The sequence below is a fragment of the Tachyglossus aculeatus genome, chromosome 6 (genome assembly GCF_015852505.1).
Source record: "Tachyglossus aculeatus isolate mTacAcu1 chromosome 6, mTacAcu1.pri, whole genome shotgun sequence".
NCBI classification, from domain to species: Eukaryota; Metazoa; Chordata; class Mammalia; order Monotremata; family Tachyglossidae; genus Tachyglossus; species Tachyglossus aculeatus.
The window spans coordinates 32,374,560-32,446,648 of NC_052071.1; positions in this window are offsets into that span (position 1 = coordinate 32,374,560).

Sequence of the window (72,089 nt, forward strand, 5' to 3'; positions counted from 1 at the left end):
TTTATAATATATAATTGAAAGATATGTACATAAGTGCTGTGGGGTGGGGCGAATATCAAGCGTCCAAAGGTCACAGATTGAAGTGCAGAGTCAATGCAGAAGGGAAAGCGAGCCAGGGCTTGCTTGGGGAAGATCTTTGGGAGGAGATGTGACCTTAGTAATCCTTTGAAGGTGAAGAGAGTGGTGGTCTGGAGTATATGGAGGGGAAGGGGGTTCCAGGCTAGGGGGAAGATGTGGAAAAGGGGTTGGCAGTGAGACAGGCAAGCTGGGGGCACGGTCAGTAAGCTGGTGCTAGAAGAGTGGAGCATGTGAACTGGGCTGTATTCACCTCACCCTCAGCCCCAAGGTCCTTATGTACATGTGCATAATCTATTTTAATTGTATTTAATGTCACTCTCCCCCTCTAGGCTGTAAGCCCCTTTTGGGCAGGAAACACCTCTCCTGTACAGTGCTATTTATTTATTTATTTATTGTAAGTGTTCAATAAATACCATGGATGGAATCTGCACATAGTAAGCGCTCAATAAATACGACTGATGATGATAAAGATGAAGAAGAGCAGAAATGCTAGCGCCCAGGGAAAACCATCAGAATTACAGAGAAATGGGATAGGTTCCATACCAATAGAAAGCAGCCTGAATTCGCCCCACCATTTGCAGTATTGGACCACAGTCCACAAACAGCAAGGCAGCATGGGATTTGCAGTTCTGGACATAAAAGCGAAAGGCAAACAGATCCACTGGGAAATAATAATAATATTAATAATAATAATTGTGTAATTCGTTAAGCACTTACTATGTGCCAGGTACTGTACTAAGCGCTGGGGTGGGTACAAGCAAATTGGGTTGGATACAGTCCCTGTCCCGCATAGGGCTCACAGTCTTATTCCCCATTTTACAGATGAGGTAACTGGAGCCCAGAGAAATGAAGTGAATTGCCTAAGGTCAAACAGCAGTTAAGTCAAATCATGCAGGGAGGTGCAAAACAGAGTCGCAGAGTTTATTTCCGTAGGCCAGGAAATGAAAGGAACAGTAGGATTCTGGGAGCAGCCAAACCTTCTGCCATGGAGAGAGTTAAAAAAAAATAAGAAATCCTTCTGCAAAAATAAAGCTGAGATTTAACTGTTGAAAACTTTCAGAAAGGCCTGCCATGGGCTAATGCTAAATAAAATGGCATCGGTTCTCTGTCTCCCTTCCCCAGTTCTTACTAACCAAGTGCCGGCTTCCCGGCTTCTGCTCCCCGTTTCAGGTAAACATGCAAGATTTGAGCGCCTGTAAGACTAAATACATACAGTGTTCCAGAAGCCCAGTGGAGGCCAAGGTTTGTAGGCCACAACACAAGGTAAGACCCACCAGGCAACACCAGTCAGGGGGTGGGTACACCCCTGTATAGGAAACCTCGGATAGGAAGTCATTTCTTAAATCTCCTCTGTGCCTAAAGCACCTGGGAAAGTGACAAACTCCTAACTCCTCCCGGGCAGTTTGCCCACATCTAAATTTTTCATCAAAACAATGGAAGGGGCAAGGGTTAGAGCTCAGTCAATTCTAGGTCAGAGAAACTCAGCGTTGGACGGATAACCTACAAAAAGCCAGCAGCCATAGCTGGTCAAATACCAATGAGTGGCCTGCACTGAAAATGCAGGACCCAGATGAGTGGGCTACACCTTGGAAGTCCCTTTTCCTCCTTCTTCATTCTCACCAAGAGTCCAGAAAGCAAACCCTGCTCGCCAGGACTCCTCTGGTGTGAAGCAAAAACCCTACGGTGCAAAGGCAAATGTACCGTACACAAGCTAATCTCTTAGGCTGGCAGAGCTGCCTGGACCTTTTTCGGACTTGGAGAGAAGTTTTATACACGTGGCCACTTATCTGTCACCATTAATGAGCCCGGCAATTGTTAGTTTTACTTGGACAGAAATGTCAGTAAACAATGAAAAACAAAAATTACTGGAGAAGCCTGGTAGACAGTTTAAAAGTAATTCTTGGCTCTGTTTTTTTTTTTTTTTGTAATGAGATGATTGTTCCCAGTCCGGTTTATGTTCAAGGGGGCTGCTGGGACCTTCTGTGCTCTCACAGTCTTTGGTCTAGGGGGACATGTCTGTCTGAGCAGCCATATCAACATGGGACACTAATTTGGATTGGAACAGGGAGTTCCAACAGGGCTCCCACGCAATTCAGTCACAGGATTGACCTTTGTGGCGAACGGGGTTGGAACGAACTATTACAGCCCCAAGTATCAGGCAAAAGACACCCGGAATGCAGTGCCGGACTACCTCGTTGGCAGAGGCCCAGTCAATTTTCACAACGCTAGGCCCGCGTCTACCCCATTCAACAGCCCCTACCCCACTCAATAGCCCATGCTTTCCCCTCTCTCCACCCATCTAATTTCAGCCCCAGGAATCAGAGAAGCAGGAAGGTCAGGGGGTTGAAGATCGGGGAAAGGCCTGAGTCCTGAGTAGGAGAGAAGCAGGCTTGCTACTGGAGGATGCCCAGCTGAAGCAGCTGTTGCCAAGAGTTCCTGTTATCACCAGATTTGGGCTTTGAGGGTTTGGAAGATTCCTGGACTCCATCATCATCATCATCAATCGTATTTATTGAGCGCTTACTGTGTGCAGAGCACTGTACTAAGTGCTTGGGAAGTACAAGTTGGCAATATATAGAGACAGTCCCTACCCAACAGTGGGCTCACAGTCTAAAAGGGGGAGACAGAGAACAAAACCAAACATACTAACAAAATAAAATAAATAGAATAGATATGTACAAGCTAAATAAATAAATAAATAAATAAATAAATAAATAAATAAATAAATAAATAGAGTAATAAATATGTACAAACATATATACATATATACAGGTGCTGTGGGCCAGGAGAATTAGAGAGCCCTTTCAGATAACTCGAGCCTCTGCTGCTCACCTCCCTGAGCCACAGCCTGGGCGAGAGACAGTGGTATGTAGGCAGTGGCAACACGGCTCTGGAACCTGGGAAGACTTTGTACCGCTGTGTCCTCTTGGACCAATGTGGGACTGAGTCCTAACCCCTTTGCTCTGTCTTCCTTGGGCCCGCTGTTGTGATGGCGGCACATGATGGGTGGGACACCTGCTACATTTTAGTGCCCAAGGTGCCTGACATTTACCTAAATTTTAAATTGCCCCCCTTCACTACTGGGTCTTCAGGGTAGGGGAACTGAAGAGAGAAAAGACAGCTGAAACAGGAGAGATTGAGAACAGGCTTTAGGAAGAACTTCCAGGCTAGGAGTTGTGAGATGGAGGCTTGCGCAGGTTGGAAACTGGGGTCTAGCCCAACCTCAGCCCACATGTGACTAACACTTGGCTGGGCTCTGTCTCACTCTGACAGAAGGGATCCGATCAAACAATCAATCAGTAGTATTTACTGAGCACTTACTGCGTGCAGAGTATTGTACTAAGGGCTTGGGGAAATACAACAGAGTAGGTTGACATGTTCCCAGTCAACTGGACTGTATGTATGTATGTATTTATGGGAACCGCATCTGGGCACCGTGCTTGGAGGGTTCCCCAGGTGACTGATGGAAATTTTAGGCCTAGTGAATACCCAAACATCCCCATGGGGGAAATAAATACACGGCTGGGCACCGGTGCCACAGCTGAAATACTGGCCAGAGTACTGTCCCAAATAAAGTGCCTCCTGTGTGCAGAGCTCTCTACTAAGTGCTTGGGAGAATTCAATAGAGTAAGAAGACATGATCCCAATATCCAGAACAATTTCTCAATTCTTGAAAAATAATATTAACTGGAATTTTTAAGCACCTACTATGTTGCAAGCACTGTACTAAGTGCTGGAGAGATACAAAATAATCAGGTCAGACACCATCCCTGTCCCACTTGGAACTCACAATCTAATAATGTGAAAGGTGAGATGATCACCCCACCTAGCTCATACTCCTTTCGCCTTCTCCTAGCCAAGCTCAGGGACCAGACCCAGGCCCGTGTGGGACTCTGTTGTAAGGCGTTTGGATGATGGCCCAGAGGAGCAGAGATACTGGGAAGAAGGACCAGCTAGGGCCACTGACTCAGGAACCGGTTTGAGAGGCCGGATGATTCCTTTATGGGTGGGAAGATACACCCAATTAGACCAGCAATCCCATCATTCCTGATTCAGTCAGGATGGAAGGGGCTGCAATCTGTACCAGGATAATATCATCACCAGAAGTGAAGAGGTGAGGGAAGAGGAGGGTACTTCCTCTCCCCCTCGATCCTCTCCATCCCCCCTTCTTACCTCCTTCCCTTCCCCACAGCACCTGTATATATGTATATATGTTTGTACATATTTATTACTCTATTTATTTTACTTGTACATATCTATTCTATTTTATTTTGTTAATATGTTTGGTTTTGTTCTCTGTCTCCCCCTTCTAGACTGTGAGCCCACTGTTGGGTAGGGACTGTCTCTACATGTTGCCAACTTGTACTTCCCAAGCACTTAGTACAGTGCTCTGCACACAGTAAGCGCTCAATAAGTATGATTGATTGATTGACTGAACAAACTGAACTTTGAATACCATTAACCTCTGAGGATGGGGTGACTGCATGGTGTAAGGAATGAAAAAGACAGATCTTTCAGTCAAGTTGTAACCTCTGCTAACCTGCAGCCAGTATTGCTGAAGAAAGGTGTGTAGCCTTGACCCTTTTCCAAGTCATTCAAAACACCTTAGAGGTGATGATAATAATAATAATAATTGTGGCATTTATTAAGCACTTACTATTTGCCAAGCACTGTTTAAAGCATTGGGATAAATATAAGGTAATCAGGACAGATATTTCATCCTTATTTTGCAGATGAGGAAACTGAGGCCCAGAGAAATGAAGTGTTGTGCCCATAGTCCCAAAGCAGGCAAGTGGTGGAGCTGGGATTAGAACCCAGGTCCTCTGACTCTCAGGCTTGGGCTCTTTCCACTACTCCAGAGTTTTCCACAGAAAGACTCCAGATGTCATAATGCAGTTCTATACTAACATTTAAAACCCTAAAAAGGCCACCAATTTCCTCTCTCTTGTGTGTGACTGACTGGCCGATATCGATGCCTGTCTACTTGTTTTGTTGTCTGTCTCCCCCTTCTAGACTGTGAGCCCGATGTTGGGTAGGGACTGTCTCTATCTGTTGCCGAATTGTACTTTCCAAGCACTTAGTACAGTGCTCTGCACTCAGCAAGTGCGCAATAAATGCGACCGAATGAATGGATCCCTTTTCCAGCAACAAGGAAGTCATGACAACTCAACTGCCATCTCATGGTGACATCCTGTTGTGGTGAGTGACAAAGAACTTCAAATTTGCATGACCTGATATGTTGGATGTTGTGGGTATTTGTTTTTAAGAGCTCCACAAAGGAAGCCAGGAAAACGTGGTTTTATACCTGACTCACCTTCCAAGTTGCTCTATGACCTGGGGCATGTCACTTACCAGCTGTTTGCCTTAGTTCCTTCATCTATAAAATGGGGAAAATAGCACCTGACCATTTTTTCTTACCTACCACATTACCTCACATGGATTCCAGAAGATAAATCAGATTGTTTGAAAAGCCTGCTGCGTGATTTCAGCATTCTGGCGTACATTGATGGCTATCCAAACGCAAGCACTGGATTTATGGAAAATCTGACTAAACCCACGAAGCGGCAAGTCTACATAATGAAGTCTGACAACAGAGAGAAATGCAGAAAACAAAGGGCTTTGAGATCCTGGGGGAATTCATTCATTCATTCAATCGTATTTATTGAGTGCAGAGCACTGTACTAAGCGCTTGGGAAGTACAAGTTGGCAACATATAGAGACAGTCCATAACTAACAACGGGCTCAAAGTCTAGAAGGGGGAGACAGACAACAAAACAAAACATGTGGACAGGTGTCATCAGAACAAACAGAATTAAAGCTAAATGTACATCATTTACAAAATAAATAGAATAGTAAATATGTACCAGTAAAATAAATAGAGTAATAAATCTGTACAAACATAAATACAGGTGCTATGGGGAGGGGGAGGCGGTAGGGCGGGGGGGATGGGGAGGAGGAGAGGAAAAAGGGGGATCAGTCTGGGAAGGCCTCCTGGAGGAGGTGAGCTCTCACTAGGGCTTTGAAGGGAGGAAGAGAGCTAGCTTGGCAGATGTGTGGAGGGAGGGCATTCCAGGCCAGGGGGAGGACATGGGCCGGGGGTTGATGGTGGGACAGGCGAGAACGAGGTACAGTGAGGCGGTTAGTGGCAGAGGAGGGGAGGGTGCAGGCTGGGCTGTAGAAGGAGAGAAGGGAGGTGAGGTAGGAGGGGGCGAGGTGATGGAAAGCCTTGAAGCCAAGAGTGAGGAGTTTTTGCTTGATGCGTAGGTTGACAGGCAGCCACTGGAGTTTTTTGAGGACAGGAGTAACATGCCCAGAGCGTTTCTGCATAAAGACGATCCAGGCAGCAGCGTGAAGTATAGACTGAAGTGGGGAGAGACAGGAGGATGGGAGATCAGAGAGGAGACCGATGCAGTAATCCACTCGGGATAGGATGAGAGATTGAACCAGCAAGGTAGCGGTTTGGATGGAGTCACCTCAAGTGCTGGTAATGTAGCATCTCTCCTAAATTTAAAGCAAAGGAGGTGAGCCGGTGTGGCTTTGGAAGAGTGGGTTAGAGTCGCTAAGGAAAGCTGGCCAGCCTTCGCAAGGGCTCTCTGGCCACGAGGCTGATTGAATGTGTGGCACTTTGGGGATTGTAATAGTGACTTGATTTTATTTGTATGTTTGTGGAGGTTGGATGTTGTTTCCAGCCACTGACTCTGAAAGAGTTCTTGGAAATGGTTCAAAGTGGGAGGGGAGCATTTAAATGAGACATGGCAGCCTGTCAGAAGATGATGCTTCAACAAAGTAGCAGCAGGGCCGGCTTCACTAGGAGAATGCCAGGAACTCAACATGCCTGGCCAAAAGCTGGCCACAACCAGCGCCTGGACTCACTGTTCAGACCTAGAGGAATGGATGATTGAGCAATTTCCAAGGAGATTTGTCTGGCCCCCAGGTTTTTAGTCTGTATGGAGAAAATCAAGGATTTGCGCTGGGGAGGTTACAGGGTGATCAGGTTGTCCCACGGGGGGTTCACAGTCTTAATCCCCATTTTACAGATGAGGTAACTGAGGCACAGAGAAGTTAAGTGACTTGCCCAAGGTCACACAGCTGACAAGTGGCAGAGTTGGGATAGAATCTAGGTCCTCTGACTCCCAGAACTGTGCTCCTCCTACTAGGCCACACCGCTTCCCATTGATGGGGACTGAGTGATGGGAATTCAGTACCTCTTCTTCCTCCCCTTCCCCTACCCCCCTGTGGGATAGGGACCGTGCCTGATCTGATTATCTTTTTTCTACTCTAGTTACCTACTTGTACACTACTACTAGAGAAGGAATTGTCATAGCTTTAGAGTACTGCCTTGCCTGTAAGCATCATCAAAACATAATGAGAGAGGGTAAAGGATGCAGAGATCTCACTAGGCTGTGTTCTCAACCACCTGAACTTTGGTTAATTCCTGATGCACCATCAAAAATTTCAAAAATGTCCTTATCCCTCCATGGACTCACATTTTATTGCCCTACATGAGTAAAGGGAACTTCATTTTTATTTATGATGGAATTTGGCCAATCTAAACAGATGAAAAAATCTTTAGGCCACTGAGATTTTACACCCAAAATCACTACCAATGTTTTTTAATGATGTATAGGACTGGAGTTATAGCTGCACCAATGGAAACTGACGCTTCATAAGATTTTAATATTGTATCTTTTCTTCAGCAGGCTCTTCCGAGACAGGTTCTCACAGGACCTCAAAGGATCTCCTGAGACCTTTTTTTTGGCTAAAATCCAAAACTCGTGGAGGAAGATGGTGCTGGGAAATGCACTCTGGATTAACACAAGGGAGAGAGGGATCTAGATCTTAAAAAAACAGCTATGAAAGCCCTACTCACAAAAATTTGGCCTATTAACAACTTCCTCACTTCAGAACCCCTGAAATCAATCAATCAATGGTATTTACTGAGCACTTACTATGTGCTGAGCACTGTACTAAATGTTTGGGAGAGTTGGCAAACGTTCCTTGCCCACGAGCTTACAAAGTAGAGGGGGAGATAGACACTAATTGAAATAATTTTAATCATTTGTAAAATATAATTTAAAGATATGTACTTAAGTGCTATGGGTTTGAGGGTAAGGCGAATATCAAATGCCCAAAGGTCACAGATCCAAGTGCATAGATGACACAGAAGGGAGCGGAGCCGGGGGAAAAGAGGGCTTAATTGGGTAAGGCCTCTTGGAGACGTGACCTGAAATCACTTTAACTCTCCTGTCTCCACAGACAAAGGGTGTAGTTTGTACCCTGGTGTAAATTTCATACCTTCTCAGGGTTGTAACTGGAGAGTTTCCAGTACTCTACCAGTCTCACCTACGGGAGGGAGAGTTAAGCAGAGGCATAGAGAAGCACCGTGGCTCAGTGGAAAAAGCACAGGCTTGGGAGTCACAGGTCATGGGTTCTAATCCCGGCTCCGCCATATGTCTGCTGTGTGACCTAGGGCAAGTCACTTAACTTCTCTGAGCCTCAATTACCTCATCTGCAAAATGGGGATTAAGGCTGTGAGCCCCACCTGGGGCAACCTGATCACCTTGTATCCCCCCAGCGCTTAGAACAGTGCTTTGCACATAGTAAGCACTTAACAAATGCCATCTTTATTATTATTATTATTATACCCATTCTATTCCTAGCTTGGCCAGTGGCTAGCAAGGGGAAGGCAACCTGCCACAAGTCAAGACTCCCTTGTGCTGGGCAGCAGCAGCATGGGAAAGAGTCGAGGGCGGAGACTCAATTTTACTGCGCGGAAGAAGGCAATGGTAAGCCACTTCCGTATTTTTACCAAGAGAACTCCATGGATACACTACCGGAATGATTGCAGATGGAGGTGGGGCATTCTAGGAGAGATGTGTCCATGGTGTCGCTATGGGTCGGAGATGACTCAACAGCATAAAACAAAGTAAATTACATAACTAAAACTTGCTAAACCCATCTGGATTGTTGGGGTGATTTTAGCCCTTTTCAAAGGGGCTTGAATTAACACTGATGTGACAGCCTCGGAAATTTTAAAGTCTGATTTTACTGTCTGCAGGAGGGGCGTGCTTCTAGTACGAAAAAATATTGATTTTGAAGCAGCAGACTACGCGGGAATTGTATAAAGCAGAGAGACATGCTAAAATAGAGAATATTAGGACCAGTAGAATATTTTCAAGTAAGAGTTCTTTCACAGAGCCCACTAGTGACTTAAAGGCATGATGAAACCTACTCAGAAGAGGCATCTGGAAAGGTCAGTCTACTTATATTAAATTACAGTTTGAGCAGAGTTAATGAGAACGTAATTTAGATGGATGAGCAGGCTGAATTTTGGTGCTTAGAAAAAAATCAGTTTTAACGAACTCAACATCATAAAGAAATCTGCCTGCTTTTCAAAGCTTTCTTCAGTTTTGGGAAGCTCCTCTTGCATTATTTTCTCATCTTGCTTCCTTCGTAAGAGCAAAATGAAACGAATTTTAGACATTACTATGTAATTACATTGCAGCCTACCAGTAAAGTAATTTTTCAGAGCACCACCCCACAGCTCTACATCTACGCTGAACTTTGAAGGAGTTGCAAAAACAAGAACTGTTACAGTAACAACTTTTCAGCTGACAATAAACATAGCTCTGATTGAAATCATCCTTCCGGGCATTACAGCATTCAGCCAGAAAGAGCTGCAGGCTTAACACAGTCCAACCGGCCACATCTCCATCTTTACCCCCCTTCTATAACCAGAGTCGCGTGGCCAGTGGCTGCCAAAGAAACCTTCGGCCAAGATTCCTCACTAGACGCTTTTGCTAACAACTGGATGTTTTCAAGTCACTACAGTAAAAGTGGCCTGGTGAGATAAAGTGAGCTGAATCACCCCACGTAGTAATGATGACTAAACCCAAGAATTTTCTCTGAGGAGATGCAAAATAGTTTTCAAATTCATTGGTTTCCTACGAAGATTACTCTACACCTTTAGCCTTTCCTCCACAAGCTGATGAGTTAAAAGCAGAAGGTTCCACGCTGAACAGATGTTTCCTTTCTTATTATTCGAGGCGGCACATGAATCAACCTCTTCACTTGGCACCACTTGGTTTGGCCTGCCGATTGCAAAGGAGCTCACGTGCCAAAAACGGGTACAGTAGAAACTCAGTTACTGAGATCTGATGCCCAGGATTAGGGCCAGTCAGGACATGTAAATATCCTGAGAATTACATTTATTTTGCTTTTACTGAAAGTAAGTTTTGTTGTGTCACCCTGTAAATAAAAGGACATGTAACATTTTTCCATTCCATCACTCTCACCGAGCAAACACAGCACCACTGCCTGATGGGTCTTAGGAAGCATCAATTATTAATTTGGAGGGGGAAGTGAGCTACACATCGTGTTTCCACCAGCAATAATGTTCTGTGACAGCAGACACGGGGAGAAGGAGTCTGTTGCTAAGACTGTGAATAAAATTGCATTCAAAGAGTTTGCAGAACTTGTATTTTTGGAGTCTTGGTAGAGTTGCTGTTTAATGTGGGGCAAATTTACCAAGGCTACATTCTGAAGTCCGAGGTAAATAGAAATTATATAAATAAAAACAAATTCCAAACCATTCCACTTTTATACCCATTTCAATAGGAGTACAGCTCTTACACCGATGATAGCTTAACAGTCCAAAAGTTCAGGTGTGGTACTAGGAGTGATAATAGCAAAAAATAAATCTTATAGTTCTATACTCGAGAAGGGACTGCCTTCAGAATTAAAAAGAGCAGGTTAAGCACCCTAACTTTATTGTGATTTCTCTATTTACTAGTATGTATGCCTCATCTCCACTTGAGTGGAAATAGAAAAAGTCCTCTGTAGATTGTAAGCTTGTTGTGGGCAGGGAATGTTTCTATTAACTCTGTTATATTGTACTCCCCCAACCCTTAGTACAGTGCTCTGCACACAGTAAGTGCTCAATAAATATGATTGAGTGAGTGTAAGCTTCTTGTGGACAAGGAAGTTATTGCTTGCTTATATTGTACTTTCCCAAGCACTAAGCAAATGCATTGTACCTTCTGCATTACTTAATAAATATTGGGGTCTTCCAAGGGGAACAGCAGACAAGCATCAATCATTAGAGAAGCAGCGTGGCTAAGTGGAAAGAGCACGGGCTTGGGAGTCAGAGGTCATGGGTTCTAATCCCGGCTCTGCCACGTCTGCTGTGTGACCTTGGGCAAGTCACTTATCTTCTCTGAGCCTCATCTGTAAAATGGGGATTAAGACTGTGAGCCCCACGTGGGACAACCTGATCACCTTGCAACCCCCCAGTGCTTAGAACAGTGCTTTGCACATAGTAAGCACTTAACAAGTGCCATTATTATTATTATTATCATTATCAATCCTGAGACTTCAGCTGGGTCCAAGAAACCGCATGAAGGAATTGATTCTTGTCCTAGTGGTTAGTGTGGCATGACTCATACTCTCTAATCCCTGACAGTTGTCTTCCTATTGAGATATGGATTGCCACAAGTGAGTAGGTAAGCAGGGGTGCAACATGCAAAGGTTTTATTTTTTTACAGGTAGGAACCATTTAAAAACTGCCCCCGGTAGAGGGTTGATGCTGTGTCACCGTGTCACGACCAAATAGTTGGGTTTTTTTTTAAATGGTATTTGTTAAGTGCTTACTATGTGCCAAGCACTGTACTAATCACTGGGGTAGCTACAAGAAAATCAGGCTGGACACAGGCCCTGTCCCACATAGGGTTCACAGTCTCAATCTCCATTTTTCAGATGAAGTAACTGAGGCACAGAGAAGTTACATGACTTGCCCAAGGTCACCCAGGAGATAAGGGGCAGAGTTAGGATTACCACCCAGGTCCCTCTGACTCCCAGGCAGATGGTCTATTCACTAGACCATGGTGCTTCTCAGTTAGTTGCTTTGGTAGCCACTCTGGTGTTCACCCCCATGCTAGCCAGCTATCTTTCAGAATTTCTACCAGATCTGTCCACCCTGTGGAATCTCCTACGCAGTTGTTTGGCCAGAAACCTTCATCACTGATGGAACTGAACTGATTGGATGAGGAGGAGGAGCTTGATTTGCGATTACAAGGAGGGGACCTTGTGTTGAATGACACTGTTGCATATGTAAGGGTGGAGAAACTGTACATTTTGACTTGGGGCATACTCACAGCATCCTATTAGATGTCACTGATTGACTGGTCCCTTCGAGCCAGGAAGGTAGGCCAATTTGACCCCAATTTTGCAGCTGGAGAAGAAAGAGGTACTTAACATCTAGTGATGGGGCTGGAAAGAGAACCCACACCTCCTAATTGCCCGTCCGCTGAGACAAATATCTCTTGAGGGAGCCCTAAACATTCATAATTCATTATTTTAAAAGACAGGGGAGAGTTGGGGCTTGGCTCCGAGGAGAGTACAGTTGAAAATACAGTTACTTATCTCAATAGGGCCAGGGGCTTCCAGAGAAGCAGAATACTAAGTAGCTAACTTCCAGAGTGGCTGAAGGAGGCCTTTTCTGAGGAATGTGGAGTTAAATGTTCTTTGCCCAAGATTCTGCTTAGATGAAGATCTTTTCAATCAGTTAATCAGTGGTACTAATTGAGCATTTACTGTGTGCTTGGGAAGACGAGGTAGGCAGAGCTTCCCTCGGCAAGAGCATGAGTAGATTAGATTGGCAGAAATGTAGACCAGAGAAAGCAAGGGGAGAACCATGGCAATTGCTTTCCAGAGAAAAGACGTACGGTGCTAGAAAAAATGAGATTGTGTGGTAAATTCATTTGACGGTCAGAGGAGAAGAGTAGTTTTTGAGGATTTTTTTTTAAAGTTCCTAATGTTGAAGAGAATTGCCCATCAACTACTGCTACTAATCGTTTGACATAAATTACCAACCAATCAATAGCATTTATTGAATGCTTACTGTGAGCAGAGCACTGTACTAAGTGCTAGGGAGAGTAGAACACAACAGAAGTAGTAGACACATTCCCTCCCCAAAACAAACTTACAGGCTAGACGGGGAGGCAGGCATTAATATAAATAAATTACAAATAAGTACATAAGTGATGAAAGGCTGAGGGAGGGGTGAATAAAGGGTGCAAATCCAAGTGCAAAAGCAACGAAGAAGGGAGGGGGAGAAGAGGAAAGGAGGGCTTAGTTAGGGAAGGCCTCTTGGAGGAGATGTGCTTTTAATGAAGCTTTGAAGGCAGGAAGAGTGATCACCTTTCAGATATGAAGAGGGAAGGCGTTCCAGGCCAGAAGTGGGATGTGGGCGAGGGGTCAGTGGCAAGATAGATGAGACTGAAGTTCAGTGAGTAGGTTGGCAATAGAGGGGTGAAGTGTGAGAGCTGGGGTGTAGTAGGAAATCAGGGAGGCAAGGTATGAGAGGGCAAGGATATGGAGTGCTTTAAAGTCTTTGGTAAGTAGCTTCTATTTGATGTGGAGATAGATGGGTATCCACTGGAAGTTCTTCAGCAATGGGGAAACATGTCCTGAATGTTTTTGTAGAAAAATAACCCAGGCAGCAGAGTGAAGTAGGGACTGAAGTGAGGCGAGACAGGAGGCAGGGTGGTCAGCAAGGAGGCTGACACAGTAATTAAGGCAGAATAAGACAAGTGCTTGGATTAATGTGGTAGCAGTGTGGATGGAGAAGAAAGGGCAGATTTTGGCAATGTTGTGAAGTTTGAACTGACATTATTTGGTGACAGACTGAGTAGGTGGGCTGACAGAAAGATGAGTCGAGAATAACGCCTAGGTTACGGGCTTGTAAAACAGGGAGGATGGCAGCGCTATGACAGCGCCTGGAAAGTCACGGGGAGGAAGCGGGTGGGTGGGAAGATAAGGAGTTCTGTTTTAGACATGTTTAGTTTGAGGTATCAGTGGGACATGTCCTGAAGGCAAAAGGAAATACGAGTCTGCAGAAAAGAAGAGAGATCTGGGCTGGAGGTTTAGATTTGGGAGTCATCTGCAGAGAGATGGTAGTTGAAACCACGGGAGTGAATGAGTTCTCCTAAGGAGTGGGTACAGATGGAGAAGAGAAGGGAAATTCTGCAGTTATTTATTTCAGTACCTTCAATAGCACTCTTCACAGAAATAGCTGAGTGGTTATTCTTGCTAATAACCAAGAATATGAGAACAAACAAGCTGGTCCAAAGGGCTACCATCACTTCCTTTCACTGCAAAGAAGAGAGGGGCAGCCTAGGTGGAAACCTCAGCTAATCCAACAGGACTAGTAAAAGAAAAAGGCCTAAACCACGCAATCCAGCTTGCTCTCTACTGGCTACAGGCCTCCACACTCATGTTCCAGCAAACCACCAAGCAGAGCAAAATCTGGGCCAGAATCCAGAACTGACGTAGAGGCATGGGACTGGAGCCCCATCCCGTGCCAGCAGGAAGCCTGCCACACCCTGGCCCCTGTCATTTTTCCCTAAGACTGTGGCAGAATGATCCTGGGCCAAGGAGAACCTACCTTCTTGTTCTAACCAACTAATGAGGAGCCTCAGGTAAAAACCACACATGCACCCATGTGCATGAATGCACGCACACACACACACACACACAGTTGTTTTAACAACCTTCGCTCATTCCACTTCATAAACCCTCTGGCTTCTGTACCAGGTGTCCTTGGCTTTGCTAGCTGCCAAAAGCCTTCTAGTTTGAGCGCTTTGCTTGTCCCTGACCAAGGCCTTGTTGTCAATGCCCAGATTTTTTCAAACCCTGTCCCGCTACTGACCTGGCTAGGCTTTTTATTGAGATTTCCCATTGCTCCATACTTTTGTTTTCCCACTCTGCTAGGCCACCACACCCTATGATCTGACCTAGCCTCCCGGTAGTCTTTCTCAGTCATCCACAGAAATCATGCTTCCCTGACCTCGCCTCCAAGGGGCTCGCATAATTTAACACAAGGCAGGATCTCTGCTGCTTCGTTAGAAGGACAGGCACTGGGCCTATTAACTTTATTGTACTGTCCCAAGTACAGTGCTTTGCACACAGTACACTGTTCGCTCCTTGAGGGCTGGTATTGCATCCACTTATTCTACTGTACTCACCCAAGTGCTCAATAAAGTGCTCTATACCGAGTAAGTACTCATTACACACTACTGATTTGACTTGAGTGATGGGGACACAGAGGGTGACTCTGCCATGCATTTCATGGCCCCAGCCATGTCTGTGGCCAGGCCTCCCCAGGCCCAACACATGGCTGAATCATTAGTCAGGGGACGGTTAGCAACACAGCAGCCACAGAAAATTTGTAGCCTTGAAGAATCATCTGCCCAAACACTCCGTTCTTCATGATTTCCGCCCCTCCCTCTACCCAATCCAGGGAGTCAGCATGAGCTGGAGAACCAGTCTTTGCCTCACCTGAGTGGTTCTCGGGGAAAAGTCACCAGAATCAACCTCCCTGGCCTAAGATAATTGGAGTTTCCTGCAGTTGGGTGTGCCTTGTGCCTCGGCAACTCAGGACAGCTCCAAAGGTCCTGGGGCTTCCTCAAGGAGGTGGATCTGGGTCCCCCCCATTATGTGGGGCTGCTGGCAAAGATCTACTCTGGGCTGAGGTCACCAGGGCTCCCTGAAGACTCTATTCCCATCGCACGGCAGCTTGGCCCAGTTCAGCCGTCACCTCACAGAATGAGGTCTACCACTAACCACTGGAAAAACCAGTCACTGCGGGGGGGGGGGGGGGGGTATGGCATACACGTATTCTTCTGTTAACTTCTGCACCCCAGAAAGGCAGCTCAATAAAAGTCTAAAAGTGGAGAAAAGGCCTGAGCATTTTAAACACCAAGTTTAAATTTCAGATGAGTAGCAGCACTTTTGTACTTACCCACATCCTTGGTGTTATAGAAGTATATTAAATTCTCTATTCAGCTACTACCCGTTACAGCTTTGTTCTTCCTCCTGCTTCCACTCTCTGTATATATTTTAAATGCTCCTTTCACTTGACCGATTACCTCAAGCACAGGTGGTTTCCCTTTACATAGCTAAGTAAATAAGCCATTCACATCTTGAATTTGTGGGGTGTTGAGAGCTTGTCTGTTTTACTAAGAGAATCTGTGATTTATCAAGGATGAAATTTGCTGAATATTGCTTTTTATGTAAGACATTGCTTTCTTCTAGCTCTTATCTTGCTTTGGTCACTTCACCACTTGTAAAAGAGGATGATTTTGCCCATCTCCATGCCAGTGATCCTACAATGCAAGCCCATCACTGGGTCTGTATTAAAGGCCTGGTTTGAAAAGCTAACCCTGCCTGCTAAACAGGCTCTGTCCAGTGAGTCTGAAGAAGAGCCTAACTGGGATCTGGTCTACAACTCGGGGTACAAGCAATAATAACAATTGTGATATTGAAGTGCTTAATATGTACTAAATTCTACTAAGCACTGGGGTAGATACAAGATACAGACGCAACACCTGAGTTCTGGTGCCAGCTTTGTCTCCGAGTGGCTGAGTCTCCTTGGGGCAAAACTAACACTTATTTGACAAAAGAAATTTTGCACCCCTAAGTTTCATAGTAGAGCAAGCCTTGTTATCAAACCAACATCCGAGAACTAAAACTATCTCTTTTTTGTTGTCTCTCTTCTAAATCTGCCATGTGTTTCAGCTCATGGAGAAAGGGTTTATTTGCATGTAAATGCATTCTCCAATGGAGACCATCCTTGGCCAATCCAAGTCTGTACACAAGCTCCTTAAGGAAACAGAAAAAAAATCAGACAAAAAGCTGCTCTATTTCCCCCCAAAGTGCAAAGGAAATGAGGGGGTATGTTTATCTTGCCACTTTCCTTCAAAGTTTTCCTTTTCTAGTCAATTGAAAATGGGCCAATAGAAGGCTGAAGACCATTTTAAATGTTCTCTCAAATGTTCCTGTCAGCTCTTCTAGACAATCCCACCCTGCTGCTTTCACCCCAGGCACCCTGCCTGGACAGGGCTGGGAAGGATAGGAGGAGAACTAGATCAGAAAGGGGAAAGACATACAACTTGGAAAAGAGGAAAGGAGGAAGAAGAGGCTAGGGAAAACTGACAGACCACATGACAGACTGAAGGAAGAAATAAAACCTTTCCGAGTTTCAAAAGCAATGGCACAACATCCCGCTGAAGTGCAGACCCTACCCCGTGAGCAGGAACCTTCCTTCCCAGGTGACTGGGGGCTGTGTCTCCTTAAAGTCCCCCACCCAACTCCCCTCCCACCACCACAGTCTCTCAGAGATAAGGCTGAAAAGCCCTTGGTTCAGTTGGCATTAAGCAGCTTTGTGGTGGCATCAGGGTTCCCAGAATGTGTGATGGATTGGGACAAGTAATCCCCAGCTCCATATACATTCCCCATCTCGGCTCAACATTCTCTCTGAATACATGTGTTTTCTTCAGAATGAGAGATCTGGACCAAAACAAATACTTCAAATAAAATTATTCTTAAAATAAAAAGCTTTCTGATGATGTTTGTTCAGCACTTACTATGTGCCAGTCACTGTATTACGTATGCGCTGGAGTAGATACAAGATAATCGGGTTGGACATAGTCCCTGTCCTGTGTTGGGCTCAAGCCTCAATCCCCATTTTAAAAATGAAGTAACTGAAGTCCCGAGAAGTTAAACGATGAGCCCAAGATCACACAGCAGACAGGCTTTCCCTGTGCCAACTTGATTACTCACTCTGCAGTACTTAATTATTTCTGGAGGTGGGGGGAAGGGTGTGCTGAAAACTGGCTATCTTTCTCCTGGTGACAGACCAATAATTACGGGAAGGCGGGGGTTGAGGGGCTGTAACTCCAACACTTCTGACAACCTCCAGCATTTACTTCAGGCCTCTGGCTTCTTCCTGATTCTGAGACTCCTGGTCTTCCCCAGACCTGGTCAGCATCTCCCCGGGGCTAAAGGGTGCCTGGTTACCCCTAAAGATCACTTCCCAGTCTGAGCCCCAGCAAATTGTGGCCCAAATTAAGCCTGTGAATTATACCTCTGGCATAACCGCTGCCTCAACTGTAAAACTAGGACAAACATCCTTATTCCTCGCTATCTGTGTGACAACGAAGGAGAATCCGGCTGTTATATATTATTGGGCTCTTTGTAAAAGATAGGACAGTTCTTTAAACTCTCCAGAACTATCACGAATGAGAGTCTAGGACTCCAGACAACATAACACTGGTGGGTGTTGTGGGAAAGGCTCGGCACTTGAATATTCTTAACGGTTCCATTGAAAGGCTGGAAAGAAAATGAAACTAGTAAAGCCCAACTGTGGTTTTACATACCAAAAGCATGAAATTCCTGGATGGGTTATCCACTGGTCCATGAACATGGGATGATGGGAAAGGCTGGTGTTTGAAGCACAGAGGAAGAGGCAAGTGTCATGAGGATACCAAATTGAGAGAGTGAAGGATGCTTTTTCTGTCACAGGATGACAGGTGCTGTGGAAGAGTCCGCCAATGCCGCACCTTCTATTAAGTGAGCACTAACTAGATCTGAGAAAATTTTTCAATTAAAAGTCTGTTCCTAAGAGGAAAACTGGGAATATCTTTTAAATCCAAAATTCACTTAGAGAAAAAGCTCCTAGGGAACAAAGCTAACATTCCAGGTCATTCAACTATCATCATGCTATAGAAACAGCAATTTCAAATCCATTTCACCCTAGTATCAGTGGTAGTATCAGTGGTTGTTAAGGCATCCTTTGAAATACACAGACCGGGATTTCAGTCAATTACACTTGGGTAAAGAAAAGTCAAGATGTATAATAGTTTCCTCTATCAGAACTTCCTAGCATCCAGTTTACTGCTTCCTAGAGAAACAAGGTATCAAAAAGAAAAATGGAAAGGAAGAAGCTATACCGGTGAAATCCCTGGGCCTAAGATCATTTTAACTCAGAAAAGTGTGAAAATGCTTTGTTGAAAAACAACCACCCCAGAATTTGTCCTATAAATGGATTGCCAAAATAGATGAAGTCTTTGATAAATTTAAGAGAATTTTATTTAAAGAGAATGGCCATCGAGTGAAGGAAATCCACCAATCACACTTCCCCCTTTCAAAGCCCTACTGAAGGCTCACTTCCTCCAGGAGGCCTTCCCAGATTAAGCCCCCCTTTTCCTCTGCTCCCTCTCCCATCCCCATTGCCCCAACTTCCTCCCTTTGTGCTATCCCCTCCACAGCACTTGTGTATATATGCACACACTTGCAGTTCTATTTATTTATATTAAGATGTGTATATATCTATAATTCTATTTATTTATATTGATGCTATTGATGCCTATTTACTTGTTTTGATGCCTCTCCCCCCTCCTAGACTGTGAGCTCATTGTGGGCAGGGATTGTCTCTATTTGTTGCTGAACTGCACTTTCCAAGTGCTTAGTACAGTGCTCTGCACACAGTAAGCGCTCAATAAATACAATTGAATGAATGAATGAAAACAATCCCTCATTCCCAAATATCACCCTACCAAAGGGCAAAGACATTCTACTAAAAGATTTCACAATTAGATTTAGGTAAAACACATAGAAAGGTAGGTAAATAGATAATTTACTGGGTATTATGGTTTTCCAAAAACAAAACAGCCAGTGTCCAAACTAAGCCGGGTCCAAGCTATCTAAGGTTGTGTAAGTACATGGGCATTCATCTGCCTGAAAATAATATTTTCCTTGAAAATCTGAAATACTTTAACTGGGATGCTCTTTTGCTCCCAGTAAAGCCTACGTTGATGTGAATCAGGTCATCAATCTTTCTGTCTACTTAAGTACATCCACTATGAATCTAACGATATTGCTTATCACCACGGTATCTGGGTGCTTTTAAAAGAATTCTCTTTCACCACAGAACACCGAAAAGGTGGAGGAAATTAAATGACAAAATAAACATTTTGTGGATCGGTACTTAGCTTTAGTCCAGTTTTCACTACTGTGCTTTGTTCCTTCCTTGACTCCGAGGGACTTTAAGCGAAAAACCCTCGATAGTTGGAGCATGACTTCAAGGTTTCTTTGTAAATCCAACTCAAAAATTATAACCAAAGTTTTTTCAAAAATAATAGAACAGCCTCTGGAATCATCCTTAGCCTCGGAAGACTGACCAGTACTCTCTATGGCAGCCAAGCACAAGACTTCATCTCCCATGACCCATTTTTAGACTGTGAGCCCACTGTTGGGTAGGGACTGTCTCTATATGTTGCCAATTTGTACTTCCCAAGCGCTTAGTACAGTGCTCTGCACACAGTAAGCGCTCAATAAATACGATTGATGATGATGACCGCTCTTTGCAGGACAACTGGAAAAATCCACAGCCCTCTCTTTAAAACAAAACTGATTTTCTCTGTAGTAAATAGTCACGTAAGGCTTCCCCTCCCAAGCAATAGAAGTAGTACAGAGCATTCATTGAGAGCAATGCACTCTATTAAGCACATGAAATAGTGCAACAGAAACTCCAATAATAATAACTGTAGCACTTGGTAAGTGCTTACTATGTGTCAGACATTGTACTAAGCAGTGGGGTAGATACAAGATAATCAGGTCCCACATGGGGCTCAAAGTCTAAACAGGATAGAGACTAGGTATTGCATCTCCATTCTGCAGATGAAGGAACGGAGGCACAGAGAAGTTAAGTGACTGGCCCAAAGTCACACAGCAGACACGGGGCAGAGTCGGGCTTGGAACCCAGATCCTCTGACTCTAAGGCCCATGCTCTCTCCACTACGCCACACTTCTTCTCAGGCTCCAGACTTACTCCCTGTGCATGAGAAATGTAAACTCTAAGGGGAAGATAGAAAAAAGAAAAATCCAGACAAGCTAACTTCTTCTGGCCTCCTCCCTTCTCTCCCCCGACTACTTTGTGTCGCTGTAGCAACACTTCAGTCCCATTGCGGCTCCTCCAACCCCCGTAGGGACTGTGGTGCGGCTGGTTGCCTCTGTATCCACAGCCGTGAAGCCTGGAGCTTCTCCTGAAAGCCAAGGCACACCTGGCAGACTGGCATCCGGAAGAAACTGGTGTGTCTGGGGCAAGACCTGATGGTCTTTAGGAAATTCCTGCCAACTTTCCTCAGCCCTACATGGGGAAAAGCCGAGGGAAGTGTCTGTGAGGTCCTTTTGGCACCCACCCCCGGCCCAGAAAGCCTAGCCAAATATTTGGGAGAAGAGAAAAAGACCCCCAAGAGCAGTAAGCGCTGAACTGGGAGTGGCTTCTTCCTTAGGAATACTGTCCTTTTAGACTGTGAGCCCACTGTTGGGTAGGGACTGTCTCTATATGTTGCCAACTTGTACTTCCCAAGCGCTTAGTACAGTGCTCTGTGCACAGTAAGCGCTCAATAAATACGATTGATGATGATGATGTCCTCTGCTCCTTTTAACGCTACCTGACCAAAAACCGTCTTGACTATAAGCTTGTTATGGGCAGGAAACATATCCACTAATTCTGCTGAATCAAACTCTCCCAAGGGTTTTGTATAGTTCTCTGCACATAGTAATCATTCAAGAAATACCATTAACTGATTGATAAACCTAGTATTTTATTCATTCATTCAATCATATCAATTGAGTGCTTACTGTGTGCAGAGCACTGTACTAAGCGCTTGGGAAGTACAAGTTGGCAACAGATAGAGATGGTCCTTACCCAACAACGGGCTCACAGTCTAGAAGGGGGAGACAGACAACAAAACAAAACGTGTGGACTGGTGTCAAGTCATCAGAATACATAGAAGTAAAGCAAGATGCACAGCATTAACAAAATAAATAGAATAGTAAATATGTACTAGTAAAATAAATAGAGTAATAAATCTGTACAAGCATATATACAGGTGCTATGGGGAGGGGAAGGAGGTAGGGCGCGGGCATCTTCTTCCACTGTTTACTAGTTCCATCTTGGCCCTGGGAAACCCTGCACAAGATTCAGAGTTCTTAGGAAGGGGCAATGTGAAGGAAACTGCAGCCTAATTCAAGAGTCACAAAATCAGAGAGTATCGCTGTGTCCTTTCCCCCTTCTTTATACTGGGCAGTGCTTAGGACACACTCCCCAGGATCAAGTAGCACACAGTCTCCACATTTTCAATAACTGAAATCTAGAATTCTCAAGAGAGCTATCTTCTGAATTTCCAAGTATCTTATTTTGTATTGGGTAGTGTCTGATTCTATTATTAAACTTCAGGGTTTTTTTTAAATAAAATAATAGTACATCTTACACATGGCTCATGGTTCAGAGAGATCAGGACTCAAATGGGTCTGGTTCTATTATTACCCTGATAAGGCTGAAATGCCAGAAGTGCTACAATTTGTTATGTTAGCTGCCAGGAACAATTAGCGCAAACCAACACTAAAGGAAATGAGCTTACCTCTCGTGAACCAAAGAACATGAGCACAATGACACCAAAAACTGCACTCTTCACTGTACAGTATTTCCTCATTTTCCCTCTCAAACTCACGCCTGTTTCCAAATGTTCCATCTCTGTCAATAATCCCACCATCCTCTCTGCCCCAGAAGCCATCCGCTTGGAGGGTATCCTTCGAGTCCTTCCTACCTTGCAGTTTTCAAATCCCATCATTTACCAAATCCTGCCAGTTCTTCCTCCACAGCATTTCCCAGATCCGTCTCTTCCTCTCCATCCCAAACAGGTGCCACTACCCTGGTTCAGATTCCCATTATCCTGGTTAGACTACTATATCGGCCTCCTCACTGGTCTTCTAGCCTCTCCTCTCTTCTGTAAATAGTACATGCCGCTACCAGAGCATCTTTTTTAAAAGACTTTTGGCACATGTCTCTCTATTCCTCCAAAGCCTCAGTGACAAAACACTTCCCACCAAGCAGAGAATCCTGATCACTGGCCTCAAGGTTCTCCAACAGCTTTCTCCATCTCTATGCCATTCCCCAGTTTGCACACTTAACTTCTTCTAAGTTCCTTTTCTAACTCAACCTCACTCTTGTCTCTCCTGCCTGCTACCTCTTGCTCACACCATTCCCCCTGCATGGACCTCCCTCCTCCTTCAGGTAATAATAATAATATTAATAACAATTGTGGTTCTTAAGTGCTTACTATGTGCCAGCCACTGTACTAAGTGCTGGGGTAGATACAAACAAATCAGGATGGACACAGTCCATGCTCCACATAGGGCTCACAGAATCTTCATCCTCATTTTACAGATGAGGGAACTGAGGCACAGAGAAGTGAAGTAACCTGCCCAAGGTCACACAACAGACAAGTGGCAGGGCCGGGATTAGAAGCGAGGTCCTCCTAGCTCCCAGGCCCATGCTCTATCCACTAAGTCACACTGCTTCTCTCCTTCTGCTTCAAATGCTCTAGGCCACTGCTCTTCCTACTTTGAAAACCCTCCTTAATATCTTGCTTCTTCCTGGAAGCCTTCCCTGATTCCCACTCCCCAAAGTTGCAGCAACCCAACAGCCACCTTAGAATGGCAGTTTTTGGTCCATTATTTTTCCCTCCTCAGCATTCATATACGAAAGTATATTCACTTATTCAGCTACAACTACCTGACATATCCAAGCAACTCTCCATTTTATCCTGTTCCTTCCTCCTGCTCTCACTACTAGTAAATAATTTATGTCTGCCTGCTTCCTCATAAGACTGTAAGTCACCAGAGGGCAGGGACCCTGTCTTGTTTAGACTGTGAGCCCACTGTTGGGTAGGGACTGCCTCTATATGTTGCCAACTTGTACTTCCCAATCGCTTAGTACAGTGCTCTGCACACAGTAAGCGCTCAAAAAATACGATCGATTGATTGATTGTTTCTGGCATACTCTCCCAAGTGCCTAGGGCAATGTTCTGCATTCAACAGTGCTAAATTATGAGCATTTATTGATTGGTGCACCCAAACTGGAGAGAGAAGGTGATTCCTGAATTTGTACTTCCCAAGCGCTTAGTACAGTGCTCTGCACATAGTAAGCGCTCAATAAATACGATTGATGATGATGAAGAGAGAAGGTGTTTCCGAGAGGTGTTTTGCAGAAAGGGTGGGAAGGCTTTTGAGGGCCTGAGGCAGGCAGGGCACAGGTGAAGAGGGAAAATAGGGGTCAAGGAGCCTTGTTTTCCATGCTCATGCTTTTTTAAAGCTTATCTGACTTGATTCAAAGCAAATGGATTTTTGAGAGCCAATGAGAGTGGCGATATCAACCGATTAAGAGTGTAACTATGCTACAGCCTATCAAGAAAAACATCCGAAAGGAATGCGCTAACAAGATCAAGCCCCAGTCCAAAGGAAGTACCAGGGGCTCTACGGTCTCCTCAGCAAAGAAATGGATAGACGGAAACTTCAGAAAGAACGGAAGCCAGGTGTGGGGAACCAAGAGGAAGACTGGGTTGTGAATATTTGGGGAGTCGAGGCGAATCAGAGTTGCAACGGAACAAAATCTATTTCAGTTTTATTCTGAAATCTTGTACCTCTCTTTGGCAGAGTCTTATACATCATCGAAGCTTAGTACCTACTTTCTAAACTGCTACTATCCAATGGCTAGGAATTGGAAATATTTTTAAAAAGCCCACCCACCATCATATTTATAGAATCTTTTCTACTTAGAAGAATGTTCTGTGCTCCCTCTGGTGGCCCTCCCAGAGTAATCAATCAGAAAATAATCAACTGCGCACCATTTTGCTACCTCAGACAGGAAACCAAACAAGGCCGTTCTTGGCTACATTTAGAAATACAGCCAGAGGTTAATGTCTAACAAATGAAAAAAAAAATGCAAATGGCAGTGTAAACAGGTTCTCCTTCTAAGGAAGAAGAAACCAGTAAGCATTACACTGCTTACCATCCCTTTAGAGTAAAATTCACGTAATGCCTTGGCAGAGGTCTCCCTTAACAATGACATCACTTCACACTTCCCCTGTTGTCCAGACTCGTCTCGGCATCGCCAAGTCTCACCCTTGCTGACTTTAGGGGTGAAATATGGTTTTCTGGAATGAGCGCAGGCTCCAGGTTAGGTGATGGTTATTCTAATGTCCGCTCCCTCTGACATCTTGGATTAAATCACTCAGCCTCTGAAAAATTCTTCCTCCCCACTTGTAAAGTGGGATATACCATTATGTCCAGTGTACTTTGTAAGAAAGTATTTGAACTTTGTGGCACAAGACCGCACTATTAATAGTAAATTTCATCCCAGAGTTCAACAATCTCTTCTAAACTATGCACACATAATGATCTTTCTTTGATTTTGAGCTATTTATTGCATTTGCTACCTAAAGTGCCTGATGACAAGCTCATTTTTTACTTCACACTTCCCCTGTTGTCCAGACTCGTCTCGGCATTGCCAAGTCTCACCCTTGCTGATTTTAGGGGTGAAATATGGTTTTCTGGAATGAGCGCAGGCTCCAGGTTAGGTGATGGTTATTCTAATGTCCGCTCCCTCTGACATCTTGGATTAAATCACTCAGCCTCTGAATAATTCTTCCTCCCCACTTGTAAAGTGGGATATACCATTATGTCAAGTGTACTTTGTAAGAAAGTATTTGAACTTTGTGGCACAAGATTGCACTATTAATAGTAAACTTCATCCCAGAGTTCAACAATCTCTTCTACACTATGCACACATAATGATCTTTATTTGATTTTGAGCTATTTATTGCATTTGCTACCTAAAGTGCCTGATGACAAGCTCATTTTTTAATATGGTGTAAAGATGCTAGGTATTAGGAGAGTAGAACTTCCAAATGTTGAAGGTTGTGTCAGGGCAGGAACCTGCGGTTGTTCTGAACCTAAGCTTGTAAACTAGAATGTATACTTATTTCAGTATATTTGCAACACCTCTGTTATATGCAATCCAGCAGAGATGAACTCACATCCTTTAAATGGGAGAGGATTGAAGTCTTTATTATTATGGTATGATTACTAATAAAGAATTTACCAACAAACATCAGCCAGCTGGCTTTTCGTGCTGTTGGCCTTTAAAGGGTGCCCTTTCATTCATTCAATCCTATTTATTGAGCACTTACTGCTCCAGATGAAATGAATATCTGGCCTGAAAGGTTTTGGAAATGGTGTCTTACTGTGTGGAGCAGCAACCAACTGCAAGTCACCTCCCTTGGAATTTTTTTGCCGTTGTCACTGAGAATTCAGGTTCAGGAAATAACATTGGCGTCACAGGCTCGGCTTGGAGGAGAATGTAATTCCCAAAGCTGGCAACGGGGAGAGACTCTGGACAGCTGACAGGAACTAGACCTCAAGCAGGAGGCAAAACAGGACTGAGAATTGAGCAGGAAACAGGGTGTGGGATGCGTGCTGGCTGGGAAGTAGTGTTCAGAAGTGGCAAGCAGGTGCAAGGCCATGGGGTTATTCCCAAAGGCAAAAAAAAAAAAAGCACACTTTCCCTTCCTCAGATAAAATGACAACCCTAGGTGAATAAATCTAAACACTCGGGTGTATTAAGATTGGAGATGTCAAAAAAATGTCAGCACAACCAGAGTCAAGGAGGTTGGGTGACGATGATGAGCAGCCGTGTGGCTCAGTGGAAAGAGCACAGGCTTTGGAGTCGGAGGTCATGGGTTCAAATCCCAGCTCCGCCAATTGTTAGCTGTGTGACTTGGGCAAGTCATTTAACTTCTCTGTGCCTCAGTTATCTCATCTGCAAAATGGGGATTAAGACTGTGAGCCCCCCAAGGGAGGACAACCTGATCACCTTGTAACCTCCCCAGCGCTTAGAACAGTACTTTGCACATAGTAAACGCTTAATAAATGCCATTATTATCATTATTATGATTATTAATTCAGAGTCTCAGGAACTGGGGACTCCCTGGGGCAGCCAAGAAGGTTTACCTCGATGATGGAGCTTCCTGTCAGGAGCAACGAGGAGCCTTGATCCTGAGAATTCAGGACCGAGCACCTTACGCAGAGGAATTGATACTAGTGCTAGCGGCTTGGACGGCTCACACTCTCATCCCCGCCAGTCACGTTCCTACTGGGTCATAGAGAGCAATGAGCAAGTACACAGGCATGAGCAGAGCTCAATGTAAACTGCAAGTAAAGGCATTTTCCAATGCAGGCCCCACATATGGCCAAAGTAGCTTTGTAAGGAGTACACACTGACCTTTCAGGGAGCCAGTGGAAGCTCTCTAGACATCAGTTGGTCATTTCATTATATATAAAAACTTCAAAATAAAAACGACAAAGCTGCTACAGTACTGCAACACTGTCTTCAAAGACCTGTAATCATTTGTTTGTAAACATAATTTGCAGCACAGTACGAGCTTCTATATACCTGTCTCCACTTTCTACGTGAGAATACTGAAGGCAATTTAAGAAGAGAAGTTATATCCTACAACTCACACTAAGGTCTAGAAGATGAGAAGGAGGAGTCAGACTTGTCAGGTCACATGAGTCATCACTTCTGAAGGAGACCACCTTCCTCCAAAGTCAGTCCTCACTTCAAATGTCAGCAGGGGTTTTACCCAGCTGGTCTGATTTCTACCTGTGAAAGACAACTACTCCTTAATGATGGAATCATGTATTAGCTTTGAGTACAGTTGAGTACCTTTCAACTGTAGATCCAGAAAAGGGCTCCCTTCCTAGAATTAGATCTGCTGACCTACTGGGAATTAGATGTCTATCTAGAAGATCTGGGATCATGATGAGCCCACTATTGGGTAGGGACTGTCTCTATATGTTGCCAACTTGTACTTCCCAAGCGCTTAGTACAGTGCTCTGCACACAGTAAGCGCTCAATAAATACGATTGATGATGATGATGAACGTTAATGGCCACGTCCGGTGCAGTCCATGGTTGGTCCAGGCAGGGAAAAGATAATGGTAGGCAAAGCCAAAATAGACCCAACCCGATATACCTGGCAGTCAAACTGAAATACTATGACGCGCCAGGCTGAAGACACCATTTCCAAAGATGCCCTCCACTTTTAGCTGTAACTCAACCCTTGCTACTGAATCTTGCCTGAATCAGTTTTCCATGATGTTCTGCACACATTTCCCCACTCTCAAAAACCCCAATTGAATCCCCATTCTTCTCCACATCAAGCAAAAACTCCTGACCGTTGGTTTTAAAGCACACGATCACATCTTTGGTTCCAACCTGTCTTTACTCGCCTCCCACTACACCAGAGCTTGCACTCTTCATTCCTCTAGGGCCAACCTACTCATTGTGTCTCATTCTCCTCCACCCAGCCCCCAACGTCTTCCTCATGCCCTCCTTGGAGGCCTGGACTTCCTACTTCCTTCACATCCGGCAGACCATTTCCTCATCTTCCTTTGAAATCATACCTTCTCCAGGAAGTCTTTCCCAATTAATTTCTAGTCTGCCCACCTTAAATCCTCCAACTCTTATGCCAGCACTTTCACACCATCTAAGCACTCACAAACCTTCCACAGCACTTATATACTCTATTACTTCCCCTCCTACCTGTAATTTACTTTAGTGTCTAGCTCCTCTGCTAGATGATAAGTTCCTTGAGGGCAGGGATAATCTCTGGATAATTCCATTGTACTCTTCAAATCATTTAGTAAAGAGCTCTGCCTACTGTAAGTTCTCAAGAAATACTGTATGTTTTGAATGAAATCAATGTTTGGGTTTAAGTCTCTTTTAAAAATAGCACTCAAGTCTGCTATCTAACCAACCTCTTCTACCCCTACCCTTTGCTACAGCCCTCCCCTTATTCAAAAGCCACCTGTTTCATGAAGACTTGGATAGTTACGCCCCTGCCACCTTCCTCACAAGATCCCCAGACTCCATGTAGGTATGAACTTACTTCATGTTGAGGGTCAGTCTTGCCCCAGTAGATTGTAAGGCCTTTGAGAAGGAATCTGAATTCTTGTATACCTTTTCAGCAACTAGCACAGTGAATTGAATAAAGCAGGTCCTAAATAATAAATTGGTAATATTTATTGAGCATTTACTGTGTGCTGAGCATTATACTAAGAGCTTAGGAAAGTACAACAGAGTTGGAGAACATGATCCCTGCCTATAAGGAGCTTAGCATCTACAGGGGAAGATGGGCATTAAAATAGACTAGGGATAGGGGAGATAGCAGAGGATAAGAATATTTACATAAGTGCTGAGGGACTGGGGTGCATATAAAGATGCTTAAGGGGTACAATTCTACCACCTTGTTTTCTCGATGTATTTAACTACAGAGTAGTTACAGTAACTACAGAACAGAGTATTATCTAGAGATATAGTAACATAAAATTATATTTTCCACGAAAATACTGCTAGTGATAGCTTTCTTGAGTTGTTAAGCCACATCCCAATCACTTAGTCTGAGATTTAGGAGAGAACTGGGACCACCATCTTGGACCTTTGATATCTCCATCATGAAATTTTTCCTAATTAAGCAGAACTTTAACCTAGTGTAGTACTAATACACACACATACAACAACCCCCAACCTCAACTTACCCTCACCACTGATTTTAGATTTGGGTGCACTTAGGTATATAATCATATGCGTCTATTCTTGGGTAATATCAGTTCATTACTGTCACATTATCTTGACTCCCCCCATTGAGATTACAAGCATTTTGAATGTAGGCCCATATTCCTTCTATGTTGTAAGCCAGTAAAGCCTAGAACAGGGCTCCGGTTCATAATAAATGTGCAAAAGTTTTGGGATGATGAGACTGAAAATAAAATGACAACCTAAAGAATTCAAGTTCCCTTAGTCAATTCTTCTGTATGTCCTATTGAGAAAAAAATTGTTTCAATTATCAGGAAAAAATTGCATCAGAAAAAGCTGGAAAACCACAAAAAGGGGAAATAAAAAGGGGAAATACCTGGCTCCTACAGTGAGCGCAACTTCTCAGAAGCAGCAAAACCAAAAAAGACTATATAAAAAAGAGCCTTAACTCATATGCCTCATGTGTTCCCCTCCTCCCCGCACCCTGGGGAGTTCTGCCACATCTCCAGGATGACCCAGGGCCTACAGGGATTTTTCATATTTCAGAGAAACAAGTTCCTCCAGCTGGGCCCCCCAAATTTGGTTTTAGAGTTGGCTTACATTTAGGGAAAGAAAACTTTTATTGTCTTCAGTTAGTTTTTAAGAACTGTTTCAGGTGGATCTACTGAAAGACAGATTATTTGAACGAAATGTTATTTTAATGTTACTAAAGATGACGGAGTTCCCCATCAGGAATGACGGATGAGCTCCAGACCTGAGCCTGCAGGATTGAGAGACTGTGCAGCAGGATTGATTATAGTCTTAGTGGCTTGCCCAAATCACTTTCTTGCACTCTCTCACCCAATCAAAATTTTCATTTCCCCAAGTCCAGCTACTGGACCTAGACATTGTGGATGCCATGAAGGAAGAATTGAGGGGTTTTTTAGTTTGTTTTTTAATGGTACTTGTAAGTACTGTACTTACCTCTGGGGTAGATACAAAAAAATCAGGTTGGACACAGTTCCTTTCTCACATGGGGCTCACAGTCTAAGTAGGAAGGAACAGTATTTAATCCCCATTTTACCAAGGAGGAAGTGAGGGGTTTTACCTTTTAACAGTTGCTAACTAGGCCAGAATAATGTACTACCAAAGAAAAAAAATATCTCAGCTTGTTTCTCTTGAATTCTCTCTTGAAGCATTAATTAGGCAGTACAAAACTTATGAACTCCAGCCCAGTTCAACAAAACTGATTCTTACAAAAAGAACTGCAACTGGCAAAGGGAAGTCAAAAGAAATCCTACCTTTTTTCTCCAGTAAATTGTCAAAACACACTTACTTTATAAGCTGTAGTACGGCTAAAATGGAGATTTGCTTTTGTGCAAAAACAGATTTATTCTTCAAGATATGGACTGGTAGTCACAAGAAATAATGACTAAAGACAGTATCATCTCTAGTAGAGACGGTATTTCTTAAATACAGTGCACTGGACTAAGACCCTGGGCAATGCAAGAGAGGAAAAAAACACAGGCTCCCCACCCACAAGAAGCTTACAATCTCCAAGATGTTACTTTTGATTAATTGATGTAACTCTAGACCATAAGTTCCTTATGGGCACGGAGTGTGCCTGCTAATTCTGTTGTATTGTACTCTTCCAAATGTTCAGTACAGTGCTCGGCACATAGTAAGCGCTCAATAAATACCACCAATTGATTGTGTCGGTGATAAGCCTGTTGAAAGTTCTATGCTTGAATGTGTACATGTGAATTTTTCATCATTAACAACAATATTGAGCGCCTACTGTATGCACAGTGATTGAAAAGAAGACATGACCAGAAAGATGGGAGCTAAGCTAGGGTCATCCATTCTAGAATCTTTGGAAAAATAATATGCAATTCCTTACCGCTATATGCTGCATTGTTAAACATTACTAAACTATTATTTCAACCTTGTTAAAAGGAATTCAAAACATATCACAATGTGTACGTTAAGGTTTTCCTACCACAAACTCTAAAAATAAAGCCACCCAACAATACTAGAACACTGAAATATAAGACATAAAGACATGAAGAGTTTTAATAGCCTTGAGCTAAGACACTGTAGTTCCCCACTAGGCTCAGTGACTCTCCCTTTGCTGCCAGGCCAAACCCACTGCTCAAGAGTTGCTTCCTGACTAGGGTCTAACTAAATGCCCCCCGGCCTCTCCTCCAGACTCCCCTCCCTCACCCCTCAACCCTGCCTCTACTCCAGAGTCCCTTCCCACCACTTTCCAGCCTTCCCACCACCCTGTGCTTCTCAGATGCTGAACTGCACTCTGTGGTTCTGTTTTTTATTCTCTCTCTAATCTCCTAGTCTAACCTTAAAGGCAGTCACAATCACCACCTTGTCTTCCCCGGCCCCAATGCCTCCTTCAGTGGCCTGCAGCTTGGGTTTCCGGGCTGGAAACAGTGGCAGATTGGGGCCGAGTGGTGGGTCGGGACAGCGGACCTCTCCCCAGCAGTCCTGCAAGGCAGGGAGGCAGTGATGACACTTACAAAACATTGCATATGATATATGTGTGCATATGCACATTGCATATGATAATGACATATGATAATGCATATGATAATGCATATGATAATGACAATACCGCATCAGCCTCCTAGCTAACCTCCCTGCCTCCTGTCTCACCCCACTTCAGTCCCACTTCACCTCACCTTCAGCCCTACAGCACTTACGTACATATCTGAATTTAAAGACTGAATATGTGGGTTGTATGACAGAGATGAGTCGAAGATAACACCAAGGTTACGTGGCTTCTAAGATAGGGAGGACGATGGGTATTGTCTACAGTATGATACCAGGTGGAGAGGGTTTGGGTGGGAAGACGAATTCTGTTTTGGATGGATTTAATTTGCTAAATAAATATGATTGATAATGATAATAACAAAAACAACAACAATAATAACAATGATAGAATTCAAGTAGTGCTGAGGTAGATTCAGGTTAGCTCGTTGTGGGTGTGGAACGTGTTTACCAACTCTGTTGTATTGTACTTCCCCAAGCGTTTAGCACAGCGCTCTGCACACTGTGCTTATTTATTAAGCTAAGTGCTCAATAAATACCATTGACTGATGATATCAGATCAGATACAATCTGTGCCCTGCAGGGGACTCACAATCTTTTATCCCCATTTTACAGATTCATTCACTCAATCGTATTTATTGAGCGCTTACTGTGTGCAGAGCACTGTACTAAGCGCTTGGGAAGTACAAGTTGGCGACATATAGAGATGGTCCCTACCCAACAACGGGCTCACAGTCTAGAAGGGGGGAGACAGACAACAAAACAAAACATATGGACAGGTGTCAAGTCTTCAGAATAAATAGAATTAAAGCTAAATACATACCATTAACAAAATTAATAGAATAATAAATATGTACAAGTAAAATAAATAGAGTAATAAATCTGTACAAACATATATACAGGTGCTGTGGGGAGGGGAAGGAGGTAGGGCAGGGGGGATGGGGAGGAGGAGAGGAAAAAAGGGGCTCAGTCTGGGAAGGCCTCTTGGAGGAGGTGAGCTCTCAACTGAAGCTCAGGGAGGATAAAGTGACTTGTCCAAGGCCATACAGCAGACCAATGATAGAGCTGGAACTAGAACCCAAGTCTTCTGACTCCCAGTCCTCTGCTCCTTCTTCCAGTAGGCCAAACATATGAAACAAAAATTTTTCCCCACATCAACCCAAATGCTGAAAGCCAGACTTGAAAGAGTGTAGGATGAAGAGCCAGCAAAGAAACCTAAGGAGTGGTCAGGGTGATATATTCCTGGCATCTTAGGAAATGGATTAAAAACATACAGATGACCAGTCCCTGTCTTAAAAAGCTTACAATACAGATAATATGACAGCATTAATCGAATAAACGTCAGGTACTTAGTTCATTTTAGCTTTCTATCATTATAGTAATCTGTCTGAAATCTACTCTGTGCAGCATCCAATCTGATGACATACCCTTTCAAGTGTTTAAATCAACCAATAGCACTCAATGAGTGCTCTGTGCAAAGCATTGAACTAAACACTTGAGAAAATACAGAGTTGGTACACTGATACTGTCCTCTCCTGGCTCTCCTCCTACCACTCTAACCACTCCTTCTCAGTCTCTTTTGCAGGCGCCTCTTCTACCTCCCAAACTCTGACAATAGGAGTCCTTCAAAGCTCCACCGTAGCTCCCCTTCTACTCTCCATCTACACTTACTGCCTTGAAGAACTCAGTCTCTCTCACGGCTTCAACTACCTTCTTTACATGGATGATTCCCAAATTTACCTTCTCAGCCCTGTTCCCTCTCCTTCTTCGCAACCTCACATTTCCTCCTGCCTTTGGGACAACTCTGTCTGGCCGACAGCTCAAGCTAAACATGTCCAGAACAGAACTTCTTATCTTTCTGAACTTCCCCTTTTAGACTCTCCCCCTTTTAGACTGTGAGCCCACTGTCGGGTAGGGACTGTCTCTATATGTTGCCAACTTGTACTTCCCAAGCGCTTAGTACAGTGCTCTTCACACAGTAAGCACTCAATAAATACGATTGATTGATTGATTGATTTCCACCAAAACTCTACCCTCCCCATGTCTTTCCCATCACTGTAGACAATACCACTACCCTCCCTATCCCATCAGCCCATAACCTTGGCATTATCCTCGGACTCATCTCTCTCATTCCACCCACATATTCAGTCTGTCACCAAATCCTGTCATTTCTACCTTCATAACACTGCTAAAATCCACCCTTTCCTCTCCATCTGAACTTCTACTCCACCGATTCAAACATTTATCCTATCCCACCTTGACTACTGAATCTGCATCCTCACTGACCCTCCTGCCTTGCCCCAATCTAGTCCATACTTCATCCTGCTGCCTGGTTCATTTTTCTACAAAACCATTCAGCCCACATCTCCCCTCTTCTCAAGAACCTCCAGTGGTTGTCCATCCACTTACACATCAGACATCCCTTATCATCAGCTTTAAAATACTCATCAACTTGCCCCCTCATACCTTCCCTCACTGATTTTCTACTACAGCCCAGCCGCACATTTCTCTTCTTCTAGTGCCAACTTGCTCACTGTGCCTCAATCTCATCAATCTCACTGCTGGAACTCCCTCCCTCTTCATATATGCAAGACCACCACTCTCCCCATCTTCAAAGCCTTACTGAACTCACATCTCCTCCAAGAGGCCTTCCCCAACTAAGCCTTCAATTCCCCTTCTCCCTCCTGCTATGTCTATGACCCTGTAGTAATAATAATAATAATAATAATAATAATAATAATGGTATTTGTTAAGCGCTTACTATGTGCCAAGCACTGGTACTATTTGAGCATTTGATATTCACCCCACAGCACATACGTACACACCTGTAATTTATATTAATATCTGTCTCCCCCTCTAGACTGTAAGATCCTGGTGGGCAGGGAACATGTCTACCGACTTCTTGTATTGTACTCTCACAAGAACTTGGCACAGTGCTCTGCACACAGTAAGCACTCAATAAATGCTATTGATTGATCGATCAGATATCACACTGGAATCATATCTCACTTGAATTTTAAATTTTGGTAGGGCTTTGCTATAGGACTAACTACAAATCATGGAAATTTCAATGGCAGAAAATCATTACCTGCTATTACTGTAAATTCGAGTGTAAATACTAATAAATTTACCCTCTTTTCCCTGCACATCCAATTTTCAAACATTTTCATCACATGGGGCAAAACTGCAAAAAAAGAATGCCTAGCACACTGGAAATAACTAAATTCAATGGTTTTACTGTACAACAAAGCCTGCTCTTCCTGTGGGCGAATGGCTACCTGCCCATTGTACTCCCTGGGGTGCATAAGTGGGGTCAGCCAAAAAGGAGGTGTTTTTGGTTCAGTGTGAACACTCCAAATGCTCAGAAGAGAAAAACTGAGAAGTTCATGATGAAAATTCCCCAGTCTTCTTATTGTTAGGTCTCTTGCAGACATGAATACATGCACGTACAACGCACGCACAGCAGTGTGTTATCAAGGGCTTCATCCAGAAATCCCCACACATTTCTTCTGCTAAGAATCATCCCGTAGCTCTCCTGCAAAACTTGGCCGGAACATCAATGGAAGGAATTTAACCCATATAACACACGTCAGCATTATGGTACTTGTAAATCTTCTGTTATCTGCTGCAACCTCTACTTCAGTAGGCATTCCCAATATAGCATTACGCCAAGAAAGACTTCTAACTCTATTCAGGCGTTACATTTTGTAAGACTGCATGTGTGTTTCCTTTGTCCTGAGGTCTTCGGCACAAAAGGCAACACTGATAGTGTTGAGCCCAGGTGCCTAAAGGTGTCTGAAAATACCAGATTAACGTCTGGCCTCACACCTCCCCCTTCCAAGTACCCTTATGATCTGCCGTGGGGTGGCGAGGCCAGCTTTGTCTCTCCCCGTCCCGTTCCTCGTGACATTTGTTGTCGATTTAGCCAGCTGCTCGGGGAAAATCGATTATTAAATATCAAATTGGAAACGCTGCTTTATCCAGTTAGGCAAAGGGGGCTATCGGGCCATTTCTGTTTAGGGAATCTCCCCAACATTCGGCCTCTACTTTAACAGCACTAGTGGTGTCCAACACAACAGATGATAAGTGTTAGGCTAGGACCATGCCAGCTGGATATTTTTATTGTGACATGGCCTTCTCCTGGGACCCCTGATGAAGTCTGGGGCTTGCCTGGTTGGCAGCTGCCGCCCACAGATACTGGTAGCCTGCGCTTACTCCAATGCCCCCCTCCTTGGGCTTCGTGGGGCTGACCTTAGGGACGCCCGGGAATGGGAGGGGGTCAAACTGGAGGTGGAAAGATCTACGATGCCATCAACGGGGTGAATGTGGTCGGGATTCCCAGAGGGGCACTGGAGGAAGGGCTAATAATTCATGGCTCTGAAAAACACTCAGCATTCCTGCGGTGTACAAGACACCTTAACATTAAGTTATCCCTTAGAGAATTGAGGCCCCCTCTGTGCAAAAAGGACTTTTCTACTGAAAATTTGATTTTTTTTCCTCCTCAACTTAGGCCACTGGGGCAAAGCCACAGTGCCCAGGAGGGTCAGCCAGGTGGGGCTGCCTGACTGAGGTGGGCAGTGAGGCCTCCAGCCAAACATCCAGCCTCCAGGTCCCCAGAGATGGGGCTTGGCGGCTGCTGGCAACTCATTTGACTTAGCTGGTGCAAGGCAGAGGGACTATATATGGGTTTACACATGACTTTCATCAATATCAGCTAGGGATGAAATGCAGCTGAAGCTCTTAGAATTTCACATTTCAATGGGATTTAAATTCAATTTTGACTTTGAATGTGCAATTCAATTAAATATAGACGGTGACTATGGGAGCAGAAACCAAAAACGTGTCTTTTCTGAAAGTCCCCGTTTGTACAACTACCACTGTTAAAGGGAATATTTATTTCACCATCAGGAAGTAATACTCACTACTCACTTTACAGCAACATGACACTGGGTAAAGGCCCAGAGTACTCTGGGCCACATTCACAATTTTCCTCCTATTACATTTACTGTGACATCAAGTTGCAGAAAAACAACTCTTAGTTTGTGTTTATTCTCTAGGGTCTGGAACGGTGGTTTCAAAACTTTTGGGATTTTACACACTGGAATGCCTCTCTAGGCACAGGTGAAATGGGTTCACTCTGACCCATTTTTTGATTTCAAACTCACAGAGGCCTTGTACAACTGTAGGATTCTGCAGGCCTAATTTGCGAATCTGGAGTGGAGACATCACCGCAGCATCTATGAACATTATTTGTGCTTCCTGGGAAAGGCAGAATGCTAATTCCCTTCACTTCACTCTTCATGCTGCTTGGGTTGGAAAATACTTTTGGCAGCTATATAGGGATTTTTTTTGTTTGTTTACTAGAGTCTGCGTGCATCCCTAAGACATCACTGGCGAGTTTTCCGATGTTGTTTGCTAGGACTTGAGATTTTACAAGAAAGTAACAATAAAATATATGTATGGGCCTAGAACTGATCACATGCAATAGCAGATATTTGTTCTCCAAATCAGTGAAACCAATACATTCATCTCCCAACTACCGCCCCCACAACCCCAAATAGGCTTACTGAAAATTAATACATGGTACAAAAACATTCTAAGAGCTGACCAAAGCCTTTTTCCAAAAAGACAGGTATCGGTGGAAGGCATTTTCTGGATGATTCAAAGGACAGTATTCTTCACAGTTCACCCAACACTGACTTTTTCTAATTTTAAGGCAAGGACTTACCTGTAAACTGAGCCCTCTCAAAATCAACTGCATTTTAAAGAGTGCGTGTAAACGGCATATAAAAATGAACATTTCCTGTTGTTATAAAACAGAGACAGCGAGAAAATAAGTTTCTTCTGGGATCACTTGTTAGTTGCTTTCTCATATACTTCACTCCTTTAGAAATCCAGCAAACAAATCAATAGAAATAAGCCTTCCAGCCCCTTTCAGGTGACCTCATATTTTTACATTTCACATTTTTGTTTCCAAACTCCAGTCAAGCATATGGGCAGTCAGGGCCACAGAAACATCTCTGCCCCTAATTTAGGTAATGACTGTTCTATAAGCAGCTTTAAAATAGTGATCTTAAGCCTCATTATTTGAAACAAATGTTCAAACACAAGTTGCCTTATGAGTGAAATTGAAAATCAAGACCCATAAATTAATGAACAATTCTGAACCCTGAAAATCAAAATCCTTCAAGTAAAAGTGGTTCATAATCACTACAATATAGACATATGTGCTAAAAACATATTGCACATACACATTTCTCAAGCAATCATCACAGAAGTCTTCACTCACATAAGGTCATTCCTGAGAGAATAATCATGTTTCTTTAACTTGCTAAACAATGAGAGAGAGAACATATGATCGATGATCTAGTGGCAGACATGGAACCAGAAATCCTGTATCCTAATTTTTTTTTTTGCTCTATCTCTCTTCCTAGATGACACCAACCAAGGAAATATCTAATCTCTTCCTATGCAAAAGGAAAATAATATTAGACATGTCATGAATATTAATGATATGCACATCCCTCTGAGATCCTTGAAAGGAAAAAGAAAATTATTTTATGGTATTTGTTAAGCACTTACTATGGGTAAGGCATGGCTCAGTGGAAAGAGCCCGGGCTTTGGAGCCAGAGGTCATGGGTTCAAATCCCGGCTCCGCCAATTGTCAGCTGTGTGACTTTGGGCAAGTCACTTAACTTCTCTGGGCCTCAGTTACCTCATCTGTAAAACGGGGATTAAGACTGTTAGCCCCCCGTGGGACAACCTGATCACTTTGTAATCTCCCCAGCGCTTAGAACAGTGCTTTGCACATAGTAAGTGCTTAATAAATGCCGTTATTATTATTATTATTATTACTAAGCACTAGGGTAGATACAAGCTAATCAGATTGGACATAGTCCAAGTCCCATTCATTCAATTATATTTATTGAGTGCTTACCTTGTGTGGAGCACTGTACTGAGCGCTTGGGAGAGTACAACAGACACATTTCCACATGGGGCTCACAGTCTTAGCCCCCATTTTACAGATGAGGTAACTGAGGCACAGAGAAGAAAAGTGGCTTACCCAAAGTCACACAGCAGATAAGTGGCAGAGCCAGAATTAGAACTCAGGTCCTCTGACTCCTAAGCCTATGCTCTGGCCACTAGACCACATTTCAATAGTGCCAAGTAACAACGGCAGTTATGATGGTAACCAAATAGGGTCACCACCCTAAAAGGTCTTGTAAGACATACTCCACCAGCCCTCAAATGATCCAAGGTCACAAGTAATCAGGACAAAGAGATGTCAACAAAGAAAAAGTTCTCTCTTCAACTTCTTTCACTCTTTTCCTGCCTTTCTCAGCTTTTCTAGTCCCTCTTTCTTCCCCACCATCATCCAATCAGGCTCACTCGAGGGAAACCAGTCTAAGCATCCAAATGTTCTGCATCAGTCCCCAGAAACATAGGTTTTGGGGTTTTTTTTAAGGGCATTTGTGAAGCACTTACTATGTGCCAGGCACTGTACTAGGTACTGGGGTAGATACAGCAAATCAGGACGGACATAATCCATGCTCACATAGGGCTCACAGTCTTAAACCCCATTTTACAGGCAAGGTAACTGAGGCACTGAGAAGTAAAGTGACTTGCCTAAGGTCACACAGCAGACAAATGGTGGAGCCAGGATTAAATCCCAGGTCCTTCTGATTCCCCGGCCTGCGCTCTAACCATTAGACCCTGCTGCTTCTCTCTCCCTCACTGGACCACTCCCTTTCCATTTTTACCTAGATAAACCACATTACAAATGTATAAAATACAGTAGAGCACAGCTCCTCCAATGCCCTGCCCATGAGGACTGGGACTGTGTCAGACCTGATTATCTTGTCTCTATCCCAGTGCTTAGCACGTAGTAAGCTCTTAAGTATCAAATAGCACAATGATTATTGTTGGCATAACAGCTGAGGGTAAGTGAGGTAGATTTACTTGGGACTCATCCACACAGAGAAGATGGATGAAGTCATGGGAGCAGATGTGCTCTCCGAATGGAGAGTAAGACAAGAATGGGACCCAGAAGAGAACCTTGAGGGACACCCATAGCTACAGGTGGAAAGCAGAAGAGAAGTCAACAGAAGTGAAGAAGGAACTGCCAGATAGGTAAAAAGAGAATCAGGAGAGAACTGAGAACCAATAGGTAGAGTTTCCAGGAGAAGAGATTGATCCACAGTGTTAAAAGCAACTGTGAGGTTGAGGAGGATTAGGGTAAAGTATAGTCCATGATATTTGCCAGGGAATGGGTCAGTCATCATTCACTTCTCTCCTTCTTCCCCCACATCCCATCTAGGCCTCAAAAAATCCCTTTTCTCAGTTTTACAGTTTCTTACACGTGGGTCTCTTTCTCTATGGGTATAGACAGGAGCTTGTGTGTGTGTATATATATATATATATATATATATATATATATATATATATATATATATGTGTGTGTATATATATATATATACACACAACATATATATATTTGACATATACATCCCCCAGGCCTGGAATGCCCTCCCTCTGCCTATCCGCCAAGCTAGCTCTCTTCCTCCCTTCAAGGCCCTACTGAGAGCTCACCTCCTCCAGGAGGCCTTCCCAGACTGAGCCCCTTCCTTCCTCTCCCCCTCTCCATCCCCCCCATCTTACCTCCTTCCCTTCCCCACAGCACCTGTATATATGTATATATGTATACATATATATGTATATGTATATATATATGTTTGTACATATTTATTACTCTATTTATTTATTTATTTTACTTGTACATATCTATTCTATTTATTTTATTTTGTTAGTATGTTTGGTTTTGTTCTCTGTCTCCCCCTTTTAGACTGTGAGCCCACTGCTGGGTAGGGCCTGTCTCTATATGTTGCCAACTTGTACTTCCCAAGTGCTTAGTACAGTGCTCTGCACACAGTAAGCGCTCAATAAATACAACTGAAGATGATATACATATATTATATATATGTATATATATACATATATATAGGTCTACATACGTAATGTGGGTAGTGTGCATGTGTGCAATATTCATTCATTCAAATATGTCTACTTGTGTGTTAACGTATGGCTGTGGTGTCAGAGGGAACTAAACTGAGCTGAAGAGATCAAGAGGAAGAAGAGGGGTGACAGAAGAAGGCCCAGAATGAGGGGGCAGCAGCGTCAGCAACCCAGGACCCCGGGGTCTCAGTCCTACGGTTGGCATCAGCTGCCCCTGACTTCCCAGCTATGGAAAAATTTGGAAGGTTTCTCACCTAGGGGAAGACGCAATGCCTGACCGAGGGAGTGGACTGGAGAGGGAGGTTAGGAGCAGAGGGTCTTCAGTCAGTGCTAAGCAACTCCTAACTATCAGCTTTAAGGCACTCAATCAGCTCAAGAAGTAACATGGCCTAGTGGACAGAGCACTGTCCTGGGAGTCTGAAGGATCTGGTATAATAATGATAATAATAATACTAATTGTGGAATTGGTTACGCGCTTACTATGTGCCAGGCACTGTACTAAGCGCTGGGGTGGATACAAGCAAATCACAGTCTCAAGCCCCATTTTGCACATGAGATAACTGAGGCCCAGAGAAGTGAAGTGACTTGCCCATGGTCACACAGCAGACAAATGGCAGAACTGGGATTAGAACCCATGACCTTCGGACTCCCAAGCCCATGCTCTACCCCATGCTGGTTTCTAATTTTGGCTCTGCCACTTATCTGCTGTGTGACCTTGGGCAAGTCACTTAACTTCTCTTTGCCTCAGTTACCTCATCTGTAAAACGAGGACTGAGACCGTGAGCCCTGTGAGAACAGGGACTGAGTCCAAAATTATTAGCTTGCATCTACACCAGCACTTAGTATAGTGCCTGGAAGACAGTAAACACTTACCAAAAATCGTAAAATGAAAAAAGAAAAAGCTCTCCTTCCTTTCCTAACCTAGCTCCTCTCCCACTGCGATCCAGCATCAATATTTCGTTCTTAATAATAATGATAGCATGTATTAAGCACTTACCATGTGCAAAGCACCATTCTAAGCTCTGATCAGGTTGTCCCAAGAGGGGCTCACAGTCTTCATCCCCATTTTACAGATGAGGTAACTGAGGCGCAGAGAAGTGAAGTGACTTGCCCAGAGTCACACAGCTGACAAGCGGCGGAGCCAGGATCTGAACCCATGACCTCTGACTCCAAAGCCCGGGCTCTTTCCACTGAGCCACGCTGCTCACAAGCTCAATCTCATCTCTCTCCCCACCCTCACGTGCCTTGCTCAAGTTCCCCTTTCTAATCTGGAACTCCCTCGCCATTCATGTCCAACAGAGCACCCCGCTCCTCTTCAAAGCCTGCTAAAATCATATTCCCTTCAGAAACTTTCCTAACTAGCCTCTCACTTCCCCACCCTATTTGCCCTCCCATCTGTGTCATATATATATATATATGATATATATATATATATATATGATATATATATATATATATATATCATATATATATATATATATATATATATATATATATATATAAGGCCCTGCTGAGAGCTCACCTCCTCCAGGAGGCCTTCCCAGACTGAGCCCCTTCCTTCCTCTCCCCCTCGTCCCCCTCTCCATCCCCCCATCTTACCTCCTTCCCTTCCCCACAGCACCTGTATATATGTATATATGGTTGTACATATTTATTACTCTATTTATTTATTTATTTATTTGTTTATTTTACTTGTACATTTCTATCCTATTTATTTTATTTTGTTGGTATGTTTGGTTCTGTTCTCTGTCTCCCCCTTTTAGACTGTGAGCCCACTGTTGGGTAGGGACTGTCTCTATATGATGCCGATTTGTACTTCCCAAGCGCTTAGTACAGTGCTCTGCACATAGTAAGCACTCAATAAATACGATTGATGATATATACACACTTGGGTCTGAACCTCTTAAGCATTATCATTACCTCTTAAGCTCCACAGAAATAATAACAACAACAACAGTGATGGCATTTGTTAAGCACTTACTACGTGCCACTAACTCCACTGAGAGCTGGAGAAGCACTTAGTACAGTGCTCTGCACACAGTAAGCGCTCAATACAATTGAATGAATGAATGGGGAAGATATAAGGTAATCAGGTTGGACACAACACCTGTCCCACAGTGCTTTGCACATAGTAAGCGCTTAACAAATGCCATCATCATTATTATTATTATTATTGGGCTCATAGTCTAAGTGGGAGAGAGAATGGGTATTGAATCCCCGCTTTTACGGTTGAGGAAACTGAGGGACAGAAAAGTTAAGTGACTCAACCAAGGTCACACAGCAGGCAAGTCGTGGAGTGTGGATTAGAACCCAGGCCCTCAGATTTCCAGGCCTTTGCTCTTTCCAACTGGTCACACTGCTTCTACGCTGCCCTTTAAAGGTAGGGATCATGTCCATCAATTCTATTGCATGGGACTCTATGTAGCAGTTAGTACAGTGCTCTGCACACAGAAAGCACTCAATAAACATGATTGATTAATTGATGCAGGGAATGAAAAGTGTGGGGGAATTAATCAATCAATCAATCATATTTATTGAGTGCTGGAGAGAGCACTGTACTAAGTGCTTGGGAGAGTAAAGTTGGTAGACCCGTTTTCCCTGCCCACAACCTGCTTACAGTCTAGTGGGGGAGACAGACATTAATACAAATAAATTACAGATATCATCATCATCATCAATCGTATTTATTGAGCGCTTACTATGTGCAGAGCACTGTACTAAGCACTTGGGAAGTACAAATTCGTAACATATAGAGACAGTCCCTACCCAACAGTGGGCTCACAGTCTAAAAGGGGGAGACAGAGAACAAAACAAAACATACTAACAAAATAAAATAAATAGAATAGATATGTACACATAAAATAAATAAATAGAGTAATAAATATGTACAAACATATATACATATATACAGGTGCTGTGGGGAAGGGAAGGAGGTAAGATGTGGGGGATGGAGAGGGGGACGAGGGGGAGAGGAAGGAAGGGGCTCAGTCTGGGAAGGCCTCCTGGAGGAGGTGAGCTCTCAGTAGGGCCTTGAAGGGAGGAAGAGAGCTAGCTTGGCGGATGGGCAGAGGGATTGGGGGCATTCCAGGCCCGGCGGATGACGTGGGCCGGGGGTCGATGGCGGGACAGGCGAGAGCGAGGTACGGTGAGGAGATCAGCGGTGGAGGAGCGGAGGGTGCGGACTGGGCTGTAGAAGGAGAGAAGGGAGGTGAGGTAGGAGGGGGCGAGGTGATGGACAGCCTTGAAGCCCAGGGTGAGGAGTTTCTGCCTGATGCGCAGATTGATTGGTAGATATGAACAGAAGTGTTGTGGGGATCAAGGAGGGGTGAAACAAAGGGAGCAAATGAAGAGTGCACGTACAGCCGAGTCCCAGAACATAATGGAAATACAGACGGAGCGGCTGGGGATGGAGCCCAAATCCATTGGCAGACAGGAGGGCCTAAGCCAGAGGGGCAGCTTGGCGGTGGCAGAGGGAGAAGAAAACAGAGCCAGCCACCACAGCAAGAGGCAATCCCAGCACGGTGGGGAGTCTACCCAGACGGCCAGGCCCCAGGCAAATGAGCAAATGTCACTCAGGATAGTGTGACACACTTGGGCTCCTGGGCCACGATGTTTCCATATAGGGTAAAATCAAAATAGCACAACTAAACCAAATTTCAAGTCATCCTGATTGAGCTCCTTGCAATCTTGAGCAGGAAACAAAGTAAAAATAGCCCCAGCCCACAACCTCCCTCGGGCAGAATGCCAAATAGTGCAATGCACATAAAAAGTACCCTGTCACTTGACAAAACACTTGGCTCCTTTTCAGTCCAACAGCACAGCCAATCCCAGCCTACTTCACCCACTAGCTGGAGGACTGACAACAGTGGCAAATTTACGTACGTGCCGGTTATGCCGTATTTTAGTGGGATGGGGTTTACCACTCCACTCCCTGGCCTGCACATCTGGGAAACTACATCCCACAGCAGCCCCAATTCCCACTCCTGGTCTGCACTTCTGCTCTCTAATCCTTTCTCCCATCCAACTCTCACTTGAAGAATCCGGGGGAAGACATGCACACTTCTAGGAAGCGCAGTCTCTGTTCAGGGTGGAGTGACTGACGGGCAGAATACTTTTCAATCTGCAGCGGATTGGCAGCAGGGCAACTTTACTGTAAGGCGAAAAGCCAGGTAGAGGCAAGAAATGCAAAGGAGGTAGGAAGTTTTTGGTGTGAGAACTGAAGGAGGAACCCTGGACATGTCATTATCAAGAGAAGCAACAACACTTCCCCTGATCACCAGGCTCCTGGGATCCTACCCAATCTCAGTCCCCATAGTTTAACAAATTAACAATTTTTAAATAAAACACTTTATCAAATTGTCCCTTTCGGATAATGGGATGATCCCCTCTTTCGGATTCCCTGGGCCTGAGCTCATTTCATAAATTTCACCCTTGATCGTGGAGAACTTTGCCCAATGCACAAAATATCCGGGGGCTCCTAACCCTGCCATTCTTATAAAGGGAAAACCGATGACTCGCCGTTGCGGCCCTGGGTCCTTAAATCTTTACTGCTCTACGGCTCATGGATCAAAAAGTTTAATGACGCCAGGGAAGGAGCCACAAAACTCTTCAGGAAGTACTGACAGGGGTGAAGGGGTGATTCAATCAATCAATGGAATTACGGAGCACTTTGTGCAAAGCACTATTCCGAGCACTTGGAAGAATACAACAGAGTTGGCAGGCACCGTTCCCTGCACACAGCAAGCTTATAGTCTAAGAGAAGGAGATAGACGTTAATACATATAAATTATGGAGCTGTACCTAAGTGTCGTGTAGCTGAGGCTGAGGTGAATACCAAGTGCCCAAAGGATACAGATCCAAGTTCAAAGATGATGTAGAAGGGTAAGGGAGTCCGGGAATAGAGGGCTTAATTGGGGAAGGCCTCTTGGAGGAGATCAATCAATCAATCGTATTTATTGAGCGCTTACTGTGTGCACAGCACTGTACTAAGCGCTTGGGAAGTACAAGTTGGCAACATATAGAGACAGTCCCTACCCAACAGTGGGCTCACAGGAGATGGGGAGAGTGGTGGTCTGATGTATATGTTGTAACACTTACCTCCACTCTCTTCTCTTCAAAGAACAAACTGAAAAGTCACTGTCAGGGGCAGGACTCTGGGCTTCAATTCCCTCATCTGTAAAATAGGGATGAAGACTGTGAGCCCCACGTGGCACAGGGACTGTGCCCGACCCAATTTGCTCGTACCCACCCCTGTGCTTACCACAGTGCCTGGCACATAGTAAGTGCTTAATAAATCCCACAATTATTTTTATTATTATTCAGAGGCCACCACTTCCCACACCAAGAAACTACTGGTACGTTGTGTGTTTCTGCAGCCTCTTCTCAGGGAACACTTTGATGAAATTGTTTTAGCACCTTGAAATCAATCAGTGGTATTTGTGGAGCGCTTGCTCCGTGCAGAGCACTGTACAGGGCACTTGGAAGAGGACAATGTAACAGAATTAACAGACACATTCCCTGCCCCTATTGAGCTTACATTCTTGAAAGACTGAAGGAAGCCCTTTTTCCCCATCTGCCCTCCACTCTGCATCATCTCTGCTACCATATTAATCCAAGCAATTAGCCTCTCCCACCTTTATTGCAGCAACAGCCTGCTTGCTGACCTCCCTGCCTCCCCTCTCTCCCCTACTCCAGTCCATACTTCACTCTGCTGCCCTGATCATTTTTTCTACAAAACCGCAAGAAGCAGCATGGCTCAGCGGAAAGAGCACGGGCTTGGGTGTCAGAGGTCATGGGTTCTAATCCCGGCTCCTCCACTTGTCAGCTGTGTGACTTTGGGCAAGTCACTTTACTTCTCTGGGCCTCAGTTCCCTCATCTGTAAAATGGGGATTAAGATTGTGAGCCCCACGTGGGACAACCTTGATGACCCTGTATCCCCCCCAGCGCTTAGAACAGTGCTTGGCACATAGTAAGCACTTAACAAATACCAACATTATTATTATTATCCCTTCTGTTCCCTCCCTACAAAGGCTCCCGCCACCTGTTAACTAGAACAATTAGTGGCCATTTATTTTTTTCAATCCAGTATGGGCTACTGGAAAGAGCATTGGCCTGGGAACCAGAGAACTAGGGTTCTAATCCCAGCTCTGCCAAATTTTTTTGTTTCTTTTCATAGTACTTGTTAAACACTTATTATGTGCCAAGCACTGTACTAAGCACTGGAGTAGACATAAACTAATCAGGTTGGACACAATTCCTGTCCCACATAGGGCTCACAATCTCAATCCTCATTTTAAAGACACAGAGAAGTTAAGTGATTTGCCCAAGGTCACACAGCAGAATTCTCTATCTGTATATATACATATTTATTATATAGCTGTCCTTCATAGTCAAAGATGGCACGGTTGGTGGTGAGATTTCATTCTTACGTGTTTATTGTTTAAAGGCAATCTCTTTCACTCTGCATCCCCCCAAAATTCTGTAAGGCATCTTTTTCTCTCTCTCTTCTCCATCTGGGGTGAACATCCTATCCTTATGAAGTGCTTAGACATCATCAAGGCACTGTTCTCTCTCAATCGATGAGACCTGAATGTGGCTGCCAATATTAAATGGGACTTCAATTTAGGTTTGAGGTGAGGCAAGAGGCATGTCCTACTGCTAGCAGGTCATGTACTTGATGTGGTTGTGTGTAAATATAACTTGGCCGCTGTGGTGAGCTCTCAAGCTGTACATGGAGAGACACTCCATGGTCGGGAATGCCCCAGAGCAGCTGCCATTGCAAAGGCAGAAAAGGGGGCTTGGGCAGAGGGCACACTCTGTACACAGATGCCCAATTTCTGAGGATCTTTTCTTTGCCAGTAGCGCTGCAAAAAAAACCCTTTGGGGCAGTCAATCAATCACCAGTATTTAATGATTTCAATTGGTGCCGCCCCCCGTAAATCAATCAATCGTATTTATTTATTGAGCACTTACTGTGTTTAGAGCACTGTACTAAGCGCTTGGGAAGTACAAGTTGGCAACATATAGAGACAGTCCCTACCCAACAGTGGGCTCACAGTAAATGATTTTAAAATGCATTTACCACTTTCACACTGAATCTATACTTAAGTTGTCAAAGGTGAAATACTACTTTTTGTTTTTTTGAGAGAATTAACATAGATAACCTTTCCTCAGATTAGGGCTGGGTGGTTGGTTGTTCCTCACACGCCTTACCCACTTAGAATAATAATAATAATTATGGCATTTGTTAAGCATTTACTATGGTGCCAGGCACTGTACTAAGCGCTGGGGTGGATACAAGCGAATGAGGTTGGACACAGTCCCTTGTCCCACTTGGGCCTCACATTAGGGAGGGGAGAGCAGAGTACCGAGGAAAATTGTTGGTGGGGAAGGAAAAGCTGATGGGGGCCGTGCCTGACTTTTATGTGGCTGCAAACATGCGATCTGTTTACTCACTGTCAGGCCACCTCAAGAAGGCTTTGGCCCTTCTGAGTCTTCCGTTGCTTGACTACAAACACTAAACATACCTGTGGGAGGCACGGCTACCGATCTCTTTTGCCAGTCCCCTCTGTAAAGAAAATTCTATAGAGCATTGTCTGCACAAGGAGCCTTCTTGATCTTGTTTAGCCAAAAGTGACTGAATGGGATTATTTTAACAGTTACTGCTTGGGTACTTTGAGTTATATTAAAGGGTGCCTGGAGCTAGTTAAAGGCAGTGTCTTGCAAAACTTGATCAGTACTCCCTTGTGGCAGGGACCATCTTTTCTGCCCAGCTCAGGGTTGAGTGCACTTTGGGTGCTCAGAAAACAAACAGTATTGAACAGCATCACCCTGACACAGTTATGCTGAGGAGGAATGTTTTATGGCTACTTTGAATCGAAGGAATTTTCTCTGTACTTGAAAATACGGTAATGCCCATTTGTCTTAATATGGTATCTTCATAGCCATATCTGCAGATTTCAAATCACAGTTAGGTCACCATCTTCCTGGGCTTGTCAATCAATCAATCAATCGTATTTATTGAGCGCTTACTGTGTGCAGAGCACTGTACTAAGCGCTTGGGAAGTACAAGTTGGCAACATATAGAGACAGTCCCTACCCAATAGTGGGCTTGTCCAAGTGTGTAAAATGTGTGGATCAGGGCAGATGGGACATGGGAGGGAGTACCCCTCCCTTCTGCATTTGCAGATTTCCACATTCTAGAAAGAGGATCCCCAATCACAGCAGCTGTTCTCATGGCGGTGGCAGATGATGAGTGCTCTTACCTTCTTCTCCTGCCCTTGCTTTGCTTCTTAGTGGGCTCCCAGAAGACTGAACAACTCGGTGGAGCCCAGTATGAAACAGAGCAGCAGTGACAAATGTAGGTAAGAATTAGAAATGACTTCTGTGGTCATCTCCACAATCATAACTTTTAGACTGTGAGCCCACTGTTGGGTAGGGACTGTCTCCATATGTTGCCAATTTGTACTTCCCAAGCGCTTAGTACAGTGCTCTGCACATAGTAAGCGCTCAATAAATACGATTGATGATGATGATGATAATGCTCAGGGTCACCACCACCTATCTCTAGTTTTCAGCCACAATGGTCAGGTAGTAGCAGTGGTGGCGGCAGTAGTTTTTATTCTTACCACTGCCTGCCTCCACTGCTTTTCTCTGCACCACGAACCATCAGCTTCAGTGAATGACTGACTGCACCCTCAGACCTACATGTCCTTCTTTCTCCCATCTCCTTAATTTTTGGGGGGGAATGCACAGTCCTCTCATTCATTTTCTAAGTTCTTCCATATACATTTTATGCTCTCAATTTTCCTATGGGGGCTGGGATTATCCTATCCATTTGCAGATGGGGAAGTTTAAACAGAGAGGTTAAATCATTGCCCAGGGTCACACACTGTTCAAATTATTGGGAGAGCGAGGCCTAGAATTTGGGACTCCCAGCTTGTGCTTTCCACAGATTCCTTCGCTTCTCTGTTTTCTCTTTTATAATTCATGTGATCACTGTAGGGTTGTTATTTTTTGAGTCGATATGAAAGGAGGGGAAAGGTCTGGATTGGCTTGATTTAGTAATTGTTGCCTCAAGACATAATAATAATAAATAATGATAACAATAATAATTGCGGTGTTAAGTGCTTACCACATGCCAAGGACTGGGATAGATACAAGATAATCAGGTCCCAGCTAGGGCTCAGTCTAAGTACTGAATCCCCATTTTGCAGATGAGGGAACTCAGGCACAGATACGTTATCTGACTTGCCACGGTCACACAGTAGCTGGGATTAGAACCTAGGTCCTCTGTCTCCCAGGACCCTGCTCTTCCCATTAGCCCATGCTGCTTCTCTTATGCATAACAATACGTAATTATATACAGAAAGTTCTACCCTCAACACAAGATACACATCTCCTATAGGAAGATCAACCACAGGACTCAGATTTCCTAACTCATATATGAATGGGCACCTTTTTGACCATGTCTACCAGAGAAGCAATGCACAGGGGGTTAATCCACAATCAATCAATCAACCGTATTTATTGAGCGCTTACTGTGTGCAGAGCACTGTACTAAGCGCTTGGGAAGTACAAGTTGGCAACATATAGAGACAGTCCCTACCCAACAGTGGGCTCACAGTTTAGAAGATCTAATCCACACCACTTGGGCACGTGTTAAAATGTGATCCAAGTTACTTTAGCCCCCTTTGATGGTGTTACTTTCAACTGCTGTTGAACCCTCTGACAATATAGATAAACAAAACCTAGTGGTGTTATTCAAACATTATTTACACAGGTTATTTATCCTTTGGCTCAGAGACTACAGAACCAAGCAAATGATGTCAGGGGCCCAGAGGTGACCTATTTGTCTGGTATATACCCAACTTTAAGAAAATGTTTTTCCTCTATCTGTAGCCTCCCTACAGCTGGGATCTGACACAGCTCCTGATAACATTTAAGATTTACACTTCAGACAGACTGAGGGAGAACACCTTCCCTACCATTTTAGAAGTCAGCCTACACACACACACACATATGACATTAGTTTATTGATTGTTAGGACACAAGGCCTGTTTAGACTAGAATATTAGAGAATTGAAGAGTTTGGAGAGACTCTAAGAGGTCATTTAATCCCTCTCCCCACCATCCCCAAACCCCCTGCAACCACCATCACCTTCAGGGGTCCTAATGCACCTACACCACCACAGGGAACTAAGAATCTAGAGAACTCAATGGATGGAGATCCTGAGTTCAGAAAAAAAAAAGTGACTGATTTGATTTTGTTGATGACTTTATACATACATTCATTATTTGTACTTTTAATTAGGTAAATGTACTCTGGGGCCTGGTGATGACAAAGGTAATTTAAAGACATCTTGACAAGCAGCATAATAATAATAATAATAATAATAATGATAATGGCATTTATTAAGCGCTTACTATGTGCAAAGCACTGTTCTAAGCACTGGGGAGGTACAAGGTGATCAGGTTGTCCCATGTGGGGCTCACAGTCTTAATCCCCATTTTCCAGATGAGGGAACTGAGGCCCAGAGAAGTGAAGTAACTTGCCCAAAGTCACACAGCTGACAATAGGTGGAGCCGGTATTCGAACCCATGACCTCTGACTCCAAAGCCCGGACTCCAAAGCATGGCCTAATGGGGAGAGCACAGGCCTAAGAGTCTGAAGGACCTGGGTTCTAACTCCGGCTCTGCCACATGTCTGCTGATTGGCCTTGGACAAGTCATTTAATTTCTCTGTGCCTCAGTTACCTCATCTGTAAAATGGGGATTAAGAATATGAGCCCCATGTGGGACATGGACTTTGTCCAACCTGATTAGTTTGTATCTATCCCAGCGCTTAGTACAGTGCCTGGCACAGTGTAAGCACTTAAATACCATAAAAAAGATAATCAGATTAGACACAATCCCTGTTCCATATAGTCTAAGTGGGAGGGAGAACAGGTATTTAGTCCTCGTTTTACAAATGAGGAAACTGTGGAACAAAGACATTAAGCAACATGCCCCAGGTCACAGAGCAGACAAGAGGCAGAGCCAGAATTAGAACCCAGGACTTCTGACTGCCATGCCTGTGCTCCTTCCACTAGGCCATAATGCTTCTCAAACTGGAGGGAATGTTTTGGATTGGATTGTTTTTCCTTGATTCACAGAAAGGTGACAGCAAATTTGGAAGCCCATCCTTTTATTCAACTTTAAATCTGTTTGAACTACATGAGAGGGGTTGATAGAGCGAGAAAGCAACAGCGTGAACCGGCAGCCTGTTCAGCCCTAAGGGAAAAGGGCCTTAATTCTATGACCCAGAAATCAGATATTGTAAATTTCCTCTAAATTATTGTAATTTCCACTAAAATAGTGTTCATTGTGTTTAAGAATTTCTATGGTGCTATTTAGAAGTATTTATTTTGGCCAGGTTTTCAGTCTTGTTATAGTTTAGTCTTGTTATAGTTTAATAGCATATCTGGCTACCCATCTTTTAGCAACTAAATTGGTGACCCATAGAGGACTTCTGTCTCCTGAAAGAGTCTGGGCTCTTAGTTATTTATTTGGGAACCATTATTTGTGTAGGAGATGAACCATGACACATAAACTATGCTAGCTAGGTTAACGAGACCAACTGCCCAAAACAAAAATAGTGTTTTGATGGCTTTAAAATTCAATGTAAAAAGTAAGACAGCTTTAAGGTCTTAGTCTTGTTTCTTCTTTCAGAAATGACTTTGCAGTTTTAAAATGCAGTTTTTAAACAAGACTTTCCCTATGACAGTTTGTGTGTCTCCTTTTATGCAAGAAACCTAACTTTCTGTATTAGGATAACTTTGCTACATAAAGTTAGTAATATTTAATTGCTGAATAATAGCTTTCCTATTTTATACAAGTAGGACACAACCTACCCTACCAGTTTCTGTAGTTAATACAAAGCCTACTAAAATTGGTTTTTAATTGTCTCATAACATCTTAATTCATCATAATCTTCACCTTTTCAAATAGGATTTCAGTCACTTGGAAAAAAAAAACCTTGAGATAATTGAGCATGTAAAGTGTGGGGGAAGGGAGGATGCCATTACAAGTTTCAGTTAAAGATTCATACCTCTTCCTCTTTATTAGAAAGAATCCTTGTTAGATCTAGATACAAATCAACAAAAATAAAGTCAAAATTTCACTGTGATTGAAAGATCTGACTTACAAATTTCTCTTGTAAGAAATGCATACATTATTATCTACACTGCTGTCAAAATATACATAGAAACTGACATGGTATTGCCACAAACATACTGAATTTTTAAAAACCCATAGAAAAGAAAGCTCCTTGGAACCTTTTCTTTCTACAAACCATTCCAAACCCAGATGTGGAAATATTTAGCTAACTCCCCTCCCAATGCAAAAGGTCCATATGTGTCAAACTGCATCAGAGAAAAGAGATGAAGGGGGAGGGGGAGAGAAAGAAGGAGGAGGTGAAAGTCTTGTCTGGCTTCAACGAAACTTGTGGTACACGTCTCAATTCACTTACTCACATCATGAAACTCATTTAGTCCTGTGCTTTTGTCTCTTTATAAAAGCGTACGATCCCCTGAGATTAAAAATGTTCTGTCTTTAGAACAAAATTGAACCTCTTTCCTGTAAAAAGTTAAGAAATGCAGCTCTTGTTCCCAGAATGAAAGTTTCAGGGCTTTTTTTTTTATTAAAATGATTTATTAGGAAGTCGCACGGTTGGAAAACAAATTAAGAAGGAAGGAAAAAAAACAAAGCTGAAAACTAGCTAACAGAAAGTATATCACACAAGCTGGGCATGAAAAAGCAGCAAGCTACTCCATAAGCAACCGTATTCAGCTGTTTTACCAAGGGTCTTTTTCCCTTTATGTAATAATAATGGTATTTAGTAAGTGCCAAGCACCACGCTAAGCACTGGGGTACTTACAAGATAATCAGATTGGACACAGTCCCTGAAGCTCATGGTAATACACTCCTGGAGATATAATGAATTCAAGTTTACCACTTTTAGAAGGCGATAGCTTGCAAGGAAACGAGCAACTGAAAAAATAACAATCTGGAAATGCACCCTCCAAAACCTGTTCTATAACTCAGGGAAGGCAACTCCCTTGTCCTAACTGGGGAGAACTGGAAGTCCAGGAGGAGAGAGCATGGAGGTAGAGGAGGAGAGTACCTGAGGAGGGCAGGCCTTAGACGACCGCTTCTCTTTCTGGGGAAGAGATCATTAATTACAGGAATTACCAACCCTCCCCATCGCTTCATTTCCCTGTGAGACAAGTCTCAAGGACTTTGGATAATTTTCAGGTAGCCATCGTCAATGCTAGAGTGCTTACACACTGAATGGCCAAACTGTGATTATTCTTTCCAGCTGCAGTCCCCTTCACATTGGGTGTGATCCCTAGAGTAGTTTGTAATTAAATGATAATTTATGATAGTATAATCTTTGCACAATGCTATGCATAATATTACTAGTTTAGGTCTGCTTCAACGCCCTGTCCAGTAGCTTTGCCTCTGCCTAAAGTGTGAGAATCTGGGGGAAGCTGTACTGGACTCAGGGTTTCACATGGAAAAAACCTGCTCTCTCCCTCCCATTACAACCCAGCCCACAAACTTCACTCCTCTAATACCAATCTACTCATTGAGCCTGGCTCTCTTCTCTCTCAGTCCAACACTATTTACGGCCTCCCACCTTAGAACTCTCTCCCCATCTTCAAAGCCCTTTTTAAATCAGATCTCCTCCAGGAAGCTGCCCCTGACAAATATAATCTCCCTCCCTTCTGCTTCGCCTAGGCACTTCAGTCCATACTCCTGAGCTCTTAAGTATTCACCCCACCCTCCTCCAACAATAAGGTACACCTTCTTATATAGGCAGTTGCTTCCTTTACCTGTAATTTATGTTAATTCCTATCTCCCAGCTAGACTGTTTGTAAGTTCCTTGAGGGAAGGGATCATGCCTTACTAATTCTACTGTGCTCTACCAAGGGCTTAGAACAGTGCTCTACCCACAGTTAAATGATCTATGAAGACCACCAATTGATTGGTTAAACTTTTACTGCCCTGCTTCACAGCCTGCTTCCTGGGCTGTGTGTTCTCTGATTTGTGTCAATCAGGTTTGTGTCCTATGGTTTCAGGGAAAGCCCCAGTAACTGTGCAGCCACAGTGTGGGGTGGCCCTCTCTAGACTAAAGAGTCACTGCTAAGGTGACCTCCGGGCATATCACTCATCTTCCTGGAGGAGGCTGTTTATTTAGCTGTGGAACTATGATTTGGGACTGATTTGCAACACCAGTAGTAGTAACAGTATTCATTAAGTGCTTATCGTGTGCAGAGCAAAAACAGCACTAGGGGTTTACGATTTTTTTTTCTGCTTCTGTTTTTTTCTTTACAAAAATTCTCTCTGGAGAAGTTTCAGGAGGAACATGGAGGGAATGACAGAGCAAAGTTAAGTTCCTGTGCTTCTCTAGCTCTCTGACTACCCAGGGTGAACAGGGAGCCATTAACCACAAGCTAAAGATAGTCAGAACAAAGCTGAATAGAAAAAAAGAAAAATTCCTCACAAGGGCTGGTTTGTGACTGTGGTTTCTTGTCTTGAGTGGCTCAGCACTGCAGGGCAAGCCCTCCCTGGGGTTACAAGGACACCCTAAATTCAACAGTGTGAGGCAAAGCTTTGCAGTCTTTCAGCTGAAACAAAAATAAAAACAATGAGGTTCAAGGGCCACTTTTTATTACTTACAGAGAATGCCAACCAAATATACAATAATTTTGGATATCTTCCTATTTCTGTTTCAACATCTCCATTTTATTTTTTTTCCAAAAAAAATTGGAAGGAGATAAATAGTACTTGATGAGCCATTCAAGACTGATTAAATATTCACATTAAATACAATATGTATCTGTTTTCACACAACACCCTAAAATTTAATACAGGTATGTTTTTAAAACGATGCAGACGAGTAATAAAATTGACAGGGCATTTCTGTAGTCTGATACAGACTAAGATACAGACCTCAGAAAATGAATGGCATTTTATAATTAATGGAAAAATAATCCATCTAAAATCATTACTACCTTTCACTGCTAACTAATGAACCCATGTATACCAACAGTAATCACTTGCAATGACTATTTATCACTCTTCTGCCAAATCACCAGTACCGTCTCATCTGTCACTCCATGGAAAGGTTTCTCTTTTTCTGGGTGGTGGGGGAGAGAGGGAGGCTCCCAGCAAATTTAACCTTCTAAAATGGTCTACGATATTTATTCATTTCTGCTACAGTCTCAATTTTTTCCTTTCAGGGGAGCTATTTTCAGAAACATACTTCGTGGTTCTGCTGATTTCAAGAGATCATTTCATTTGAAGGCCGTATCTTTCTCGTACAAGTGAAGTGCATGAGTTGCAGAAATATCCTTAAATATAGTGGTTTCTACAATGTCACGGTGCATTTTTAAACTGGCAGACGCTTGCAAAGGTGAAACCTACTGCAAACCACCAGTGCCATGAGATGCACTTGGTGGCAGCCAATTTCAGCAAAGTAAAAAAGACCACATGGTACTTACACTCTACTGCAGAAAGACTCTAAGGAATTTGGCAGTTCAGAAAGTACATTTTCACCCATCACCATCTGGCACCTCAAGGATGTGCTGCGAGTGACGATGTGAACAATACATTTTAGCACTTTAGAAAGTACCAAAGAGGCCCAGGGAGTTGACAAGTTATCAGTTCACTGAATCCCTCCCTGATTTGAGTCCATTGGTGTTGGTCCGGTCTTTGTCTCTGGGAAGAAAACCCTGCAGATTCAAGCCCGGGAGTCCCTCCGGCCTGAACAACCAGGAGGAACTGTTCACTGCCTGGCTTCCCCTGGGAGGCCACACTGCAATTTCCTAGGTCCAGAGGTTTGGTTTGGTCTCCTCAGCCCAACTCAAGCCCGTTTATTCCACCTAGGGTCCCAGCCTCCTAAATGCAGTCATTGTTGGTGATGGGGCTTGCTGGGGTCTAGCCCTGGCACCCCTGGAATTAGCCGGTTGTAGCCCTGGCACCTCTAGGCTTCAGAGTTCACGGTTTTGGGCACCTCTGACTCGCCAAAAACTTAAGCACCGTGGCTCAGTGGAAAGAGCATGGGCTTTGGAGTCAGAGGTCATGGGTTCAAATCCCGGCTTCGCCAATTGCCAGTTGTGTGACTTTGGGCAAGTCATTTAACTTCTCTATGCCTCAGTTACCTCATCTGTAAAATAGGGATTAAAACTGTGAGCCCCCCGGGGGACAACCTGATCACCTTGTAACCTCTCCAGTGCTTAGAATAGTGCTTTGCAGATAGTAAGCACTTAATAAATGCTATCATTATTATTATGAAATTTTTTATTACGAAAGTTAAAATGTATATTTCAGATTTGCAAACAACTACAAGCATACAGGCCTATACTAGCAAGCTGCTCTTTGTTATGACTGGATGGTAACATTGTCACCATTGGTATTTTGAAAATAACTCCGCTGCACATTAAAAGTCATTACAAATTTAATGTACAAAATTACATAATCATTGGACTCTAGCAATACTCTCATTATAAATTAAGCACTGCCAAAGGGATTAGCAGGTCCAGCCTGACGAGGATTAATCTGGACCCCCCAAGATCCAAAGCCAATCACTCTGGACCCCTCAAAGAGCCCTCCATCCATTTACCACCCCCCACAAACAGGGAAGTGGTTAGTGAAGTAACCAAAGGGGAAAACTTTAGAAATGCAGCATAAACATCATTTAGTTGTTTATTTCCAATTTAATGGTTGGTCATATATTCATAATTATGGGGAAAACACAATTCTTTACCTATTTCTGCCAATGCTGAATGCTAAAATGGCTGCATAAACTGTAGGCATTTACCAAAATTATAGTTCTCTTCAGTAATTCAGAAATATTCAGCATCACAGCTACAATCCTGAAGTTGATCAGTCCCATCTCTTTACTTATCCCACCTTGACTACTGCATTGATCACCTTACCTCCAGTCCAGTCCATTCTTCATTCTACTGCCCAGACTACTTTTCTAAAAACACTTCAGTCCACATCTCCCCCGACTCCTCAAAGGCCTCCCATCCACCTCCACATCAAACAGAAACTCCTTAACATCAGCCTTAAGACACTCAATAAGCTCTCTCCCTCCTACCTTACCTCTCTGATACACTACCACCCAATCTGCACACTTGGCTGCTCTATCCCCAACCTACTCACTATCCCACAATCTCATCTACCTCGCTGCCAACCCATTGTCCATGTCCTCCCTCTAGCCTGGAACTCCCTCCCCATCTAAATCCAAAAGTTCACCACTCTCCCTACCTTCAAAACCCTCCTATAGTTACATCTCCTCCAAGAGGCCTTCCATGACTAAGCCTTGATTTCCCCATCTGCCCTCCCCTCTACATTGCCTATCAATGGTATTTGGGTGTTTATTATGTGCAAAGTACTGTATTGCACTCAGATTTTAACCCCTAAAGCACTTGATATTTACCTCACTCAGCCCCACAGTACTTGTGTACATTTCCTTACACTCTGACATTTATTTAATGTCTGGTTCCCTTTGAACTGTAAGTTTCTTGTGGTCAAGGATTGTGCCTACCAACTTTATTACACTGTACTTTCCCAAGATCTTAGTATAACCTTCTGCACGCAGGAAGCACTCATATACCATCGATTGATGGAATGCTTTATTTCTTCCCTGAAAAAGTGTTCCAGAAGGCGCTGAATTTTTCTGAATTATTTTCAGTTATATTACTTTTCAACTTCTTAATTGGTGTCCAGCACAAACCCTGAAAATGTTGGAATTAATCACTGCTTTAGGATGGGTTTGATATTTTAAAATATTCTCTTCCACCTATCACTTGATACCCCCAAATCCCCTTTATCCTTGATCCAAGGTGACACAGACCTTAGCTGCTGATACTAACTTTGAAGCAAAACAGGATGGTCTGAGAGCAGAATTCCACAACCCACACACTGCAGCGGTTTCAGGACGATGAACCTGGCTGGGGGCTAGGAAGGGTTTATCATTCAGACATGTGGTGTTAACAGAAAAAGCAGCATTTGATGCTTTGTCTCTACTTTGGGTTCAGAAAGGTTTGAGTCGGCAAAGAGGAAATGTCACAGAAACCTATAGACATTTTCTAGGTATTAATGGGAACTAGATTGACAAAGAGAGACTTTCTTCTGCCCCCAAAGCACAGAGCCCCGGTTTGCCCCTAACTGGCCCAAATGTCAAGCCAACCCTGAGTGTGCGGTAGGTAAATGCTAAAAGCAAACTTTATACTGATGATGCTGAAACTTTGCTTTTCAACTTGGGGACTGAGGAAGAACTTCATCCATTTAACATCCACCATAAGACTGTGAGCCCCCCATAGGACAACCTGCTCACTTGTAACCTCCCCAGCACTTTGAACAGTGCTTGGCACATAGTAAGCGCTTAATAAATGCCATTATTTTCTCTATTTATTTATCTCTATTTATTTTTTCTCTATTTATTTATTTATCTTACTTGTACATATCTATTCTATTTATTTTATTTTGTTAGTACGTTTGGTTTTGTTCTCTGTCTCCCCCTTCTAGACTGTGAGCCCGCTGTTGGTTAGGGACTGTCTCTATGTGTTGCCGACTTGTACTTCTCAAGCGCTTAGTACAGTGCTTTGCACACAGTAAGCGCTCAATAAATACGATTGATTGATTAGTTTCAGCAAGCATAAGCTCTAAGTTTAGGCTGTGTCGATTCCCCTGTGACCCAAGACCACAAGACTCACTGCTGCTTTACAATTATGTATTCTTCTTGGAATTTTTCAGATTAATCCATTTTAATCTAAAGGATTAATTGTAACTCTTTTCATCTAAAGAGTGAATTGTAACTCAATCTAAAGGGTTACCTCCTCTCCATTGGCTTTAAAGCACTCCACCACCTTAGCCCCTCCTACCTCACCTTGATTCTCTCCTAGAATCCAACATGCATACTTCGCTCCTCTAGTGCTAACCTTCTCACTGTACCTTGATCTCGCCTGTTTCGTCACCAACCCCTGGCCCAAGTCAATCAATCAATCAATCAATCAATCAATCGTATTTATTGAGCGCTTACTATGTGCAGAGCACTGTACTAAGCGCTTGGGAAGTACAAATTGGCATCACATAGAGACAGTCCCTACCCAACAGTGGGCTCACAGTCTAAAAGGGGGAGACAGAGAACAGAACCAAACATACCAACAAAATAAAATAAGTAGGATAGAAATGTACAAGTAAAATAAATAAATAAATAAATAAATAGAGTAATAAATATGTACAACCATATATACATATATACAGGTGCTGTGGGGAAGGGAAGGAGGTAAGACGGGGGGATGGAGAGGGGGACGAGGGGAGAGGAAAGAAGGGGCTCAGTCTGGGAAGGCCTCCTGGAGGAGGTGAGCTCTCAGCAGGGCCTTGAAGGGAGGAAGAGAGCTAGCTTGGCGGATGGGCAGAGGGAGGGCATTCCAGGCCCGGGGGATGACGTGGGCCGGGGGTCGATGGCGGGACAGGCGAGAGCGAGGTACAGTGAGGAGATTAGTGGTGGAGGAGCGGAGGGTGCGGGCTGGGCAGTAGAAGGAGAGAAGGGAGGTGAGGTAGGAGGGGGCGAGGTGATGGAGAGCCTTGAAGCCCAGGGTGAGGAGTTTCTGCTTGATGCGCAGATTGATCGGTAGCCATTGGAGGTTTTTGAGGAGGGGAGTAATATGTCCAGAGCGTTTCTGGACAAAGATAATCCGGGCCGCAGCATGAAGTATGGATTGAAGTGGAGAGAGACACGAGGATGGGAGATCAGAGAGAAGGCTAGTGCAGTAGTCCAGACGGGATAGGATGAGAGCTTGAACGAGCAGGGTAGCGGTTTGGATGGAGAGGAAAGGGCGGATCTTGGCAATGTTGCGGAGCTGAGACCGGCCTCTGGCCTGGATACCCTCCCTCCTCAAATCCCACAGACAATTACTTTCCCCCTCCTTCAAAGCCTACTGAAGACCCTTCTCCTCCATGAGGCCTTCCCAGACTAAGCCCTATTTTTCCTGATCTCCCACTCCCTTCTGCACTGCCCCAACTTGCTCCCTTTTCTCCTTCTCCCCCTGCAGCCCCACAGCACTTACGTACATATCTATAATTTTATTTATTTATTTTTTGATATCTGTCTCCCCCCATCTGAACTGTGACAGGGCAAGGAATGTCATTGTTTATTGCTGCTTTATATTTTCACAAGTGCTTAATATAGTGCCCTGCACACTGTAAACACTTAATACAACAATGAATGAATGAATGTAAGTATTGATACGAGGTCCTTTTTTGAGAGACGATTGACTTGGAGAAGAAAATTTGGGGATAATTCTCAGTAATCTTTCTTTTCTTTTAGTCTTTCTTCCCTTACTGCTTTTTCTCCTCCTTTCCCTCTATCCTTCCTGATTCTTGGCTTGTCAGAGGCAAAAATGGGCAGCTCTTTAGCATTAATTTAAAAGGGATTTTGAATCTCCAGCCCCAAATTTTTACCAGCTCTAATGCCACCCTTACACTAGTAATTGCTGATATAACATTTAGCCACAAGAAAAGATTTGTTTTCTTTTCAGCTAGATTACATTCCAGGTGGCCTCAAGAGGATGCCATTCATAATAAATAAAAGCCTCAACAGGGTCATGCTTTGTACGTTTGCCAAGTTTTGTGAAAATCCAGAGTATCATTATTCCTAATCATATTCACTAATCTAGAGTAGCACAATGGGCAGACGACACCGATCCAGTTCAGAAACTCACTGCTTCCAACAATTAGGCTACAATTCAAACACCTATTCAAGCAAAAATATGTTCCTTTTTGTACAGTTCTTCTATAAATGATAAAGTGGTTTAAAACTTAAGGAAAAACACTCAGTCACCGATCAAGAAACTCTGTACAGTGACTAACCACATACTGAAAAATAACTTTGAAAACAGTCTACCTTTTTGCAGTCTAGAGGAAAAACCTCAGCTCCATGGGAAGGGGATTCCCTTCACTGGGTTTCCTTTGAAGGAGTTCTTTTTTTCTTCTTGGATGGTAGTCAATCAAAAGCCAAATTGAATTTTGCCTTAAGTTTATGGCTCTCCATTGCTTTCCACAGGTGAATCATGCAAACCATTTTCTTTAAAAAAAAAAAAAAGACACAAAAGTGAAACTGGTGTTTAGTTTATAAAATATTTACATATTGTTCTCTCCCTTTATTCCTGCAAAATTTGCACAAATTTGGATTTTGAATTTTTTCTGAGCTTTCACCATACCTTTTCCACTTTCTTTCAGGCTGGTTCTTCATACTGGCAAGGTAGGTGTTTTAAAAAATACTAGCTACTTAGAACACTGGAATCACACCTGACACATTTTTTGCAAATATTTCTCATGACAAAAGGGAAATTGCTTTCAACTAGTCCTCACATTGCACCTGGAGCTCACAGGCTGAATGCATGCTCTTCTCAGTAAATAAAAGTAGCCCCATGAATTTAGTGTTCAAAACCCTTCACAACAGTGCAATGGTACCTAGTTCTTGGCATTTTCATAAACTTGGTCGGTCCAAGAAACAGCTCAAAGGAAACAAAATTAGTCATTCAGACTGTGTCTATGTAGGCAAGGTTATCCGGTGATACAGAGATTTGAAGCAATTTAACCACAAAATTCAAATTATTGAAGTTAAATATAATTTTTGGCCTATATTACCTAATTTGGCTGTTTGAAATCAGCTAATTCAGCAGTAATTGTTCAACTCTCCATTTAATGTTTAAAGAACAGTGCTTTGCACAAAGTAAGCGCTTAATAAATACCATCCTTATTATTAATGTTGCTTGAGCTAACACAGCCCTGAGAAATTTGAACAAGAGCCTAAAATGGAACGAAGTACAAATGATACAACCATGCTCTTCAACTTACTTAATAGGTTTCAAATATTAAATTCTACCCATGGTATTTAGTCAAGCAACTCCCAGGAGCAAAGCACTGTACCAAGTACTTGGGAAAACCTAATAGAAGCAAAATAGAGGGTCCCAGACCACAAGAAGCTTACATTTTAGTGAGCGAGACAGACAAAAAATATCTACAGGCCTCCAGGAGGCCTTCCCAGACTGAGCCCCTTCCTTCCTCTCCCCCTCGTCCCCCTCTCCATCCCCCCATCTTACCTCCTTCCCTTCCCCACAGCACCTGTATATGTATATATGTTTGTACATATTTATTACTCTATTTATTTATTTATTTTACTTGTACGTAGCTATTCTATTTATTTTGTTAGTATGTTTGGTTTTGTTCTCTGTCTCCCCCTTTTAGACTGTGAGCCCACTGTTGGGTAGGGACTGTCTCTATGTGTTGCCAATTTGTACTTCCCAAGCACTTAGTACAGTGCTCTGCACATAGTAAGCGCTCAATAAATACGATTGATGATGATGATGATCTACAGGCAGTGTGAAAAGGCTGAAAAACAAGCTCAAATAAGTAACTAGGAGAGTGACTAAGCCAGGATGAAATATCAAAATAGAGTAAATCAGAATATATACCAAAGTGCTTACGAGGAGTCTACCTTAATGCCTAAGCATCCCATTGCTCTGAAGGAGCAGGAGTGGGCACTAAGCAACAGAGACCTACAAGGCATGGAGCCTTCATGAGACTGAGGACTGCGGAGTCCCTACATCCAACAGATACCAAGAAACCCTCACTGGGCCCTGCCAGCCCTACCTCAAATGCCCTACTTCAAATCCTGTAAACAGAGACTACGTCTGGAGCCAGGGGGCCTGCAAACCTCCGCTCTCCAAGAACTGGGTTTTGATCCGCATCTCAGATGGTCGATTTCGTAATTTATTGTTTTGTTTTCCGCCGTTACAGTCTATGACTGCACCATCTCCACTGGAGCAACTGCTGTAGCCTGCTAATGCCCATAATTCACCGCCTCTTATAATCAGAAGAGTTACGTACAACCTGAACGTGGGGTCAGAGAGAATGGTAAGAAACAGCTTATTCCTGTGCTGCTGCTGAATAATTTGCGTATTTTAAAAACATTTTATACTGGTGGATTTCCTTCCATTCCCCCAGGTATTCACACAGTTTATTACTCTATTTATTTATTTATTACTCTATTTATTATTTATTACTCTATTTATTTATTTATTTATTTATTTATTTTACTTGTACATTTCTATCCTATTGATTTTATTTTGTTGGTATGTTTGGTTCTGTTCTCTGTCTCCCCCTTTTAGACTGTGAGCCCACTGTTGGGTAGGGACTGTCTCTATGTGTTGCCAACTTGTACTTCCCAAGCGCTTAGTACAGTGCTCTGCACATAGTAAGTGCTCAATAAATACGATTGATTGATTGATTGATTGATTGATTTAAAAATAGTATCAAAGCTCAATCTTATTAGTACCTTTGCCTTTATTTTTCAAACTATGCCTCTCTTTTTTTCATGATATTTAAGTGCTTACTATTTGCCAGGCATTGTTCTACCTGCTGGCGTAGATACAAGGTAATCAGGTCGGACACAGTCCATGTCCCACATGGGGCTCACAGAATCTCCATTTTACAGATGAGGTAACAGGCACAGAGAAGTGAAGTAACTTGCCCAAGGTCAGACAGCAGACAAGTGGAAAAGCTGGAACTAGAACTCAGGTCCTTCTGACTCCCAGCCAGATTTTACATAGAATGCCAAAAACAGTAAAGGTAGAGTCTGGGGGTGTGGGGGAGAAGCTGGGAGCCTCTAATCACTGGGGAATGTCCTTAAGATGGGCAAAAGCAAAAATGTTTCTATGTACTCCCCCTCAGAATAGGTCATTTCTATGTCTAGCCTAAAACACACTATTTTTCCTTTCAATAATCTCAACGTTAATTTAATCTTTTAAAAAAAAAAATAGCCAAGATAGTTCATAGAAAGATGCCATGATTGATCAGAGAAGTTTCAATTACATACGTGGTGATAATAAAAAATGTCATTATGTTCACAAGAAACTGGCATTTTAATTACCAAGGATGATTGAAATGGTACCCCACATTAATTCTTTGCCAATCTTTTTATAACTCGAAGCCATTATGGAAGCTTGATCAACCTTAACGGGGGGACTTAAAACCAGGGACTTCCAATTTTTCTATATTACATCTTAAAAATACTAACCCAGATATTCACCATCATTATCAACAGCAGTCCATATTCAGCACTTCTTAAGGGTCTGGTACCATAGTAGTCAACCCCCGAAATCTGAGCCACACCTAACCATGATGAGGGTGCAAAATCACCCAAAATAGGGGAATGGTGCTCTGCCGGAGCTAGGTCATCAGGGGTGAAGGCTTCTGAACAACGAATCACTTAGGGCATTCTGCTCAGTGGGAATCCTGAAAATAAATGGGCGGCGTGGTCAACAAAGAGTGCAGTGCCAGCTTCCCTGGCAAATCCCTGTCACTTGTCTGCTGTATGACCTTGAACAAGTCACTCAACTTCTCTATGCCTCAGTTACCTCAGCTGTAAAATGGGGATGAAGACTCTGAGCCCCATGTGGGACAGGGACTGTGTTCATCCCGGTTTGCTTGTACCCATCCCAATGCTTAATACAGTGCCTGGAACAAAGTATGAGGTTAACAAATACTACAATTATTATTATTATTAAATGCCTGCTGGGCTATGATGCCACAGCACAACATCAACACTCCGCTGTGATCACAGTGCCCATAAAGGAGCTTTGCATGGCTTTTATGTGTACTTGGCAAAATGCCACGCCTCTGCCCACCTTCTCACTTGTTGAACCCACTGCCCCGGTAACAGTAGTAACAGTATTTATGAAGCACTTGGTGTGGGCAGATCATTCATTCATTCATTCAATCGTATTTATTGAGCGCTTACTGTATGCAGAGCACTGTACTAAGCACTTAGATCCCTGCACTAAGTGCTGGGAAAGTACACAGAGATGGAACTTAGACATGGTCCCTGCCCCTCAAGGTATTCACAGTCTTAGTGGGGAGAGACAACTGCCCACAGACACATACTAAAACATTTAAACAGCATAATAGGAAAGGACCGACAAAATAAAAATCGGCAGGGTGCTATGGCTAGGAGAGAAGAATTTCAGACTCTTTGTGGCTCAGTGGCTGAGGCAAACCCTTAGCCACAGCAACTGCTCCAGTAGTCACCAGTATGAATGAGAAAATGCAGATATTAAGCAAATCACCAACTCTATGCTCAATTTCTCTGGGCAAGCTCTCAGTTCTGAGGTATTCAACACTGAACCAAATCCGCAGGTGGATTTGGGGAGACTACATCACCACAGCAGGCTCTTGGGAAACATGCAATACCTGACCATGAAGTGCCTACAATCTAACAGAAAAGATAAACTAACAAACTAATGTCAAAATATTGTGGGAAGCAAAATTGGAGACAAATCTCTCCAAGCCATTTTTTTTGCTAGATCTAAATAACTGCGGCGCTTACGATCGACCTCTCCACTTTTTAAATCTTAAGTCTAATGAAACAAACTATTCAAAACAAAAATGCACCTTTAATTTGGATGATGGGAAAGGAATGATTTTGTCTGTGTAATCAAGGGTCAAGAGGTTATTACAAATGAGTATCTTTTCAGTAACTTTCTTTCATTTTAATTGGTGTTAATCCCTCTGAGGGAGTCAAACTATTTCCTGTTCGAGCTGTAATTATAGCTTGACCAGTCCAAAAACAGAGACTTTCAGTCTTGTGATTTTCTAAGGCTTTTTTTCCTTGAGAAGAAAATAACTGAGCTCAGGTTACAGCCCATGAATTGGCAATAGCTGCTGGGTTACAAGATCTTCAGCGCAGCATGTCTTTAAGCTTTAAACTGTTGAATGCATTTGTGTAATATGACATAGGACATGTACAGTATAATAGAGGAATAAAAATTCTTCAGAAAATGCCTGGGGAGTTATTTAGACCCTTCCTAGCTTCTGTATTCACTTCTACATTCTTACTAAGATGCAGTACATTATTTTAAAGACTTTCCAAGGGTATTTCACAGGCCCTAACATTCTATTTATTTTTAAAAGCACATTTTTAGAGGCATTTAGTGTAACAGATAAAGAAAAGAAAATCACCCCGCTGCTGATGGAAGGGTGATAATTTACAGAATTATTGAAAGTTGCAAAATATAATTTTAACTCATTTTCTTGGTGTGTATTGCGATCCCTTTTATGGGTATAAAAGGGATCAAAACCAGCAAGTGTGTTTTGGGGTAGCAGAGTTGGGGTAGGGAGATGATGAGAGGCAGGGGGAGAGACACATAGGCAGATAGGCTTATACAGATAACTGGTGGGGCCATCATGTAGAATTACATCCAGCATGTATCAACAACACACAGAAGATCCCAGACTAGACTGTATGCTCGCTGTGGGCAGGGAATGTGTCTTTTTATTGTTCTATATATATACAATATATTGTATATACAATATTGTGTATATATATATATACAATATAGTACTCTCCCAAGCATTTAGTACTGTACTCTGCACACAGCAAGTGATGATGATGATGATATCTGTTAAACACTTACACTGTGCCAAGCATTGTTCTAAGTGCTGTTGAATGAATGGAGATGGAGAACGCAGCTCACCTGAGGAGTGGATTGTCACCTCCAGCAGGTGTACAACTGCTTCAAGAGGGGAATAAGGGAGGGGGCAGAGGGAGAAGATTTCCCACAGACAAAGCTTCTCTCAGTTCATTTCTGCCCCCCTTGGGAGGTAGAAATTGAGAGGGTTGGGCTTTATTTCTTTCACTGTGCATGCAGTCCATCTATTGTAAACATGACACTGCAACGGAAAGATGAATGGCGGGTCCAAGTCACATGCTGAGTTAGCTGTACACAGAGATCATTAACTCAGCGTGGAAAGCAGTGTGGCCTGATGGATAAAGCCTGGACCTGAGAGTCAAAAGGATGTAGGTTCTAATCCCATCTCCACCACTTCTTTGCTGTGTGACCTTGGGCAACTCACCAAACTTCTCTGTTCCTCAGTTACCTCATCTGTAAGATGGAGATTAAGACTGTGAGCCCCATGTGGGACATAGACTGTGTCCAATCTGATTAGCTTGGATCTACCCCAGTGCTTAGTACTGTGCCGAGCACATGGTAAGTGCTTAACAAATACCACATAAAAAAATTCAGTAGTTGTGTTTTCATAGGTAGGTTAGCTGGACCATTTATGCCAAAAAAACACAATTTGAATTATCTTCTTATTAGAGGCAAAAGGGTGTATTTTAATTTGCCTATAATATACAAATAATAAAAGTCAAAGAATAACTTAAGGCCCAATTCTCTAGATGGCTTACATATATCGGCCCAAACTCAGTCTGTAGCTCTGACTTCTAAAACACATTCCTTCACTGCAGTCCAAAAATGTATCTCACTCTTCCAGCTGAAGTTACTTGATAAACAGTTTACTGCTCTCCAACTAAAAAAAAATTAAACTGTGAAGGGCACCTTAAACCAGGTGTTTGGTTCATCCCACAGCACCAATTCTGTTTACCAAAAGTGGCTCATTAGGGCTCTGCATTCTAAACAAGTGATGTGGGAGTCATTTTTCAGTAACTAATGAGATAACATTAGCCTAACTGCTGCATTCAAAATCCTAAAAAAAGTACAACATTTGACATTTTGGCAGATATCGGCTACATGTGCCATTGCTCAATGAGCTTGCTTTCAACATCGTTTAACATATGAGATTGGTGGGAATATAACTTGAAACAGCATACAATATTTTACACTTTGCACCTGAAGCTCTGAAACACTAATTAAGCCTCTTGGGATATAAAAGGGACTCCAAATGTACCTCTTCACCCATCACTTAAATAGGCAGCTACCTCCAGGGTAGATCATGGCTACTGCTTTAATTATGCTGTACAGAGCTATGCCACAGACTGTAGCCATTTAGAAAAGAGTGAAAAACAAGGTAAGGCTCTGAAATGAGAGACAATTTAACAAGGGAAGTGATTGAATTCCAGTTCAATGCCATTTTGAAATCTCCACTCCTCTGAGATTTTTTTTAACGGTATTTGTTATGCCCTTATTATATGCCAGGCACTAAGTGCTGGGGTAGATAGAAGTTAATCAGGTTAGATACAGCCCATGTCCCACATGGGGCTCACAGACTTGCAATGAAATCCTAAATAATTACTGGTAGGATCTTAATTTTGTCTTTTCCTGATGACATGACCCCTGACAAAGCAGTGACCCTTGATTACATGGTCAGATGAAGAAAACATACCATTTCACCACCTCCTGTAGTAGCCACTTCCCCTTGGTGATCTGTCCAGTCCACAGTCTACTTCCTTACCCCATCGAGTCTGGGGACATTGTAGCAGGAGGCAGAGAGTAACAATTCTAATTGGAAGTAGTTAATCTAAGCCCACTCACCTGTTGGCTACAGCTGTGAAATACTCTTCTGGAGGCATAATTATATTCCCTGGGTATGGACTAATAACTTTCTAGGCCAAAAGTGATTGTTGGAACTTGTGAGGTTGCTGACCACTACCTTCATCCCTTTGTCCACCCCACTGTGGTTCACGGCTGGAGAGCCAATGGGCTTTTTAGGCTACCCCTGGAGGACTCAGAGCTTCTGTTTTTAAAGCTACAGATCTGGGTGGGGGGGGGGGGGGGGATTGCTTTTACAAAATGGTTTGGCTTCCTTCCTAAAACAAAAGAATCAGACACCAGAGGAGTTATGATTTCCCAAAGCTGAAAGTATCTAAGAGATACTTCTGTCTCTGCTCAGTGGTATGAATTTCTACATTTCCAGGGAGAAGTCACTCCCTTTAACCCATTTTCAGCCCTCCTAAGAGGCCAGGCCGTCTTCAGAAAGACATCTAGGTGCTGCTATGGAATCAGGCCTTTCTAGCTACATTTCTTCAGAGGCATTATACGGCCCTGTCAGTTGTCTGCTGTGTGACCTTGGGGAAATCACTTAACTCCTCTGAGTCTCCGTTTCCTCCAGACAGCAATCTTCCACAACTGTGAAACAACAGATATACTTGTCTGCTTCCTCATGAAACACCCCGTCAGCTGTTAGACGGGTCTGTAACAGATCTGTTTTGCTCACAACCAAATCCCAGGGCTTTAGTGAATAAGGTGAGATGGTACTGTGAAGCACATTGATCTCCTAGAAGAAAATAAATATATGGAAGGTACTCGTAATGGATGTAGCAGCAGAACTAGAAGGGCCTAACTGTGGTATGGGCATGCAGACTCCTGCCCTGTGGGTTCCTCCTTCTGGTTCCCTCACTGTGAGGTGTTGCTCTTCCCTTTTCTACAGGGTTTGCCAGCTGAATCTGTACCCAGTTCTTCAGTCACTTCTAGAACGTGGGGTGGCAGATTTGCGGTTATATTTACTGAATGCCTTCAGTCTAGACCCTGGCAAGGAAAGCACACATTCTAAGGCAGCATGATATTTCACACAGGTCCTGTGACAAGTTACCACCATGGAAACGGCGACCTGCAGAACATCGGCTCTGGCAGCGGGCGAAGTTATGAAAGGGATCCCAGCTTTCAAAGGCTTATATGGATCAGGAAAGAGGCTGGAAGAGTGCAAGGCAGTAGAGTAGGAAATGAAAGGTGGCAGGATGGTGAATGAATACATGGGGAGAGATCACTGCATCTCATCCTCCACAACCCATTAGCACCCTAAATCCCCAGTCCCCAAACAAATGTCACATGCCATGCAGGGCCAACATTCTGCAGATTACAATATCCAAGAAATAATTCATCTCTCTACCACCACACCTACTGTACTTAACAGCAACATACAAATTTCCTTTGCCATTTTTTAGGAGGGCGCTTCATTTATTTTGGGGGAGAGAACTAAAATAAGTTTGAGTCATCTCCATCAGGACTTCAACTTAAAGATGTCTACATCTATTTTTAAAAAAAGGCATTTTTAGTGATTTTAAAAACAGTACTCACAATGTAAAATGAACTTTATAAATGTGCTACTTCAGGACCTAAAAATGCACCAATTACAAGGGAGCCCTATCCCCATGCTAATTACATTTCCAGAAGCCACCTTAGTTATAACAGCAGCAAGAATTCAGTTCCATAAAATTCTTCATAATACGAATGCTCTTCTACCCTTGCTCCAGAGCCCTGTACTGTCCTAAAGCGTCATCCTCATCTCCAGCATTCAAAATGTCTGTGGCATTTTCCAGAGAGGAAGTTGACAGAGGTCAGTGTGAAGAGGAATATGTTTGTCAAGTGGGAAGCAACATGGCCTCAGGGAAAGAGTGTGGGCCTAAGAGCCAGAGGACCTGGATTCTAATCCCAGCTCCTCCTTTGTCTTTTGTGTGACCTCAGGCAAATCACTTAACTTCTCTGGGCCTCAGGCACCTCATCTATAAAATGGGGATTAATTATTCATCCTCCCTCCAACTTAGACTGTGAACTCCTTGTGGGACAGGGACTTTGTCCTAATTACTTGAATCTACCCCTGTGCTGAGTACAATGCCTGGCACAAAGTAAGTGCTTAACAAGTACCATTAAAAAAAGGACAACAAAAAAAAGTGAAGCTGGAGCCAAAACCAATCATTTCTCATTTCCCTTCTGAGGGAACCAGGCAGGTGTCTTAACTTTGCACTGCTCAGGAATGACCCATCTCCACTATTCACCTCCACTAACCTGGGCAGAAGATAGCAGCTGAGGAGGGGAGAGGAGGAAGGAGTGAAGACGGGAGTGGAAGAAAAAGGAGAAAATGGGAAGGGATGATCCATCCCACTTATCCGAATCTCTGATTTCCACCTACCAGGCCTGCCTATAACTGGGCCCGGTGCTGCGGTGTATCCTTCATATCTCCTGGAACCCTCACTCTTGATTCCCCACGTCATGTTCCCATTCAATCAGAGCTCAGAATCATCCATTTCCTTGAGGACTTAGACCTCCAACAGGAACATAGCAAGTGCTCAACAATGAAGAGGCCTCTGGAAGCTGCCTGAACAGACAGAAGGATCTCCTCTGCTGAGGGGGAATCCAACTAGAGGGAGGCAAAACTTGGATTGAAAGAGGTGGGGCTGAATGGCAGGTCCTGGGCTGGCAGAGAAGAAAGAGGATGCGAAAACTTTTGCTTGGTATACTTGTTTCAGCCTCATTAATTCCTTGATCCCTTCTAAGGATGGAACGACTAACTCGAGCCAACTAAAGGAGGGCATATTCTTCATCTA